We start from the raw sequence: 59,550 nt of genomic DNA, 5'->3' as shown, positions 1-59,550 counted from the left end.
GCGTTTGGCAAACCCTCACCATGATCAACTCCCGCCTGGAAACCTATGTCCCCAGTGCAGAAGGACATACAGTGTACAGATTCAGAATTGGCCTCCACAGTCACTTATGGGCTCACTGTTAAAACTGTGTTTATTGAAGACAACCTTACTTGGCTATGAGTGATCGCCAAAGAAGAAGAAGACTATAAAGACACCAGTCTCCACCGTGCCTCATTTCCAAAGGGAAACAGACACTGTGTAAGCACCTGGAACCCCTGGAATCCCACATCTCTCAGAGACTGGGGTGGCATGCAACTATATTTATCCATCTGCTTAATTCTTCCTATCAGTTACATCACAGCATATGATTTATTGGTAACAATCCTGATCCCACCTTTTGGGAAAAACAATTGTATTGATTGAAATTGTTTTTGCGTGGATTTCATTGGATTTGTAACTGGCTGACTGACCGAACCCAAAGGGTGCTCATCAATGGTTCCTCTTCATCCTGGAGAAGAGTGACTAGTGGGGTGCCACAGGGTTCTGTCTTGGGCCCGGTCTTATTCAACATCTTTATCAACGACTTGGATGATGGACTCAAGGGCATCCTGATCAAATTTGCAGATGTCAGGGGTTCAGGAGCAGAGGCAAGGGCAAGGGAGGAAACAGAGAGCGAGGGGGAGGAGGCAGAAGAAAAGATGAGTGATGACGACGACCCGAGATCTCCGAGTCTTTCCAGTGAATCAGAAGATTCACAGAAAGGAGCACCAGTGGCCAGGGCAAGGGGGGGAGCCTAGGGGGACACCCCAGGAAGATAGAGCCAGAGGGGACTCAGAGGGGAGCAGTTGGAAATCGGGACCAGCGTCACCGCCAGAGAGCAGGGAAGAGGAAGGGCGCCAGGGATCAAGCGCTGGCAGCTCACAACAGGGGGGAGGGCACGAGTCAGGAGTGGCCACACCTCCATCGGGGAGCGAAGAAACGGTCAGACGGAAGGTGGAAGGTTGGGCGCGCGCGCCAAGTTCAAATGCACAGGAAAGTGGCGCAGTAGGCAGCCCGGAAAGGGAGCCAGGTCCTAAAGCCCGCCGAAAGGAGGGAGAAGAGTCAGGGGGGTCAGCGTCAGAGGAATCCCGGAAGGAAGAGACCCCGGGGGGCAGAGGGACCCAGAGAAGAACAGTCAGGCGGAAAAGGTGGAGCAAGGCTAGGATATTAAGTTGGTGTACAAGGGGCGGAGACTCAGATGGAGCTTCGCCGATCTAACCATTAGACGTAGGGTTGCACGCAGCAGCTTGAGAATGGAAACTGTAACTCAATAAAGACTTTTATTTAATGATCGCTGGCTAGCGTGATCCTCTGTGAGCTAGGATCTGGAAGCAACTCTGACAGTAAGCTCCATCTCAGTAAATTGTGGGCATCTACAGCCTCGCGGAGAGGAGAGAAAGCGGGTGCCTACTAGCGAGCTCACGAACGGCAGACAACATGACGGCCGAACAGCAGATAGCGGAACTCAGAGAAGCAGTGTCGCGACTGAATGCCGAGGCTCTTGCATCCAGGAAGAGAGAGGAGGACGCAGCTGCCGCCTACAGGGATCTCCAGGTCAGGTTGGAAGTGCTTACGAAGCAAGGGCAACTGACACCCAAACCGGAGGGGATTGGGTTGGGGAGACGAACAGGCGGTCTGGTCTCTCACTTTGATGGGAATTTGCAACAGTACCCCAACTTTAGAGCAGATGTAATGTGTGCACTGCAACTGCTGAACAAAGACTTTAGAGATGAGCAAGAGAAGGTGGGATTCATCATGTCCCATTTGCATGGAGATGCTAAAGCATGGCTGCGCAATTTGTGGAGAGATAAGGATCCGGCGCTCCAAAATGCGGATGCCTTTATTAAAGCGATGGATGGGTGCTTTTTATCAAGCATTGACGTGGATCTTGCTCGGCAGCAGATACATGGACTGAAGCAAGGGAGGGCCAGCGTAAGGCAGTACCATGCCCGCTTTTTCGCTTTGGTCAGTGCTCTGGAATGGGACAGAGATTCGGCTCCTGTAAGAGACCTGTTTTGGGAGGGATTGCACGGCTCGGTTAAAGATGAAATTGCGAGAGGGGAGAGACCCCGGACCACGCAGGAGATCGTTCAGAGGGCGCTGGCGGTGGGGGTGCGGCTGGAAGAACGTCCGTGGAGCAGTGGCGAAGGGCGTGGAGGGCGCGAACCAGCCAGGGGCTCCTCCTTCCTTCCCAGAGAAGCAGCGCGTGCGCAATCCACGCCTCCGCCAGGAGGAGGAGCGGAACCTATGTAGGTTGGAGGTGCAAGGGCTCAGTCAGCAGCCAGAGCCCTAGCACCGGCAGCAGTGAAAGCGAAGCCTCCTAGAGGGAACAGGAAGTGTTACATCTGCGATGATCCACAGCATATGGCGAAAGAGTGTCCCCAGAGGCTCCACAAGCACACTGCAGCCTCAGCAATGGTAACTGCAGCAACGCAGCAAGGACAACCACAGCAGGGAAACGACGGAGTCTGGTTGGAGGAAGAGGCACTGGGGCCCAGCCAGACGTGTCAGTGAAGCAGTCCCCAGAGATTTTACAGCCCATGGACCCCCTCCCGCCCAAACCGGTAGTGAGGCTCACCGCGTCGCTCCAGCTGCCCAATGGAATCACCATGGACGTGCCAATCACCATTGACTCCGGAAGCAATGCGGACTTTATAGGGCAGGACTTTGTCGACCGGCACGCTATACAGTTGCTGCCTGCCACGCTGCCCCTGCAGGTTGTCACGGTGGATGGCAGGGAGCTGCTAGGGGGGCAAGTGGTGAAGCAGACGCCACCAATGGTGATGCGACTTGGGAATCACAGGGAAATCATCAGCTTCAATGTCACTCAACTATCGGACACGCCCATTGTATTGGGCATGAGTTGGCTGGACAAGCACAGCCCGACGCTGGCTTGGTACCAGAGGCAGCTGACCTTCGGCTCTTCCTTTTGCGCTGAACACTGCATCGTGCCCAGGCAGGAAGGAGGGGAAGAGGAGTCACAGCTGCAGCTAGGCACGCTGCAAGCGGTTCCCCACAAGTACGCGGAATTTTTGGAGGTTTTCTGCGAGAAGGAGGCAGACAGGCTACCCCCCCACAGACCATATGACTGCAAAATTGACCTGCTGCCGGGGGCGGCGCTGCCCAAAGGGAAGCTGTATTCCATGTCTGAGGACGAACTGCAGGAACTCAAAGAGTTCATAGATCATAATTTGGAGCGCGGTTTCATCCGAGAGTCCAAGGCAGCGGGGGGCAGTCCGGTATTCTTTGTTAAGAAGCGGGACACGCCCCAAAAAAGACTTGTAGTGGACTTTCGCATCTTGAACAGTGTGACCAAGCCATCGGACTTCCCCATGCCCCGAATCGACGACCTCCTCGCAAAGGTACGGAAGGGCAGAGTGTTCACCAAGTTGGACCTGCGAGGGGCATACAACCTCATTCGCATGCGGGAAGGAGATGAGTGGAAGACAGCCATGTTCACGCCCCTGGGCACCTACGAATATAGAGTTATGCCTTTTGGATTGCAAAATGGCTCCCACGTTTTTCAAGCTTTCATGCATCACGTGTTGGCGGGGCTCCTCTACAAGACGTGCGTCTGTTTCTTGGATGACATCCTGATCTTTTCGGAATCGCAGCAGGAGCATGACAGACACGTCAAGGAAGTGCTGAGCAGGCTACAGCAACATAGGCTTTACGCCAAGCTGGAGAAGTGCCAATTCGACGTGACGGAGGTGGATTTCCTGGGCTACAAGTTGTCTGATAAAAGGCTCGCCATGGACAGCGCCAAGGTCCGAGCAGTGTTGGATTGGAAAAGCCCACGCAACCGGAAGGAGGTCCAACGGTTTGTCGGCTTCGCGAACTTCTATCGCAAGTTTATCAAAGGCTTTGCGATGCAGACAGCGGCCATCACGGACACGCTCAGCTCCAAGAAAAAGAAGTTCATCTGGACAGAGCAGGCGGAGCAGTCCTTTCAGGCACTCAAGCGTCTCTTCGCGTCGGAAGAGCAGCTGCTTCATGTCAACCCCAGCAGGCCGATGAGGGTGGAGACAGACGCTTCGGACAGAGCCGTGGGAGCAGTCCTGCTGCAGAAAGACCCGCAGGGGGTTTGGAGGCCGGGAGCGTTTTACTCAAGGAAGCTCAGCAAGTCCGAACAGAACTACACCATCTGGGACAGGGAGTTGCTGGCCATTCATGCAGCGTTCAAAGCGTGGAGGCACTTCCTGATCGGCGCCAAGCACACGGTGCAGGTCTGCACGGACCACAAGAATCTAGAGCACTGGCGCACGGCACAGTTCCTGAACCAGAGGCAGATACGTTGGGCTGAGTTCTTTGCGAATTTCGACTTCCGAATAGAGTATGTCCCGGGGGACACCAACATCATGGCGGATGCTCTCTCCCGTAAGCCACAGTATCTGGAGGAGGCAACGCCAGCGGCCGCCATGCACATCTTCGCACCGACAGTGTGGGCGTGCGCGGCGGCGACAGTTGACCTGGATGCGGTGCGACGAGCGTTGCAGGATGACTCCTTCGCGCAAGCAAAGATGGCAGAGGTGCACAGAGGCACGGCAGCGACCGACGAGTTCCAGCTGCGAGATGGTTTGCTCATCCGTAAAGGGGCCATCTACGTGCCGGGAGACGAACTTCGCGCCAAGGTACTGCAGCAGCTGCACGACGCGCCCACTGCCGGGCACTTTGGCAAGGAGAAGACGGTGGAATTAGTAGCCAGAGACTTCTGGTGGCCCGGAATGAGAGGGGAAGTCGCGGACTACGTGGCGAGGTGTGACACCTGCCAGAGGTCCAAACCAGTGCACAGACCGCCGGCCGGACTGCTGGAACCGCTGCAAACTCCGTTCGAGCCATGGGAGAGAGTGGCCCTGGACTTTGTCACGGATCTGCCCAGCTCGAGGGGCAAGACGGCTGTGCTGGTGGTGGTGGATTTGTTCTCCAAGATGGCACATTTCATTCCGTGTGCGAAGGTGGCCACGGCGGAACAAACCGCCAAACTGTTCATAGACCACGTGTTCAAGGTTCACGGTCTGCCGCGGTCTATTCTGTCCGACCGAGGGCGACAGTTCATCTCAAACTTCTGGCAGAGGCTGATGGGCTTCCTGAACGTCAAGATTAACCTGGCGTCGGCTAGACACCCGCAGACCAACGGGCAAGCGGAGCGGGTCAATGCCATCATGCAGCAGTACCTGAGATGTTATGCGAATCAACAGCCTGCGACGTGGGTGGATTACCTGCCTCTCGCCGAGTTCGCCTACAACAACACGAAGCACGTGTCCACGGGGGTCACGCCGTTCTTCGCCAACAACGGGAGGCACCCCAGAACCTTCCCGGGACTGGAAAGAATGGGGGAGGGGGAGCCGCAGACAGCAGATGCATTCGCGTCGGAGTTGCAGGAGGTCCACGATCAGCTGCGGCGGCACCTGGAGCTGGCTAAACACGCATACAAGGTACAAGCGGACAAACACAGAAGGGTTGGCGAAGAGATCCATGTGGGAGACTGGGTCTGGTTAGCAGCCCACGCAGTGCCGGCCAGGTCGTTGGCGAAGAAGAAACTAGGGCATAAACAACTGGGGCCCTACCAAGTCGAAGAACAGGTCAACCTGGTGGCTTTCAGGCTGGCTCTTCCGGAGGGTTCCAGAATGCATCCGGTGTTCCACAGATCGGTGCTCACTCCCTACAAGGCACCTCACAGGTTTCAGGAACCAGGAACGGCACCGGGTCCGCTCCGAGAGAGAACCGGGCAAGGGGGAGTGGCACAGGAGGAGCGCATCAACGAAGTCACGGAGATTTTGGACTCCAGATGGGGGGAAGAGGGGGTAGAATACCTTCTCGCCAAGGAGGGCACCCCGGCCAGTGCCAACAGCTGGGTGCCGGGCTACGCTTTAGACGAACCTCTGCTCAAAGAAGAGTTTCATGCCCTCTTCCCACATAGGCCAATGCCAGCAGACTTTTTCGACGACTGGCTTTTCACGCCCACGCTTTCAGCCAGCACGTTCCGGGGGTTCGACTCGGACGAGGAACCGACACGAGACGCCCGTTCCCCGGAGGGGTCACCCTCGGGATCTGCTTCAGAACCCTCGTATTGGTGGGATGATCGACCAGAGGAGCAGTTCCGCAGAAGGTGGCTGGAGGGTCCAGGACGAGCAACGTCTCCAGAAGGCAACGAGGGAGAGACGGACATGGACGTTTTCGGGGACGACCCGGGTTTCGAGCACGGCGGCACAGAGATGGAAGCGGAGGTGACCGTCGTCAACGAGAGCAGGGAGGAAGAACCGGAAGACTTCGGATGGCGGCCCGCCACGGGAAGCGAACTGTATCCGACATTCGTCCCCCTGACACGGCAGCACCCAGATCCCGCACCGGAAGGAGGGGAGGGGGGAAGAGGGGGCTTCGAGGGGGGGATGGATGTCAGGGGTTCAGGAGCAGAGGCAAGGGCAAGGGAGGAAACAGAGAGCGAGGGGGAGGAGGCAGAAGAAAAGATGAGTGATGACGACGACCCGAGATCTCCGAGTCTTTCCAGTGAATCAGAAGATTCACAGAAAGGAGCACCAGTGGCCAGGGCAAGGGGGGAGCCTAGGGGGACACCCCAGGAAGATAGAGCCAGAGGGGACTCAGAGGGGAGCAGTTGGAAATCGGGACCAGCGTCACCGCCAGAGAGCAGGGAAGAGGAAGGGCGCCAGGGATCAAGCGCTGGCAGCTCACAACAGGGAGGAGGGCACGAGTCAGGAGTGGCCACACCTCCATCGGGGAGCGAAGAAACGGTCAGACGGAAGGTGGAAGGTTGGGCGCGCGCGCCAAGTTCAAATGCACAGGAAAGTGGCGCAGTAGGCAGCCTGGAAAGGGAGCCAGGTCCTAAAGCCCGCCGAAAGGAGGGAGAAGAGTCAGGGGGGTCAGCGTTAGAGGAATCCCGGAAGGAAGAGACCCCGGGGGGCAGAGGGACCCAGAGAAGAACAGTCAGGCGGAAAAGGTGGAGCAAGGCTAGGATATTAAGTTGGTGTACAAGGGGCGGAGACTCAGATGGAGCTTCGCCGATCTAACCATTAGACGTAGGGTTGCACGCAGCAGCTTGAGAATGGAAACTGTAACTCAATAAAGACTTTTATTTAATGATCGCTGGCTAGCGTGATCCTCTGTGAGCTAGGATCTGGAAGCAACTCTGACAGCAGATGACACCTGTCAGAGCTGGCTCCAGGTCCCAGCTCACACAGGACCAACGCTAGCCGGCAGTAATGTACAAAAGTCTTTATTGAAGTACAGTTTCCATTTTCAAGCCGCAGCGCCCCAGCTCTACGTCTAGGGGTTAGATCGGCGAAGCTCCATCTGAGTCTCCGCCCCCTGTACACCAGTTTAAGATTCTAGCCTTACTCCACCTCTTACGTCTCTCCTTTCTCCTCTGGGTCCTGCTACCCCCCGGGGTCCCTTCCTTCCTGGATTCTTCTGACGCTGACGTTGACCCCCCTGACTCCTCCCCCTCTTTTCGGCGGGCTTTGGGACCTGGCTCCCTATCCGGGCTGCCAACTGCGCCGCCCTCCTGTACATTTGAACTTGGCGCGCGCGCCCAGCCTTCAACCTTCCTCTCGACCGTTTCCTCGCTCCCCGATGGAGGCGTGGCCAATCCTGACTCATGTCCTCCCACTGGCAGTGCGCCGCCTGATCCCGATGCCTGGGACTCCTCCCCCCTACTGCACTCTGGTGTGGACGCTGGTCCTGATTTCCAACTGCTGCTCTCTGAGTCCCCTCTGGCCCCTTCTTCCTGGGGTGTCCCCCTCGGCACCCCCCTTGCTCTGACCATGGGAGCCCCTTTCTGTGAATCTTCCGATTCGCTGGAAAGACTCAGAGACCTCGGACCGCTGTCATCGCTAACATTTCCTTCGGACTCCTCCCCCTCGCTCTCTATTTCCTCCCTTTCCTGTGCCTCTGCTCCTGAACCCCTGACATCCATCCCCCCCTCAAAGCCCCCCCTTCCCCCCTCCCCTCCTTCAGGTGTGGGTACTGGGTGCTTCGTCGTTGTGGGGGTGAGTGCCGGATACAGTTCGTCCCCCGTGGCGTGCATCCAGCCGGATAAGTCCGGCTCGTCCTCCGTGCTCTCGCCGACCTCAATTTCCTCTGCTTCCATCTCTTTGCCGCCGTGCTCGAACCCAAGGTCCTCCCCCAACACGTCCATGTCCGTCTCTCCCCCGGTCTCCTCCAGGGACGTTGCCTGCCAAGGACCCCCCAGCCACTTCCTGCGCCACTGCTCCTCTGGTCGATTGTCCCACCAATAGGAACGGTCTGAGGCAGACCCCGAGGGTGATCCCTCCGGGGAACGTGTTTCTAGTGCCGGTTCCTCGTCCGAGGTGAACCCCTGGAATGTGCTAGCTGAAAATGTGGGTGTGAAAAGCCAGTCGTCGAAATACTCGGCTGGCATGGGCCTGTGTGGGAAAAGGGCATGAAACTCGTCCTTGAGAAGAGGTTCGTCCAAGGCATAGTCTGGCACCCAACTGTTGGCGCTGGCCGGGGTACCTTCTCTGGCGAGAAGATATTCTACTCCCTCTTCCCCCCATCTCGAGTCTAAAATCTCTGTGACTTCGTTGACGGGTTCCCGCCTTGGCGACCCCCCCCTTGTGGGCGTTTCCCTGAACGGGTCTGGTGCCGTGCCTGGCTCCTGAAATCTATGAGGTGCTTTGTAGGGCGTGAGCACTGATCTATGGAAAACTGGGTGCATTCTGGATCCCTCCGGCAGTGTCAACCGGAAGGCCACTGGATTGACCTGTGCCTCGACTTGGTAGGGTCCTAGCTGCTTATGCCCTAGCTTCTTCTTCGCTAACGATCTGGCCGGCACTGCCTGGGCTGCTAACCAAACCCAGTCTCCCACCTGTATGTCTTCCCCAACCCTTCTGTGCTTGTCAGCCTGCAGTTTGTATGCGTGCTTTGCTAGTTCTAACTGCCTCCGAAGCTGTTCGTGAACCTCCTGCAACTCTGATGCTAAGGCTTCCGCTGCCTGTGGCTCCCCCTCCCCCACTCTCGCTAATCCCGGGAAGGTTCTGGGATGCCTCCCGTTGTTGGCGAAGAACGGTGTCACCCCCGTGGACACGTGCTTCGTGTTGTTGTAGGCGAACTCAGCGAGCGGCAGGTAGTCCACCCATGTTGCCGGCTGCTGATTTACGTAGCATCGCAGGTACTGCTGCATGATGGCGTTGACTCGCTCCGCTTGTCCGTTCGTCTGCGGGTGTCTCGCCGACGCTAGGTTGATCTTGACGTTCAGGAAACCCATCAGCTTCTGCCAGAAGTTCGAGATGAACTGTCACCCCCGGTCGGACAGGATGGACCGTGGCAGACCGTGAACCCTGAACACGTGGTCTATGAACAGTTTGGCGGTCTGTTCCGCCGTGGCCACCTTCGCGCACGGAATGAAGTGTGCCATTTTGGTGAACATGTCCACCACCACTAGCACTGCCGTCTTGCCCCTCGAGCTGGGTAGATCCGTGACAAAGTCCAGGGCCACCCTCTCCCACGGTTCGAGCGGTGTCTGCAGCGGTTCGAGCAGTCCTGCCGGCGGTTTGTGCACTGACTTGGCCCTTTGGCAGGTGTCGCACCTCGAGACGTAATCCGCGACTTCCCCCCGCATCTTGGGCCACCAAAAATCTCTGGCTACTAATTCTACCGTCTTCTCTTTGCCAAAGTGCCCGGCGGTGGGTGCGTCGTGCAACTGCTGCAGTACTTTCGCGCGGAGGTCGTCTCCCGGTACGTAGAGGGCCCCTCTGCGGATGAGCAATCCGTCGCGTATCTGGAACTCGTCGTCCTCCGCCGTGCCCCTTTGCACCTCCTCCATCTTGGCTTGTGCGAAGGGGTCCTTCTGCAGTGCTCGACGTACAGCATCCAGGTCCACGGTTGCTGAAGCGCACGCCCACGCTTTCGGTGCGAAAATGTGCTTGGCCGCTGCTGGTGCCGCCTCCTCGAGGTATTGCGGCTTTCTGGACAGTGCATCCGCCATGATGTTGTTGTCGCCTGGGATGTACTCTATCCTGAAGTCGAAATCCGCAAAGAACTCCGCCCATCGTATGTGCCTCTGGTTCAGGAACCTTGCCGTGCGCCAGTACTCCAGGTTTTTATGGTCCGTGCGGACCTGCACTGTGTGTTTGGCTCCAATGAGGAAGTGCCGCCACGCCTTGAATGCTGCATGAATGGCCAGCAACTCCCTGTCCCAGATGGTGTAGTTCTGCTCTGACTTGCTGAGCTTCCTGGAGTAGAAGGCACACGGTCTCCAGTCCCCATGCTGGTCTTGCTGCAACAGTACTGCCCCCACGGCTCTGTCTGAGGCGTCCGTTTCAACCCTCATCGGTCTGCTGGGATTCACATGCAGTAGCTGCTCTTCGGACGAGAAGAGACGCTTGAGTTTCTGAAAGGACTGCTCCGCTTGCTCCGTCCAGATGAACTTCTTCTTCTTGGAGCTGAGCGTGTCGGTAATGGCCGCCGTCTGCATCGCGAACCCCTTGATGAACTTGCGGTAAAAGTTGGCGAAACCGACAAACCGCTGGACCTCCTTCCGATTGCGCGGGCTCTTCCAGTCCAACACTGAGCGAACCTTGGCGCTGTCCATGGCGAGCCCCTTGTCCGACAACTTGTAGCCCAGGAAATCTACCTCCTTCATGTCGAACTGGCACTTCTCCAGCTTGGCGTACAGCCTGTGCTCCTGCAGTCTCTGCAGAACTTCCTTGACGTCTCCCTCGTGGGTCTCCTCTGATTCTGAAAATATCAGGATGTTGTCCAGGAAGCAGACGCATTTCTTGTAGAGGAGACCCGCCAATACGTGATGCATGAAGGCTTGAAAACAGTGGGAGCCATTTTGTAATCCAAAGGGCATAACTCTGTATTCATAGGTGCCCAGGGGCGTGAACATGGCAGTCTTCCATTCGTCGCCCTCCCGTATGCGAATCAGGTTGTACGCCCCTCGCAGATCCAACTTTGTGAAAACGCGTCCTTTCCTCACCGTTGCGAGCAGGTCATCTATCTTGGGCATGGGAAAGGCTGTGGGCTTGGTTTTCGAGTTCAAAATTCTATAGTCCACCACAAGCCTTTTTTGGGGCGTGTCCTTCTTCTTCACAAAGAATACAGGACTGCCCCCCACTGCCTTCGACTCCTGGATGAAACCGCGCTTCAAGTTGAGGTCTATGAACTCCCTGAGTTCCTGCAGCTCGTCTTCAGACATGGAATACAGTTTCCCGGTTGGCAGCGTCGCCCCTGGCAGGAGGTCAATCTTGCAGTCATAGGACCTGTGGGGAGGCAGCTTGTCCGCTTCCTTCTCGCAGAAAACCTCCAAAAACGCTGCGTACTTGAGTGGCACTGCTTGCAGCGTGCCTAATTGTAGCTGCGGGTCATCCTCTTCCCCTTCCGGGTTAGGCAGAATGCAATGTTCCGCACAGTATGAGGAGCCGAAGGTCAGCTGTCGCTGGTACCACGCCAATGCTGGGCTGTGCCTGTGCAGCCAACTCATGCCTAATACTATAGGTGTGTCCGACAGTTGGGTGACATTGAAGCTGATGACTTCTCGGTGATTCCCAATTTGCATCACCATCGGAGGCGTTTGCTGCACCACCTGCCCCCCCAGCAATTCCCTGCCATCCACCGTGACAACCTTCAGAGGCAGCGTGGCTGGCAGGAGTGCTATGTTGTGCTCTTGAATGAAATCCAGTCCTATGAAGTCTGCGTTACTACCAGAGTCAATGGTAATCGGCACTTCCATAGTGAGTCCATTGGGTAGTTGGAGCGATGCTGTGAGCTGCACCACTGGTTTGGGCGGGAGGGGGTCTGTGGGCTGCAAAATCTCTGGGGACGGCTTCATTGACTTGTCTGGCTGGGCCCCAGTGCCTCTTCCTCCAACCAGACTCTGTCGTTTCCCTGCTGTGGTTCTCTCTGCTGAGTTGCGTCTGTTACTGTTGCTGAGGCTGCAGTGTGCTTGTGGAGCCTCTGGGGACACTCTTTCGCCATGTGCTGAGCACTGTCGCAGATGTAGCACTTCCTGTTCCCTCTAGGAGGCTTCGCTTTGACTGCTCCCGGTGTTAGGGCTCTGGTTGCTGACTGAGCCCTGGCGCTTCCAATCTCCATCGGTTCCTCTCCCCCTCCCTGCGGAGGTGTGGATTGCGCACGCGCTGCATCCTTGGGAAAGAGGGGAGGTGCTCTCACTGGCGTACGTCCCCAACGTCCTTCTTCTCTGTTCCATGGACGTTCTTCCAGACGCACCCCAATTTGCAGCGCCCGCCGGACAACCTCCTGAGTGCTCTTTGGTCTCTCCCCCCTTGCAATCTCATCTTTCACATTTGCATTCAAGCCTTCCCAAAAAAGGTCTCTGGCTGGGGCAGAATCCTTCTCCCATCCCAGCGCATGGACTAACGCAAAAAAGCGGGAATGGTACTGCCTTACACTGGCTCTGCCTTGTTTGAGCCCATGTATGTCTTTTCTGGCGATATCAATGTCTATATTTGATAAAAAACACGAATCCATCGCTTTAATGAATGCATCCGCATTTTGGAGCGCCGGATCCTTATCTCTCCACAGATTGCGCAGCCACGCTTTAGCTTCCCCATGCAAATGGGACAAGATAAACCCCACCTTCTCTTGCTCATCTCTAAAGTCTTTATCCAGCAGTTCCAGCGCAAACAGCACGTCTGCTCGGAAGTTAGGGTACTGCTGCAAATTCCCATCGAAATGAGATACCAGGCTGCCTCCTCTTTTTCCCAGCCCAATCCCCTCTGATTTGGGTCCCGGTTGCCCCTGCTTAGCAAGCACTTCCAACCTGGCTTGGAGATCCCTGCAGGCGGCAGCCGCTTCCTCTTCCCTTTTCCTGGATGCGAGTACCTCCGCGTTGAGTTGTGTCACTGCATCTTGCAGGGCTGCTAGTTGCTGTTCTGTAGTCATCTTGCCTGACTTTTGTGAGCTCGCGAAGCACCAATCTTCTTCCCTCGCTGCGTCCACTCACGTTACGAGGTTTTTGGTGCAAAACTTTTTGAGATGGAGCTTACTGTCAGAGCTGGCTCCAGGTCCCAGCTCACAGAGGACCAACGCTAGCCGGCAGTAATGTACAAAAGTCTTTATTGAAGTACAGTTTCCATTTTCAAGCCGCAGCGCCCCAGCTCTACGTCTAGGGGTTAGATCGGCGAAGCTCCATCTGAGTCTCTGCCCCCTGTACACCAGTTTAAGATTCTAGCCTTACTCCACCTCTTACGTCTCTCCTTTCTCCTCTGGGTCCTGCTACCCCCCGGGGTCCCTTCCTTCCTGGATTCTTCTGACGCTGACGTTGACCCCCCTGACTCCTCCCCCTCTTTTCGGCGGGCTTTGGGACCTGGCTCCCTATCCGGGCTGCCAACTGCGCCGCCCTCCTGTACATTTGAACTTGGCGCGCGCGCCCAGCCTTCAACCTTCCTCTCGACCGTTTCCTCGCTCCCCGATGGAGGCGTGGCCAATCCTGACTCATGTCCTCCCACTGGCAGTGCGCCGCCTGATCCCGATGCCTGGGACTCCTCCCCCCTACTGCACTCTGGTGTGGACGCTGGTCCTGATTTCCAACTGCTGCTCTCTGAGTCCCCTCTGGCCCCTTCTTCCTGGGGTGTCCCCCTCGGCACCCCCCTTGCTCTGACCATGGGAGCCCCTTTCTGTGAATCTTCCGATTCGCTGGAAAGACTCAGAGACCTCGGACCGCTGTCATCGCTAACATTTCCTTCGGACTCCTCCCCCTCGCTCTCTATTTCCTCCCTTTCCTGTGCCTCTGCTCCTGAACCCCTGACAACACCAAACTGGGAGGGGTGGCTAATACCCCAGAGGACAGGATCACACTTCAAAACGACTTTGACAGATTAGAGAACTGGGCCAAAACAAACAAGATGAAGTCGTCAGCAGGCTCATCTCAGCTATCTGCCAATCTCCCATTCCCACCACCCTTCTGAGTAATACCCCTCCCCACCTTCTCACTATATAGAAGGATCTGGCAACTTCTGTTTCAGTGTATCTGAAGAAGTGTGCTTGCACACGAAAACTCATACCAGGAACTAACTTAGTTGGTCTTAAAGGTGCTACTGGAAGGATTTTTTTTATTTTGACTATGGCAGACCAACATGGCTACCTATCTGTAAGATGAATTTTGACAGGGAGAAATGTAAAGTATTGCACTTGGGCAAAAAAAATGAGAGGCACAAATACAAGATGGGTGACACCTGGCTTGAGAGCAGTACATGTGAAAAGGATCTAGGAGTCTTGGTTGACCACAAACTTGACATGAGCCAACAGTGTGACGCGGCAGCTAAAAAAGCCAATGCAATTCTGGGCTGCATCAATAGGAGTATAGCATCTTGATCAAGGGAAGTAATAGTGCCACTGTATTCTGCTCTGGTGAGACCTCACCTGGAGTACTGTATCCAGTTCTGGGCACCACAGTTCAAGAAGGACACTGACAAACTGGAACGTGTCCAGAGGAGGGCAACCAAAATGGTCAAAGGCCTGGAAACTTGTGGTCTCTTCCAACTCTGTGATTCTATGATTCTATGATTCTCTTCAGAATTAATAAAAAACAGTTTCACCATGTCACTTCCAGAATATTCCCAGTCTAATGGAATTCATGTCATGATAGCAACTCCTTATCAAACCAGAAGAGTCACAATATGATCTTCATTTGGCACTATTAAATTACAGAGTTACACCATTAGAACCTGGGATGGTTCACCGCAGTCTTTGGGAAGAAGGTCACAATTCAAAAATGAAACCAGTTTGGGAGAGAAAATTTATTAGAAATAAGACCCAGAATGGATTACAGCAGAAGGGGCTCTGTGCTGCGACTTCGCACAACCTGCACCTATTTTAACACATGGAGGTGCAGCGTTCAGGCCCTTGTTGCAGCAAGAGGAGCCCTGTGCTGCTGCCCTTTCTGCCCTGACCTCTGGGCATCTGCTATGTGCTGGCACTTCTCTCCGCAGTGGGCAGGGAACTCCAGAGCTTCCAAGCCTTCAGTGCTGGCGCTGACAGACTGGGATGAATGCAGTCCGTGATTGTGATGTCACGTATGACATAAAGTACATTGTGGTGAACTGGAGAACAGAGTTGCCCACAAACGTCTGGAAAATGTCAGCCAAGTTGAGTCAGACAAAATTCACAAAAGAACATGACTCTCTGTGGAAGGTAATTGGTGGACACAAGTTGAGACCTTATCTTAGATGATTGTCAGATCTTTGGCCTTGTGCTTGGCAAGGCGGGGCGAGACTCATGTGTGTGGAGCAGGAGGGAGGCTGGTGCGAAGGGTGGAGGGGGCTCCATTTCCCTGGCTATGCCAAGACAAATGGTTTCAGCTCATTGGAGGCAGCAGATCACCATGTAGGAGCCCCAGACCCAAGGAGCTGCCCGGCTGCACATGCCTTTTGCAGCTGGAAATGTGCAAGCCATCAAATAATGTAGCTCACCTGTCTCTCTGGAGCTGCTGGCTCCCCACTTGGGGAGCCCAGGTGTGGTTTTAACGGGTGCACATTAGCACTGGTGTTTCCGTAATTGAGTCTCCTGACTAAGAAAGCTGGATCTGTCGACTGTTTGCTGTGCAATTGTGAAGGAACAAAGACTCTGGTCAACCTATACAGGCCTGAAGCTCTCTCAGGCAATCCATTGTCACACCAACCAGCAATTCAGCAGGGGGAGGAACTGAACCCAGCCCTTCCTCTTCCTCCTCGCCTTTCTGTGAAGTGGAAAGTTTGCAAGAGTCTAACAGGCTAAAGACAATGCTATCTTCAATCCATAAAATGCAGCAACAGTTCTGTGGTGCCCTAAAAGGGTTGAAGTGAGGATGGGAACAAGACTGTGGAGCAGCTCTGCCTGAGAACTCCTTTCTGCTCCACTTCAGCTGCAATTAAACAACCAAATTCAATATCTCAGAGATAGGGAACCTATGTCGTTCCAGGTGATTCGCAAGGGGATATGAGCAACCACTAATGGAGCATTCACATTTATGTATCTGTTACTTTCTCACATATGCTGTAGATTTTATGTGTGACTTCCTTGAGTAATGTTTTCTTTTGAAATATTTAAGACTTTTTTTGTTAAATTTGTGTTAAATATGTAGTTAATATTTTAGTTTCCTGTTAATTATGTTTCTTTGAATGTATACTTTAGATTTTACTTTCTTCAGTAATCTTTTAATCTGGATTGTTTTATTTGATGTTTTAAAGTGTTGTAAGATGTTTTGAGATTTTTTTTCTTTTCCCCCTCTAAAGTGGTAAAGATACTGTCAGGGGTTCAGGAGCAGAGGCAAGGGCAAGGGAGGAAACAGAGAGCGAGGGGGAGGAGGCAGAAGAAAAGATGAGTGATGACGACGACCCGAGATCTCCGAGTCTTTCCAGTGAATCAGAAGATTCACAGAAAGGAGCACCAGTGGCCAGGGCAAGGGGGGAGCCTAGGGGGACACCCCAGGAAGATAGAGCCAGAGGGGACTCAGAGGGGAGCAGTTGGAAATCGGGACCAGCGTCACCGCCAGAGAGCAGGGAAGAGGAAGGGCGCCAGGGATCAAGCGCTGGCAGCTCACAACAGGGGGGAGGGCACGAGTCAGGAGTAGCCACACCTCCATCGGGGAGCGAAGAAACGGTCAGACGGAAGGTGGAAGGTTGGGCGCGCGCGCCAAGTTCAAATGCACAGGAAAGTGGCGCAGTAGGCAGCCCGGAAAGGGAGCCAGGTCCTAAAGCCCGCCGAAAGGAGGGAGAAGAGTCAGGGGGGTCAGCGTCAGCGTCAGAGGAATCCCGGAAGGAAGAGACCCCGGGGGGCAGAGGGACCCAGAGAAGAACAGTCAGGCGGAAAAGGTGGAGCAAGGCTAGGATATTAAGTTGGTGTACAAGGGGCGGAGACTCAGATGGAGCTTCGCCGATCTAACCATTAGACGTAGGGTTGCACGCAGCAGCTTGAGAATGGAAACTGTAACTCAATAAAGACCTTTATTTAATGATCGCTGGCTAGCGTGATCCTCTGTGAGCTAGGATCTGGAAGCAACTCTGACAGATACGAAGTGAATAAGAATAATAAGAAATAATAATTAGAGAAGCCTTGCTCAAAGCAGCCCATTGCTGCCACTTTACTCCAGTCATGGTAACTTCTGCGCATAACAGCTTCTCCTCTGAGTCTGCGCAGGAGTGTGGAGAAAGAGGGTCCCTGCTGCATCCACAGCAGGATGAGGTGTTTGGTCATATTTCCGGAATAACAAACCAAACTGCCCCCCATGCCCCAATCAGGGACATACCTAGGGATTTATTGAATTATTATTATTTATTTATTTTAAAGTCCAGTGGCACCTTAGAGACCAACTAAGTTTGTTCTTGGTATGAGCTTTCGTGTGCATGCACACTTCTTCAGATACCATGAAACCAACACGGCTTCCTTCCTGAATCTAATACCTAGGGGTTGGTCAAGTTGGGCCCCGCCAAGGATGCAGGCCTGGGTGCATGTGTGCAAAATTGTGCCTCTCCACGCTGGTTCAGAGTGGCTAGCATCCCACCTGGCCACCTGTGCATTCCCCAGACCACTGCTCTGCTGCTTGGGGTGGGGGGCAATACAGCTCCTTACCCAGGGTGCAAGGGACAAGGAGGGTGTCGAGGCAGCTCTTTGCCAAGGGCACTCGGGAGCCTAGGTACACCTCTGGCCCCAATTCACCCTACTTTCCATTAATCTGGGTCCCAAATGGATAAGTAAGGAACTTACAACCATCCTTTGGGTTGCTGCTTGATTAACAATTGATTAACAATTGAGTGGGAAATGTCGACTTTTCTGTTAACTGAAGCTGGCAGATTGCCCTGTGTGAAAAACTCATGGCATCAGGCTCTCCCAGGGGCTCAGTGAACCTGGCTCTCTTGCAGCTCTTTGCTTCTCTTTCTGGACTGATGTCAATGTTTCAGCACAAAATAATAATAATAATAATAATAATAATAATAATAATAATAATTCCAATAGCACCTTAGAGACCAACTAAGCTTGTTAGCCAGTGTGGTGTAGTGGTTAAGAGTGGTAGATTCGTAATCTGGTGGACCGGGTTCGTGTCTCCGCTCCTCCACCTGCAGCTGCTGGGTGACCTTGGGCCAGTCACACTTTTTTGAAGTCTCTCAGCCCCACTCACCTCACAGAGTGTTTGTTGTGGGGGAGGAAGGGAAAGAAGAATGTTAGCCACTTTGAAACTCCTTCGGGAAGTGATAAAGCGGGATATCAAATCCAAACTCTTCTTGTTATTGGTATGAGCTTTCGTGTGCATGCACACTTCTTCAGATACCAATGTTTCAGCAGGTGAGGAAAAGCTGTTCCTTTGATGAGGGGGATTCCCCAAATGTCACTGACTCCCTTATTCTTTTGGCCCTTGTAGGCCTATGTGTGCATGGTGCTATACTTTGGCCTGTACATGTTCTGTTAAAGTTCAGAAAGTTTATGTATTTCACCTTATTCTGTTACACTTCTATTATGGTTTTATTAGATCTTTATAGAACTTCATGCTGGTCAGCTCTGCATTTTTAGCTGTGTGGGCTCTGTAATCACATGGGGAGGACTGAGGAAGCTGTCTTCCTTTGTTATATTCTTTTGGAGAACACACAGTCTCTCATATTAAATATTGGACAATGAGCCCTTTATAAACTGCCATTCAAAAAAAATGGTTCTCTTCTTTGTGCCCTCTGATATTACAAGGTGATGGTGGGTTTAGGAAACATCTAAGTAATCTTTGGGAAAGATATTTCTGCCTGTCTCAGCTCTCAGTTCTGTTCCAGGATCTGCTCCGTTTTCAAGAGAGCAAGTCCACGGAAGAATAGAGTGCGGGCTCATCCAGCGAGAGAAGAGGAGCACAGTCGGAGCAGAGACACAGCGCCTGCTGCTCTTCCCCGGCAAAAGGAGAGGGCAGAGCCACACAAGGAAGAGCTAGACGAGAATGGTGAGCTGTCAGCCTTAGGCAGAAGAAGGGGGTCATGAAATCATTGTCCCAGTGAGGCACCCTTTTTCACAGGGAGAGGCTCAGGTGCTGTGTTTCAGCCCTCACCCCACCCCCTGGAAAAGGCTGCTTCACTTGCTGGCTGCAGAGCTGAACTGCTTCTCTTTTGGTGGCAGCACTACTGCCCACAACCCACACACCCCTTTCATGTATTAGGACAGAACTTGCATAAATGTTTTTTTTAAAATAGCTTTTATTCAAAATTAAAACAAAACATATTATCCAGAAACATATCATCCTTATTTCCCCCCGTTTTTCCTCCCTCCCCCCACAGAACCCACCCACCCCCACCCCCGACTTCCCTCAGTTCCAGTCTTTGATTTCTCTAAAAATGCTGTTTTCTGCATGTTACACAGTTGTATAAAGGAGTCCAGTTCGCTTTGTTGTATCTTCAAATACTTTGTAAAGGGTTCCCATTCATCTTTAAAGTCACAGTTATCCTTGTCCCATAGCTTGTATGTCAGTTTTGCCAGTTCTGCATAGTCCATCAATTTTTCTTGCCATGATTCTTTGGTTGGGGTTTCTTCAGTCTTCCATTCTTGTGCTACCAGAACTCTTGCAGCCGTTGTCGCATACATGAAGATGTTTGTCAGGGGTTCAGGGACAGAGGCACAGGGTAGGGAGGAGATGGAGAGCGATGGGGATGAATCCCAGGACAGCGAGGAAGAGGATGACAATGACTCAAGAGATTCCATGAGTCTTTCCAGCGAATCAGAGGATTCCCAGAAGGGGGCGCCAGTGGTCAAGGCCAGGGGAGCCCCAGGCGGGACGTGTCAGGAACAGGGGGCCAGCGGGGGATCCCAAAGTGGCAGCTGGGCGTCAGGACCAGCCTCCCCGCCAGAGTGCAGCGAAGGGGGTGGAGGTTCCAGTGTATCAGGGGAAGCAGCTCCGGCAGCAGAGAAGGGAGGTCGGTCAAAAGGAAAGTTAGAGGTTGGGCGCGCGCGCCAAGTTCAAATGTAGAGGCGCGCGGAAGTACAGGGAGCCCGGAGGAAGGGCCAGGTCCTAAAGCCCGCAGGAGGGGGGAAGAGCAGTCGGGGGATAGCGCGTCAGGGGAATCCAGGAGGGGCGAAACCCCAGCGGGCAGGAAGACCCTGAGGAAAAGGAAAGAGAGAAAGAGGTGGAGCAGCGCAAGGCTCTTAAACTGGTGCAGGGGAGGGACTGACTCAGAGGGGACTTCAACGGTCTAAGCGTACAGACGTGGGGCTGCGCGCCTCGGATATGAAGCAAACAATGAACTGCAATAAACACTTTTGTATATAAGAAGAGATTGGCGTTGGTCTTTTGTGAGCTGAGACCTGAGGCAGCCTTGACAATGTTTTTTAGCTTTTTTGGCAGATCTTTCCCTACAATCCCTAATAAAAATGCTTCAGGTTTTTTAACAAATGTTGAATGGAACATTTTCTTCAATTCACTGTATATCATTTCCCAATTTTTTTTAATTACCTTACAATCCCACCACATATGATAAAATGTCCCCTCCTTTTCCTTACACTTCCAACATATATTTGAACTAGTTTTGTACATTTTCCCTAACCGCACTGGTGTTGTGTACCATCTGAATATCATCTTCATGTAATTCTCCTTCAATAGGGAACAATCTGTAAATTTTAGGTCAGTTTTCCATAATTTTTCCCAATCTTCCATCATAAGGTTCTGACCTACATCTTGTGCCCATTTAATCATAACTGATTTTACCTCTTCATAGAAATTGCATAAATGTTAATAAAAAATAAATGACCCATTCAGAATGGCCTGGTCAGGGTTCACTCTTTCCTTTTACCAGAATCACAGATCTGCTTCTGCAACCTGAGGAATCTCCGGGAAGGAACTGGTCCCTTCCTGGTGCAGGCCTCCATCGACAACCTGTGTGCCCTGGCAGAGACCAAGCTGGCCGGGGTCCTGCGGGCCATCTGCAAGTATCGCCAGAGCATCCACAAGGTAGGCAGGAAAACTCTGTGACTGTGAGATGCTCCCAAATGCCTCATGGCCGCTCCCAACAGATTCATGCCGATGTTAAATAGCAATGGCAATAAGGCTTAGCTGCAGAAGGGAACTGAGGGTCTCCTGGATCTGGTCTGCTTGTGACCCCCAATGATTACACATCATTTATGGCATAGGGAAACCCAGCCAGATTGGTGAGGAATAAATAATAAACTTATTATTATTATAAAATGTGGTTTCTACATCCTCATAGTCAAAACACCCTTAGGTGAATCATGCTGTGTTCTGCCTCTCAAGATGCTTTTTGAACTTGGAGCCATTATCAGCCATCAGGAAGAGCACCCATCAGAAGGGCTCTTCTGCCGTTGGAACCTTTCTGGATGTTCCTTAGGCACTTCCAAGCAAGCACCACCTGCAAAAGGCACCTACTGACCTTGGGAGCAGCAGGGGGCAGGGGGACCTGCATGCCCCCCAGCTGCAGCTTGGTGTGTCCGTCTGGGCACTTCTGAAGCATTTATGTGAAGCAGAGTGGTGTCTGGGAGAGTCAGACACACAGACTGCGATGGTGTGTGTGGCCAGAAAGGAGAAAGCAGAAAGGGTGGCTCACGGGGGGGACACAAGGAGGACTGCTTCGTCTTGGTGTTGGGGTGTGGTGGTGAGGCAAATTGGTGGGAGGGTGTCAGGAATGTGCCCCCCCCCCAGAGCACAGGGAAAGAGTTAGACTCAGAAATTGAACTAAGTGAACGAGGGAACAATTCTGCAGATGAGAGCTGGCTGACAGAGTCAAGAAAGGGCAGTTCAACCCCCCCCCCCTTTCCTGGGGAAGACTCTGTTATCTCTCAAGGGGAGGAAGAGTTGGAAGGCAGCCAGAGCATAGCAGATAAGCAGAGATCAGTGGGGAGGGGGCAGGCCAGCCTCTCAGTCCCTGTTCTAGGCATCTGGATAAGATCATAAGGGCAAGAGGGGGAAGGCGGGAGTTTAACGTCCTTCCTGCTGTGGGAGATGTGAAGATTCAGACTGACCAACTATTGTAAATGTGAGCAGGCGAGAAGCTGTGCTCTGGATGTGTGGGTTTTTTTGTAAATAAACATACATAAAACTGTCGGAGAATCATTACTTCTTATCAGGGCTTGCTTGCCTGCCAGAGATCATTACAGAGGGCAGCTGACCAGCACTGACCAGAGCAGGCCCCTTTGTGGCACCTGCTTGAATGAAAGCTGGTGCAGCAAAGGACCTTCCTCTGGCGCCAGCCATGTCTGCAAAGGAATCTCTTTTTTCAGCTTGGTCATCAGGTGAGTGACAGGAAAGAGGCCCCAGCCAACTGTTAAAATGGCCCACAAGGCCAGGGGAGTTCAGGATCCACCCCTGTTCTGTGAGAGGAAAGCCTTGTAGTCCTCCAAGTGAGATGTGAGGGGCCTTGTGCTAAGCTTAAATCTGTCTCTCCCTGAAAGCATTTCTGTGGCTTCTCACCAGCATGAATTCTTTGAGGAGTCAGGTGTGGTGGGTTCAGACGGAAGCTTCTTTTCTCTTCTTTTTTCAGGGTGCCTTGAGTGAATCCAGTGCTGGCCTTTGCTGCTTTTTGCATGCATCCACAAACCACCTTTGGCACTTGACATGAGACTTTTGGTTTCCTTTAGCATTTCCTTCTTTTTTGCAGATCTCTCCAAAGCATCGATTGCGTATTAATGAAATCCTGCAGGCTGTGATCAGGTCGGCACATAGCGTAGACTACAAACTGGCTAAAGTCATCATCAAACTAGCTGCTGAAGATATGCTGAGGACCACAGTAAGGAGCGAACTGGTGAAATAGATGCTTCATATATCACTAAGCTGAAGGAGTGAGCGATGCTGGCTCTCTCCTACCACCTTTCAAGCCTTGCAATATTTTATTTATTTTTTCATTAATTTTGTATACCACCCTTCATCTGTAGATCCCAGTGCAGTTCACAACATAAAATTATAATATAAAAAGCACAAAATACATAATAAAAATAAGGATATAAGCAACCCAATAATTTCCAGTACTTGGGCATATTGCAAATACGGGAGAATTTCATTCAATCAGAGCCCTGGTGGAACAACAGGCCATCCCATTAGCCCATCCCCAGTAATAGCAGCTAAGAAAAAGGTGTGGTTGGCATCCCAGTCTATGCTGACCGTAGCTGCTTTTCCCTAGACATCATCTGAGCCTTCAGTGATAGAGATGGGTCTAGGAGCTCCCCAAACAATGCACTTGTTTCTTCAGAGGGAGAATAACTCCATCCACAACTGATGAGCTCCCCAACTCCCAGACCTTGGAGACTCTTTTCACCGAGTCTTCCATCTTACCAAGATTCTTTCTCAGTTTGTTGGCCTCATCCAGCTCACCACTGCACCCAGGCACTGGCTTAAAACAGTCACAGCCTCTTCCAAGTCAGATGCAAGACAGAAACAGAGCTGGGTGTCATCACCATACTGCTGAAACCCTGCCCCAGACCTCCCAGAGACCCTTCTCAATGGCTTCATATAGATGTTAAACAGTGCTGGGGTAAAATGGTGCCCTGCAGACCCCAACAGCACAACTGCCAAGGGGCAGCATAACTCCCCAGTGTTATTCTCTGACTGGACTCATAGGTAGGAGCAGAACTGCTGGACCACAGTGCCACCAGCTCATGGAGAAGGTCCAGAGGAGGCCATGGTCAGTGGTGATGAAAGCCACAGAGAAGCAAGGTCTCCATTCTCATCCCTCTCCTGAAGACAGTTCTCTACCAGGTTGACCAAGGCAGATTCTGCCCCAAAGCAGAGCCTGAAGCCAGGCTGGAAGAGGTCAAGACAACCCATTTCCACCAAGGGTGTCTGCAACTGGACTACCACCACCTTCTCAACCACCTCATACCCAAAGGGGTATTTGTGGCAGGGTGGTAATTGTCAAGCACCTTGGGGTCCAGGGAGGTCCTCTTTAGGAGCAACCAGCCCCACCCCACACAAATGTTGACAGAGGAGTCTAGTGAGGAGTCCTGCACAACCCGCAGGTTCTGTGTGGCCAGGAGGCAGCAGTAGCCAGAAGTGCCTTTGAACACTTTGCTCTTATACACAGACTCAGTTATCAGTTACTCTGGGTCCTGCAGTGGTCCAGATGAGATTTCTGCAATGTGCTCCACATGTGTCTGCCCTTGCAGGTGCTCTGGGAATCTCAGGTACCTTGAAATGCAGCCGCCCATGTTTTCACCACAACCAGTTAGCTGGACCATGTTCCAGGGATCTTCCACAACCCCCCTGCCAACATGTTTCCAGGTTAAACTGAAGGAACTGCTTCTTGTCTTTTAATGGCCTGTGATGATAATTTCTGGAAAACAACCTTTCACCATATTACCCTGACCAACAGCTTTGTCCGCGCCTGTTAGAAATACAGCGGGTGGGGGGTGCCTGAGTGAAAGGTCCCTTCAGCTGCAGTGCCCCCCACTCCCCACAGAGCAGAAATGGGCAAGTGGCCTCAGCTGCCCACCTGACATTTATATCCCCTTTGCTTCTGCAGGATCTTCAGGACCTGTACCAGGATGCAGCCGGTGACATCCTGGTGGCCCTCTGGAACCACTTCCCAGTAGAAGTGCTGAGCAAGCTCCTGGACGGCTTCCAAGGGCGGCTGCTCCCATACCGTAGCATCCTCTGTGTTCTGGGGAAACTGGCAAACAAAGGTACAAAAGCCTCATCCTTCCCAGTACCCCCTTTCCACTCTGCCTCTGTGTCTTCAAAACAGAGCTGGTTCTGATCCAAAGTTCTCTGGTGTGTTTGGGATAGGGGTCACCTTGAGAAAACTAGGCCTGCTCAGCCAAATGAGCCAGAGGCAGCAGCCAGCTTCCATCAGCAGGTCCCTGCACAGGACCAGCATTGCTAGCTGCCCATCACAGAAAACGGCCACCACCCCTTATTATACTGGGGCAGATGGGGGCAAATACCCAGACAGTGTGTTCTAAGAGAGACCCTGCACAGCGGACGCTGCCTGTCTATCCCTCAAGGTCCCTCATTGTTCCCCTTATGCCTCTCCTGCCCCTCCCATGAACAAAAGTTGCCTCACAGATTTGGAGAACTGCTAATGAACTGCCCGTGGCTGCTGCTGAAGCCTGCAAATGAGCTCTGGGGAAATGCCTAGCAAAGCTCTTCTGGACACACACAGTTTGAGTGCTGCTGATAAGCTTGTGTTTATTTTGGTGCACAGTCTAACACTGTCATTACCACCATGTCTCCTCAGAAGTAAGTCCTACTGTATTCAGTGGAGCTTAATCCTAGGAAAGTGGGGTTAGGATTGCAGCCTATAATGGCATCGGCTTCAAATGCAAGGACCTATGATATGCATTTGAAGCCCACACCATCAGATTTAGCATTGCATAGGCCAAAAGGACCAATCCTTGCTTGCTCCACAGACTTAGTGTCTGAAGCGCTTTATGATGCTCATGAAACTCAGTGGCCCTGATCCACTGCCTGCCTTTCCTATGCAGCCTTTACAGAGAGTGACGCTTACAAGACTGATGTGTGGGAGCGAAAGCTGGTGGAGGTAAGGTGAGAGCTCTTCTTCCTCAAGGGCGGGGGGGGGGCATTTATTCAGGTGACCTAAGCAGAGCCAACCAGTCATGAGGCAGGAGGAAACTGGTGCACCTATGTCACAGAGGGGCTGTTCTAACTTGTGGGGTGGGGTGATATTAAAGTACATTAAATTTGCTGGCTAAGTTCAAACAGCCTTTCTCTGCTGCTGGCACCACAGTGGGGACCCTCAGGCACCAGTCAGGTTTTTAAAACAAAATCAAGGGATATATTTGAGCAATCTTGAAGGCCACTCCAAAGCATTTGGCATTGCAGTGGAGGGCCTTGGGAAGAGCCAGCTGTTGCCCTTCAGTCTGTTTCTCCCTTTTGTGTCCTGCAGTTTGTGGAGCGGCTCCTGATTGACGTCACGGACAAGGCCTGCTGTGCAGAGCTCAGCCGTGAGTTGATGAGAATGCAGCAGACCCAGAACGACCAAAGCCCGGAGAAGGTTCGTGGAAGAAGGAAGCCCCATGAACTGCTCTGCTTGTGAGGGGCCTGGGGCTCTGGCCACCCCTGGGGTCAGTGGGGTCCTAGCAATCCGGTCAGCTTTCCAGAAGAAGTTTCTCATGGAGTTTTCATGTGATCCAGTCATGTTTCTTTTCTCCATTCGTTCAGTTCCCTACAGCTGTAAAATGCTGCCCCTGAACCCCTAACCCAACCACAAAGGGAAACCTGCAAGCAAGATTTGAGCACAAGAGCCCTCTCCCCTCCTGCGGTTTCCAGCAGCTGGGATTCAGAAGCATTGCTGCCTCCAACTGTAGAGGCAGAGCAGAGCCATCCTGGCTAGGAGCCACCCAAAGCCATACCCTCCTCCATGAATTTGTCCATTCCTCCTTTAAACTCATCTAGGTTGGTGGCCATCCCTGCCTCCTGTGGGAGGGAGTTCCACAGCTTAACTTTGTACTGCATGAAGAAGGACTTTCTATGTTGCACACCACCCCAGTCTCCAAGCAGTGAGAGATTCCAGAGGTTCCAGGTGTTTTCCCCAGCATTCAGTTCCTGGGAATGAGGGACAGTGGAGAATGTGGTGCCTTTAGGACCTGTGGTTTATTTACACACATATACAACCTCAGCCTACAATGGAGGAGCTCAGAGTACAGCGGTACCTTGGTTCTCAAACACCTTGGTACTCAAACACCTTGGAACCCAAACACTGCAAACCTGGAAGTAAGTGTTCCGGTTTGCAAACTTTTTTTCGGAAGCCAAACATGCTCTATTTTGAGCGTTACACTTCCGATTTGAGTGCCACACTTCCATTTTGAGTGTTACTCTGAGGTCTGTCTGTTTTTGCTATTTATTTTGTTTTTGTAGCTCTTTTTTGTGTGTGTGACTGCAGTACATTTTTTATTGCTTTCGTTTTATGGATCAATGGTCTCGTTAGATAGTAAAATTCATGTTAAATTGCTGTTTTAGGGGTTGTTTTTAAAAGTCTGGAACGGATTATTCCATTTTGCATTACTTTCTATGGGAAAGCACACCTTGCTTTTGGAATGCTTTGGTTTTGGAACAGTCTTCCGGAATGGATTAAGTTTGAAAACCAAGGTACCAATGTATTAACCCCAAAAGGTCTTGCTTCTCCCATAGTCACAGCCTTGGTTTCAAACAGAAATAAAGCATGTCTCTCCCTCTCAGGCTTCTGCCAGCCTCCTGCTTCCAGCCCAGCTCACGCATGTCTCAACTCTGCCTTTTCTCCTTCTAACTACAAGCCAGTTGAGGAAGGGATAGCTACCAGCACAAAGCCACTTCCTTTGTTACCCCAGCTGCACATACTTAGGGGCTATTAATTTACCAAGAAGCTGGCCTGGCTATTCCAACAACTGAATCCTTGCTGGATCCAGGAATTAGAAGGGACTTGGGAATACCACCTATCCCAGCCCACTACCACCAAGGCTCACAACACTATTGTAACATGCTTTGGAAAAGAAATCTCAGTCAACCACACCCACACCCACACCCACCCATACACACACACACTCCAGGTTCTCCCTGTGATCTTGTGGGTGTTTGTTTTCTTCCTCTTCTTCCAACAGGTCTTTCTCTATCAGTATTATGGGGCCATCCTGCGTGTCTCAGATGACTCTCAGTTAGTCCAGGAGCAGCTCAGCCATCTCCTGGCCTTGCACCACAGAGGACCTTGGGAAGCCACGGTGAGGCAAGGCAGCGGATCTCCTCCCAGGAAAGGGGCTCCATCACTGCATTTGTAGACAAGCCCCACATCCTCCTGCTGTCCTTGATGGCCCAGCTTGGACCTTAGGGTGAAGTGTGGGTCAGGAGAAGGAGAGCAGCCTGTGAAGTGTTGCACTTTCTGAGGCAGGGAATAGGGGGCTGGGCTGGCGCGGGAAATGCAGGTGGGGAGGCCCAGAAGAGAAAGAGGAGCACCCATCCTCAGGGCATTTCATTAACCAAGTGAAAGAATTTGAGCTTTGCTTGTCCCGGAGAAAAGTGGCTCTGAGTGTGGGAGGGAAGAAATGCCTCTGAGTTGGCTCTCTTGAGACATCTGTCACCTGATTTCCTGCCCAATCTGACATGATCACAAGGGCCTGGACACATCCCTGGGGGCCCCAAGGCTGATGCTGGGCCATTGGCACAGCTCAGTAATCCAAGAGGTGAGAGGTTTCCAGCCTCCTCCTTGTCCACAGGACCAGCAGAAGGGAGTTCTCTGAAGGGCAAGGCAATGGGAAATGCAGCAGTCAAGCTGGAAAGTAGCTGATGGATCACCAGTTTTCAAAAAGGGGCCCAGAAGAGATCTGGGAAATGACAGGCCAGTTAGATGAATGTCTGCCCTGGGAAAACTGGTGGAAAGCATTATGAAATGTGGAATTATGAAGCAGATAGGACAAGCCTGGTTGAAACAGAACCAGCATGGCTTCTGCAAGGTTAGGTCCTGTCTCATTAACCTTTTAGCATTATTTTATTTGTATATTTCCATCCCACACAATTCTTATACAACTTGATTGTAAGAAAACCTTCAAACAGTTTACAAAACCTTGAGAGTTTTGTAACAAGCATACAGATAGGGGTGATTCAGTTGACATTGTGTAATTGGGCTTTCAAAGAGCTTTTGATAAAATGCCGCATCCCAGAAACCCCTGAGTAAGCTCAATAGTCATGGGATAAAGGTCCCCTTGTGGATCAATAACTGGTTAAGAAACAGGAAGCAGAGGCAGTTCTCCCATTGGAAGGAAGTAGGTGGAGCAAGCTTGTTTTCTCCTGTTCTGGAGGGTAGGGCCTATGCCAATGGACTCAAGTTACAAGAAAGGAGAGACCTCTGCTTTTTAACTTGTTCATGAAAGATCTAGAGTTGGGGATGAGCAGTGAGGTGACCAAATTTGGTGATGAACAATGATACTATGTTATTTAGCGTGATTTTTTTAAAAAAACCACAGGATTGTAAGAAGCTATAGAAAGAGTTTGTGAAATGAGTGAAATGGCAGCAAAACGGCAGGTGCAAGTATCAAGTGATGTATATTGGGGCAAAGAAGTCTAATCATGGAGTCTGAACTGGTGGTGACTGACTAGGAACAAGAGCTGGATTTGTTGGTTTGCTCTGTTGCAACAGTCAAGAATCCTATGACATCTGAAAGGCTAATACTTTATCTTGTGGGCCAGAGTTTCATTGCCAGGTGCACCAAGTGAGCAGTCAGTGAGCAGGTGGAGAGCCACCTGGATAGAGTTCAAACCCTGCAACCTCAGAAGTGGTCTCCTTGCCCGCTTAGGTGGCCGTTCCATGTGTCTGACTAGGTGGCCTCTGATCCATGAATGCTGATATCACAATACATTTTGGGTTAGTCCTTGGAGTGCCATCAGTCTCTTGGTCGCCTTGAGAGACTTGCCTGAGAATTGTATCCTAAAAGGCTAGTGGATTTAGCAGAGATCTTTAGCGTGTTGTTTATGTCGTGTGCAGCCCTTTGCCGTCCAAGGGTGCTGATCTGCTGAAGTGCCTAAAATGTTTGCATTTGTAATCATCTGTTTCTGAAACCTTTCAGAGAATCCCATTGCCTGGCTTCTCTGCCCAGGGAAGAGTTTTGTGTAACTCAGGACAAACATGGTCTGGTCTGGCTCATCTACTTGTGCAGAGATGGGGCCATGTGCGCACACACCCTGCTCCCTCCTCACCCTGTTTCCTTTGGCTGGTTCCTCCTCCTTCAGGGCATTGCTTCTGCAGTTGGCTTGGCTGCGTCTCGCCACCTTGATGAGGTTTTCAAAGCCTTGGAGAACTTCAGCAAGGCTTATTCCACCCATGAAACATCTACAGAAAGCAGCAGCCAGGTATTATTTCAGAAAAGTAATACATTGCCAGGGCAGCGGGGAGGGGAGATGCTCATGGTATTGTATTTTCCTCTCCTTTTTATATTCTTAAACAACAAAATATTTTGTTGAAATTAGACAATTTTTATTCCCAAGTATAAATATGGAAGTTATGAGTTTCTCTTGGACATGGCTATGTTGTACTTCTGCAAAGACTAGCCTACCGGTTACAGTACGAGCCTACTGCTCGTGACACAGCCGAAGTCTGGTGTTCTCACTGGTTCTCAGGGAGGGAGAGGCGACTTCTGCATTGTCTGCAAAAGTGCTTGATTGCCATTGGGTCCTCCTTGCTGCTGGCTGTGGCTTCCCAAACTCCTTGCTCTGCTCCACTCTGTTTGGCAATGTCTCTCTGTGTTGCAATGACTCCAGAACATATGAGACTGCCTTAAGCAAGTGTGGCAAGTCCTGTAATGGAGGCTTTGCGTAGTCCCTCCTGGTGACCTCTGGCTCCTCATGGGCCCAAGGCTGGACAGAAGGCAAGATCCTTGGCCTTTCCCAGAGTGCCTGCAGGATGCATTAGACACGCAAGGCAGCTGCCCTCACCACCCTGAATTCAGCACTGTGCTGATTCATGTCATTCTCCACCCCCACCTCCGCCTGCAGTCAGAGAGGCTGCTGCAGAACTTTCCACAGTCTCACCAGGGAGGCCTCTGACCTCGTTCTCCACTAGGCAGGCACTAAGGAGCCACCTCTGTCTGCAGGGATTCCAGGGATCTTGTCTTCTCAAAAAAGAAAGTCAAACTCTCTGCTGCTTGAGTGAAGGGAAGGACCTTTGGGGGAATGATAGAAGGAGGGTAATCCCATTGACTTTGGCTTCCCTGTAATGCTGGACAGGATCCTGGCAACACTGACTGTCTCCCCCACCCCCAGGACTTCAAGTGGAACACCCTTCTGCTCTGCTATGGGCAGGTGGCCCTGGGGATCAAAGATGAAGTTCTCCCGAGAGTGGACCTGATTCTGTCCAAATTGATTGAGTATTGCACCACCAGCCCAATGGTATTGTGGCCATTTTTGCCTTTACGATAAAGAGAATGGTGTTATGCACTATGTGTATCAACAAATCGCTGTATTTCGTATGTTTTAATTGTTTTCAGGTTATGGTTTTTAATTCTATATCAATGATGTGTTTTGTGACATGGGAAGGGCGGGATTTATTTTATTTCATAACTTTTCTATACCAATTAGAATAATAGAATTGTAGAGTTGGAAGGCATCCTAAGAGTCCCCTAGTCCACCCGCTGCTATGCAGGAATCTCAACGAACGTGTCCCTGAGAGATGACCATCCAACCTCTGCTTAAATGAGATTTATATAGGTATATAAAAAAGAGTGCCTTGGAAGCCAAGATCAAGTTTTGGAGCAAGTACTCTTTGGTGAGAGAAACCCAGCAGAAATTTAAAATCACAACATATGCAAAAAAGTAATGTGTGGAAGTATAGGCTCTTAGACCTTTAAAATACCCTCTTCTATATTGCTCCTCTCTTCCCTTAGCATAGTAAGAGACCACATGTTTAGTAGGTTAAAAGGGATATTTTTACAAACTTTTCAAAGGTCAGGTTCATGTGCTTTTCCACACAGCAGTTAGAAAACACAGGCAGTACAACTTAGGTTCCAGAGTAGTGAATGTTTCTAAATTATTTGTGCAGACACACTAGGGTGACTTGTTTCAACTACATGTTCTGAGCTTGGAGCAACCAGCTCATAACTCCTTACTGGTAAGGTTCATAATATTGATCAGTCTGACTCTGCATATATAAGGCAGCTTTTTAAGTTCCTAAAACCAAAAATCCAGTAAGAGCAAAATCAAACAATAAACAGCTGCACCGAGATATGCAGACTTTAATCTCAACAGCAAGGTCAGGTCTGGGTCTGCTTCCAGAAGGGTGGAAGAGAACCGGGTTCATGGAGATGCCAGAGCTTGGGGAATCTGGCAGCATGGAGGCCAGACTGGAATGCAAACCAGGTGACACTTGTTGCAGGGCCTCCTTAGTGGAGCTTAAATCTCAGGAGAAGGCTGTGGCATGGGGGGAGGAGGCATGGGCAGAAATAAGAGGGTCCCCTGACCTTGAGGGATCTGTGGGTAGAAACCAGCATCTTGAACTGGGTCTGGAAAACAGATCAACCTCCAGGGCAGCTGCCACCAGTTAAATACCTTTGGAGTCAGAACTAGCAGTTGCCATAGCATCAGTGAGAGTGGTCAAGACCCCGTCAGGTCACTAGCAAACTGCAGAGCTGCAGAAGGATCTCTGCCAACAAAATGGCAAAAGCAGGTTCAGTGCAAGGAAGTGTAACATAATGCCCATTGAAGCAAAAAATGTGTTTTTAATGTTGTACATCACCCTGGGACCTTTTGATAAAGGGTGGTATATAAACTGTAGTAGTAGTAGTAGTAGTAGTAGTAGTAGTAGTAATACATCAATAGGGATTGAGCTGACTGCTGGCTAGGGCTCTGGGTGGGTTGAGGGAAAAGCTCAAAGGAAACACTGGCTCCATGCTCAGCAGCTGTGGTGCCAGACATTATTCTGGTGAGACATTGAAGCTGCACCTCATTTCCTCCCCTTTTGTTCATTCACCAGTTCAACCTGGGCACTTTCCCCCAAATTCTGAGCAGCTCCTCATTTGATTTTCACTGCCACAAATAACTGGCTGCATCAGCCACAAACATGGCCTCTACATTACTCGCACTGGATCTTTTCAAATGAAGAACGTATTTTCTTGTTCCCTTTATTTCAACAGGTCTTTTAGGGCTTTCAGACAATAGTTAATTTTATTTGGTTAACTACATGAATTGGAAATCCTGATGCCAGATAGCAATGTGTATGCTACAAAAGGCATCACCTTAAAAGAGACTTTATTCATTTATATCTTGCTCTTCCTTCTCAAGGAGCCTGGCACGGGGCACAACATCCAAAGTACATCCAAAGCCAGCAATTACGCCTCTAAAAATTGCATGAGAAGCAGCATAACAAACCAGCATAACAAGAGAGCAGTTGAATCCCAGAGCCAATTTATGACCCAAACACTTGAGCAGGTTTAAATGTGCTTTCAACTGGTATCCAAATAATAGCAGACATACATGCCAAAGAACCGACAATGAAGGCCTCTCTTGAAATGGTGCTTGCTATTTGCACTTCTTCAAAAGAAGTTGTATTAAATGCTCCGTTAAAATATCTGTTCCCTGGTTAAAAGGGGGGAGAACTTTTTACCTGATCAAAAGTTGTTTAAATAGCTTAATTGGTTGTTTGAACTTTGCAAACTGTGCACTTATTCTATAGAACAGGCACATCCAACAGGTAGATCGTAATCTACTGGTAGATCACTGGCTCTCCCTACAGAAGCTCAACAACTATGAGCTGAACCACCCACCCACCCCCAAAATGGGGGTAGATCACTGCCAGATTTTAATTCAGAAAGTAGATCACAGCCTCTTGGGAGCTGGCCACCCCTGCTAGAGAATATCTTGCCTACAAAAGAGGCTTACATAAGGGTTCAGCATTGTTTGATAATGAGTGTCTGTTTTTTGCTCTGGGTTTGGGTTTAGACCATAAGCCTGAAGAAAACCTTTTTGATTGCGGTGCTGATGTTCCTTGAGGCCGTTTCTGCAACAGGAAAAGCACACAGCCTTCGAGTGTACATGAAATCCCCCCTTGTGGAATGCCTGATAGTAAGTCAGCTGCACACTTCGTATCCAGAAACCTGTAGTAAGTGAACAGACTAATCTGGTTGCTTCTCTAGACTTGCTACACCTATAAGCTGGTGGTCTGAGGAAGCATCCTCCCTGATCATCGCAGTGGTGGGTCCTCACCAAGTCTCTGCCCAGTGCCTGGCCACTGATCCAGAGACAGTTTGGGGTAGGACACAACCCAAACCCATAAAGTTCACTGGGCTGATTTGGGCCAGCTCTGTCCAGCTCACAGGTTGTTTGTTGCAAGTGATCAAGAGAAGTCACAGTGCTACTCTGTTCTGCCATGGTAAGACCCCACCAGGAGTCCCCGGTCCACATCTGGGTGCCACACCTCAGGAAGGATATTGACAAGCTAGAACATATTCAGAGGAGGGTGACCAAGATGATCAAGGGTCAGGAAACCAAACCTTATGAATAACGGTTGAGGGAGTTGGGTGTGTTTAGCCTGGAAAAGAGAAGACAGAAGTGACAAGAGGTGGCAGAGCAGTTCTGGGTCTGCTTGCCAGGGTACCTGCCATGCTCAGTGATGCCACTCACATTGTGTCTGCAATGACTGGCAGGTGCTGATTGAGAGAGAGCCCATCCATGCCCTGACGGACACCGTGCGCCAAGACGCCATGTACATCGTGACACAACTCAGGTAGGGGCAAAACGATGCTGGGGGGGGTAAAATTCAGGGCTGCTCCCCTGACTGAGAGTGGAAGGGGGGATGTGCTGAGTGGGTCCCTCCTCAGAGACCAGTGAACCTGCCTGTGTGACTGGCCCAGACAGTAGCCCAAGCAGCCTCTGCATGGGCTCAGGCAGAGGGGAGGGGCCCCTGGCAACCTCTGAGGGAAGATGCTGGAGATCAAGCCTTCTACATGCCAGGCACGTGCCCTCAGAGCTGAGGGGTTCCCTGCCTTGCTACCATCCTTGACTGCAGCTGCAGGGTGCTTAGGAGCCCCAAGGTGCCTTTGTCGGACTGATGTGGATGTGAATCGAAGGATGTGACTCAATCGACTTGAGCACAACCATCATTTCACCATTTGGTGCCACAGATTAATCTCAGGTGTGTTTCTTTTTCCTCAGCAAACTGAAGCCTCCCCTTGAGGCAGAGAAGAAGACCAGCCTCCTCTGTGCTTCCTTCCAAAGCATGTTTTGCTTGGCCCCCTTGGAGCTCCTGGAAGGGCAAATTGCGGCAGATGAGCAGGCAGCCAGCGTCAAAGTGAGCCCTTCCCTTTGCCATCTCACTTGCATTGCAACATAGTTTCCGGATGAGAACTGCCCTGGAATTTACAATGAGCAGATGAGAGATCTGGCAAATCCCAACCAACTGTGCGTGCAAATTTATGCACGTCTGTTTGCATGCCTCCACTTCCCATTGGCTGCTGCCATTGCATTCCCAGGGCTGAGCATGGTGCTCTTCTGGCAGTCATGCCCCAGGTGCTTATGGGGTGCGCCCCCCAGGCTCTGCCTTGCCTGGCCTCTTTGGCTGGAATTGCAGCTCCTTGAGCTGCCTGGCTTTTCACCCTGGTGGGTTTTGACCTTGTGCTGGCTTGGGGTGGTTTTGTGATGTTTTTGTACTGGTCGGCTTGTTTTCTCTTTGTACCAATTGCTTTTAGCTGCATTTTACTGTTTAAAACTTGTCAGTAGTTGTCTGGCAGTGGCCACCAGCCAAATGGATGAAAGTGCTTGTGCTGAAGGAGCAGATCTCTCCCCACACAGGAAAGGGGCCCTCTGACAGCACCCTCTGGATGCGGCCCTGGAAGCATCTTGGCTGCCATTTTAGAACTTGTCATTTGGATCAATCTTCATTTCAAGGGCTCCTCATGGGCGCAGGACAGGAAACATGGGGAGCTGTGCTGCCCCACTGCATCTCCACCCTCACGCCCACCCATCCGCCACCAACACCAGAGCACACAAAACTGCTCCAGGCTCCATCAGTGAATTGAGAAGCTCCTTCTCTGTGCAGAATGGTCTCGATATGGCTGCTTTGCGGGTGGCATGGAGCTGTAGTTTGCTTATTGGGTGGGGAGAGGCCTGCGCCAGCTCTCGCCCTCCGTAGTCAAAGAGCTGGCAGAAAGGAGCCAACACCCAGACGCCCCTTACCTTTTCCTCTTCTACTCTGGCTAGTCCAGGCAGAGAAATGACTTCTTGGGATAATGACCAGGCCCCAACCCCATGTGGCAAGGGGGGTGGGTGTCAGCCAGGCTGTTTTATCTCTCTGGTGTGAGACTCCAGGGTCCTGAGGCTTATACAAGGCTTGTGTTTCCTTTTGGAAATGAGGCACAGCAAAGTCTATGGAGTCTTTATGATTTGTTGTTGTTGTTGTTGTTGTTGTTGTTGTTGTTGTTTAGTCATTTAGTCGTGTCTGACTCTTTGTGACCCCATGGACCAGAGCACGCCAGGCATTCCTGTCTTCCACTGCTTCCCGCAGTTTGGTCAAACTCATGCTGGTCGCTTCGAGAACACTGTCCAACCATCTCGTCCTCTGTCATCCCCTTCTCCTTGTGCCCCCCCCCCCATCTTTCCCACCATCAGGGTCTTTTTCAGGGAGTCTTATCTTCTCATGAGGTGCCAAAGTATTGGAGCCTCAGCTTCAGGATCTGTCCTTCCAGTGAGCACTCAGGGCTGGTTTCCTTCAGAATGGATTGGTTTGATCTTCTTGCAGTCCATGGGACTCTCAAGAGTCTCCTCCAGCACCATAATACAAAAGTATCAGTTTTTCAGCGATACATACATACATACATACATACATACTGGGACAACCATAGCTTTAACTATACAGACCTTTGTTGGCAAGGTGATGTCTCTGCTTTTTAAGATGCTGTCTAGGTTTATCATTGCTTTTTTCCCAAGAAGCAGGCGTCTTTTAATTTCGTGACTGCTGTCACCATCTGCAGTGATTATGGAACCCAACCAAGAAAGTAAAATCTCTTACTGCCTCCATTTCTTCCCCTTCCATATTTATGATATATGGTTCATTTACCCATGTACACAACCTGAGCTCCAGAGGTCTTGCTTCTCCAATAGGCGCAATAGCTTTGGATCCAAAACAGAAATCAGCCCTGATCTCTGACTCCTTCCTACAGTTGTCACAGGCTTTGTCAGCACATCACAACTCTGGCCTTATGTCCCCTGCTAACTACCTCTCTAGGCTTTGTTTCCTGAATGACCCACACTCAGGAAGTGATGACCAATTTGGCCTGGCTTGTATTGTTAACATAACCACTATATGGCGGGCAGGTTCAGTGCCTGGAACAGTTTAACTCCCCCAAGCCTGATTCATTCTGTTATTGTATCCAGGGATTTAGGATGTCTTGCACCCCACAAACTCTTAGCAAGGGGTAGGTAGGTAGGTAGATCACACACAGAGAGAGACAGCCCCCATGCCTCTTTTCTGTTGGGCTGTGCAAGGTTAATGGCAGCTGCCTCTTTCTGCTCCAGGGGCTCTACTTCCAGACCATCAGCAGCTTTGAAGAGATGTTGCAGGCCCTGCTGCTGGAAAACCGAAGCCCAAGTGAGCTGGAGCACATGATGGAGGTACGACTGAATGCAAAGGAATGCAATGGTGGCGAGGCAAGCAGCATGATCCTTTGCGTGCTCATCAGCATGGGAGCTGGTCCCAGAGCCCCTCACCTGCCCGCCTCCCTGGGCACCAATGCTGGGGGTGTGCAGCTAGAGAGGGGGCAGCGGAAGGAGCTCTGGTGCCTTGGCCAAGTGCTGGCACCTCTCGTAGTTCTCAGGCTCTCTCCTCTTAGGCCACACATCACAGGATGCCAAGCAGATCTCTGAAGGGGGGCAGGGGGTGTTCAGAGACATGTTTAGTGACATAAATCATTTGTTTTCTAAGATGCAGAGGTGACCGCTAATATGCTAACAGGAACAAACACACACCCAATAATTGGTCCTGCTAATTCTGCAAAATCTGACGGAAGAGAAGCGCTGTCTGCAACCCTCAACTTCAGTCCCAGACTTCAGCCAGGACACATTTCCTGAGTTTCCCCTTTGTCTTCCAGCTCATGGAGCCCTGGATGAAGGCAAAAGTCAACCATGTGCGAGAGAATGCTGTGGAGACAGCCATGAAACTCTTGAAATTCGTCGCTACACATTTCCACTCAGACGTGAGTATCAGCAAAGTCTCCTTGGGCCCAGAATAGGCCTCTCTTCCTCACGCGCTCCTGGCCAGAAGCCCAGCAGGGGCAGCCCTGGGGCAGCTGAGCCCCCTCCTCATTGCCCCCTTTGTCCACATATGGCACGGTGCCCCCTGGAGCCCATTGCAGCTCCTGGCAGAGAGGGGCAGAGGAAACCTTGGCTCCCTAGGGAGGAAAACAGGCCCAGGATGGTGCTGGGCTGTTTGCTCCAGCCCCGCGTGGCCTGAGGACTCTTCTGCCCCCCTTCAGTGGGAATTGCAGAAGATGTTTCCACAGCGGTGGCTGCAGCATCGAGACAAACTTCCAACACTTTGGGCGTTCAGGAGAGTTAGCTCTCTTGCACGACCAGGACCGGACTTTTCTGTGGTGGCTCCCCAACTGTGGAATGCTCCCCCCTGAGAGGCTCACCTGCCAACATCATTGGATGTCTTTACATGTCCTCTTTACCCAGGCCTTCACCATTAAGCAATCTATGGCCTGTTACATGTGGGTGGATGCTATTATGAATATTTTATTATCATGCTGTGTTTTATTATGCTGTGTAAATTAAGTTCTTAATATTGTACGCTGCCCTGGGATCTTTGGATAAAGGGTGGTTTATAATTTGAATTAATAATAATAAGATGATGGTGATGGTGAAGATGATGATGATGACTCAGGGCGTTGGTAGAATCCATGAAGGCCTCTTTGGACTCTGCATGGGTTTGTGGAGGGGGGAGGTCAATGCTCCCCTCAAGCAGACACACTCAGACTCCCCTGGCATTTCTCCTGAGCACGCATGGCATTGATCCTGCCCAAGCTGCTTCCAGACATGTGTCCTGTGGCGGTTGGGTCGCCGCAGTGGGCATCCCAGTCCATGCACAACAGCAGGCAGCACCACCTTGAAGCCCGGAGGGTGCCTTGCCAGCAGCTCCTTCCCTTCCCTTCTGTAAATCAGTTCTCAGGGGAATTCTGCAAGTTGGCTCATCTCACAGCTGTCCTGATTACTCTGTGCAATGATCCGGTGCAGCGTATCAGTTCCTTTGCGGTGCAAGGAGTCAGTTGCCTCTATGAGGTCCTGCTGCGTCGGCAAGGTAAGACATGGGGGATCTGCCACCGCCACCACATCTTTTTAGCTGTGCTTCCTGAACTGCAGGGGGCTGGGCTAGATTGCCCTTGGCATTGCTCCCAATGCTACAATTCTGTGGTTCTTTGCTGCTGTGCCCAGATAGTGAGTGAGCCAGAGGCCACAGTTGCCCATCGCACCTGCAGGGGGTGAGGGGGTGTCAGCCGTGTCAGACTGATTTCTTAAAGGCCATCATTTGGGTCCAGTCCACATTTACATTGGTGTTTAGGGCACCAAATGACTCAGGCCCCAAATACCTGGAAGGCTGCCTCCTTCCAAGATGGTGCGTGGAGGGAGCCCTCTTGGTAGTTCCTCCACCTGCAGAAGCTGGAGGTTTGGCCTGGGAGAGGGTGTTCTGTGTGGCGGCCTCTAAATTGTGGAACTCCCTCCCCGCAAGGGTGTGCCTGCCTGGCATCTTCAATATGCAGCTTCTGGCAAATGCTGAAGTCGCTGCTGCCCAGAGTGGTCTCCTCCTTTTCCCTCTGTTCCTTCAACAGCGCTGAAGAAGAGCAAGCAGAAGAGGATGAGGTGGTCAGTGAGGAGGTACTCGAGGTCCCAGGAAGAGGATGGCTTTTCTTTTCTGATTCCAGAGAGCAGCTGGCACATGGCCATGGTATGGTGACAAGTCCCCTGGCGCACAGAGGGACAGACAGCTCAGCCATGGCGGCTGGTTTCAGAATCCAGCTCTGCGTGTCACCCAGACAATTCCCCCAGCCCTAGAAAGTGTGTGTTGGCAGCAACTCTCAGGGGTCTCTGCAAAAGCAGCAGGGGGCCTCTCAGGATGTGTTGCCCCCTGCACAGCAGAGCAGGGACCGGGCACAGACACACAAACCCATGCCACCCCCTGTGGAGCCATGAGAGTGGGTCATGGTGGTGACAGCAGGGGTGCAAAGCCAGCATTAAAGACCACAAAAAATGTTGGACCTGATCTCTGATCTACAGGAGGGAGGAGGGAGGGCCTAACGCCACAAGCCAGGTTCAGGTGGTGCCCTGCAGGTGCCCTGCACCTCACTCTCAGCAGTGGAAATGGCCTCACGAGGTCCCAAGTGCCCCCCACAGGCTCCAGACCCCTGGGCCTCTGTGCATGGGCTCCAACTGAATCCCATGCCAGCCCCACCCCAATGGCATGGATCCCTGGTGGTGATGTGGGGAGAGGGGCCTGGCACTTGCCTGCAGCCAATAAAAAACATTGTTTTGTCCTTGTGAGGGTCAGGGTGGGGGTTCACGTGGAGCAGCTGATGGGCAGCCACCTCCAGATTTTCTGGACTATGATCTCTGATATAATAATACTCCAGCCTGGCCAAAATTTGCCCAGAACAAGAAGGTTCTGCTTGGTCCCTCTGACCATGTGGACAACCACCCAGCATCTCCCACCAGTCATGGACCTGTGTGACACCAAAATTCGGCTCCCCACACCACTTCTTGCCTTTCATTCTCCTGCAGCACCCCAAGGCTCTTCACCCAGCGGCTGTGCTCCCCTAAATCCACCTCTGCTCACACAGCCTCATACCTGCAGAGCAGCCGTACTCCTCTCACTGCCTTCCCAAGGGGATGTAGATCTAGGCTTTTAAGAAGGGAACAATTATGCGTTTTTTATGGGATGTTTAAAATGAGAGCAAAGGGTGGCAAGGAAAAGGCGTCCACCGTGAGCTGTTTGCTCCTGAAAGAAGGCCCCAAAGAGGCTCCCTTTATGCCAGGCTGGGCATTGCGGTCCCTCAGGCTCACTGTGGTCTGTCCTGAGATCTTTCATTTGCTACTCCCTGGTCCTCTCACTGGGGTTGAACCCAGGACGCTTCCAGAGCAGGGAGGGTTCCTGGTGGGTCCAGCCCACCATTTTACCTTTTACTCTCCCCCTGCTCTTTGCAGCACTGTGAGGACCACCTGTTCCCATCTCAGCTGACAAACTTCCTGCTCTCCGTTCTGGATAATCTGAGAGGCTCCAACGCTGAGCTGCTGAAGGCTGCAGAAGAAGTGCTCAATGCCGTTCTGAAGAACCACGCAATGAAGGTGGAAAGGGTGATTATGACTATCATTCTAGATTTCTTTATACCCCACCTTTTCCCCTGATGGGACTCAAGGCAGCTTGCAGATAAAACCAAGAACAGCTAAAAATATAGAAAAATCAGTCATCAGAATGCAGAACACTGATAGAAGTAAAACTCTATGCATATATAAAGTCTTTTAAAACCATGCAAGTAATTACAATAAAAGCAGCATGGCACCAGCCCTTTCATTAAAAGCAGTCAGTCCCCCAAAGCCTGTTGGAACAAGAAGGTCTTCACCTGCTGGCAGAAGCACAACAAGGAGGGAGCCAGTCTGGCTTCTCTGGGGAGGGAGTTCTAAAATTGCCTGGGAGCCGCAACCACCAAGAAGGCCCTGTCCTGCCTCCCCACCAAGCATGCCAGGGAGGGTGGTGGGACCAACAGAAGGACCTCCCCTGGAACCTCAGAGCTCAGGCAGGTTTGCGTGAGGGGATTCCCCTTTTCAGATAGCCTGGAGCTAATGGTCAGAAGAGTCCCTCAGCCTGGGAGCCTCTGCTCCACCCTGCTGGCTCAGTGACTCCAACTGAGGAGCTAGAGCTGCCTTCCCTTTGCAAATGATGAACCCCACTGAGACACAAAAGCCAACAATGGAGTGTGTGTGTTGAGGTCCCACATAAACCAAAGAGCATTTGCACCCAAACATCTCTGGCGCTGGCCAGAACAAGGAGCCTTGGCCTGACTCCTCCCCTGAGAGCCCAAGGGGCACCTGGGTTTGGGCCACACTTCACAGGGCAGAAGCTCTGCTGGGCCGCCTTCAGCGCTTCTCTTCTCCCAGGTGAAAGACATCGTTGGTGCCATCTACCTGTGTCTGCAGCAGCGCCAGCACTCCTGCTGGACCCGGAAGGTGGTGCTGAGGGCCTTGGCCTTCATGGTCCCTTACCACATGGAGGAGGTGATGCGGAGCTGCCTGTCCTTCTCAATACCTGTCAACAGGTAGGCTGCTTGATTCTCTGGGTAACCGTGGCTAGGCTGCCCCCCACAGCCATGCTCTGCTCCCTGCTGCTGCTCCTCCCAGGGGAAGCCGCTGACTGATCCTGCATCCCGCGGGGCTGACTTCACAGGCACGCCAACGAGCTCTGGACAGTGATGGCATCTGGCCCCCAGGTGGCCATCCAAGTCCTGCAGCTCCTGCTGAAGCACCTTCAGGTCAAAGATCCCCTGGAGAGCAACGAAGAAAGTGCCGCCATGTCTCTGGCTGTGAGTAACAGGGCCTGGCCTGGCTGTATCCCACTGACTGGCGGGTGGGAAGTTGGTCTTCTCTAGGCAGAGGGCCCCTCCCTCTCTCTTGGGTGTGAGCACTGGCACTTGGAGACAGGCGACAGTGGCGTGAATGGCCTTGAGGGGACATGGCATGTTCCAGAAGAATAAGCTGCTGGGTGCAGAGGCCCAGTGAGGACAGGTGCCTGGCGTTCCTCTTCTTCAGGCCATGAACGTCATCTACGAGACCTTCCACATCCCAGGATACCGCAAGGCCTTGGCAGAGATGCACCTGCAGTTGTTCATCCCCTTGCTCAAGCAGGTCCTGTATGTGATGCAGCTGGACTTGCCCGACTCTTTGAAAGTCAGGCAGGAAATCCTCCTCAGAGAAAACACCAGCGCCCTCAGCTTCCAGAGGTACCTGACAGGATCCGTAAGGGAAGGTTGGCCAGGCTGGTCCCCAGCAGGAAGCGGTGTGCGTCTGTTGTGGGGGGGGGGCAGGGAGGGTCCTGCCCTGCAGCAGGAAGAACTGGGGGGGATGCAGGCAGGGGGGCCTTCTGCCTGCTCCATGGAGGCCGCCCCCTCCAGCAGGCAGGAAAGAGCTGATGCAACAAGTGGGTTGGGGCTCTTTGTGCGGAAAGCGGGGAAGGAGGGGCCTTGGAGTCCACCTACCTGTTCTCAAGTCGTTGCTAAATGCAGCGTCTCCTAAAAATGGGAAGAAGCCTCTTCCTTTGGACTTGGGAGCCGCAGGCAGGAGTGGCACAGATGGAGTTCACTGGTGCCTGGAGGAGGCTTCTGGCTTTCTCTTCCTGCCACATTCTGCTCAGAAATGGGGCAGCAGAGCTGGCTCTCAAGACGTTTTGCTGCATGAGGTGAAGGGCAAGGTGGTACCTTCCCCCCAGGCACATGCAGATGCCCGTTGGATTGGCAGGCGGATCTCACTCCAGTGCTGGTGAAAGGACAGCATCTCCCACGCACTTGAGGGCTGAAGGCTAGCATGGCGGCTACAGGGCAGGCGATGTGGCCCTCGCAGTCCCCTCCCCTCAGCCCCTGCCGCCTGAGGCGCCTGCCTCTCTGCCTCATCACAGAGCCAGCCCCAAGGCAGTATCTTGCGGGAGGAGAGTTTGGGGGAGTTCTGGGGAGATCTGACTCCTGGTGGTCCCTTGCAGAACTTCGGTAGAGATCATGAAGAACCTCTTCTCTGTGGCTGGAGACTGGGCCGTCTATGCCTGCATCGAGTTCCAGCAGGGATGGATGGTGCTGAGCACCCCGGATCGCTTCTTGCAAGGCACTCGCCTAATGGCCAGGTGAGGGGAAGCCCTTCCCAGGCCTCCTTCCTGGGGGTGCAGGTCCCCCTCGGCTCCGCTGCCTTTGCTCCTCCCCCCCACTTTAGCCCTCCCCAGACATCCTGCCTTCTCCACTTGTCGCCTGAGCAGGGCCATGACCGAGTGCGACAGCCCCCAGATCCCTGGCATCTTTGGGGAAGCGGCGCTCATCCTCAACAGCGAGGAGGACGAGATGAAAAAGATGACTGCGCTGGCTCTCGTTATCGAGGTGAGGCGGTGCCAGGGGGTCAGAGAGGCAGCTGCCAGCTTCCTCCCACCCCTCAGAAGCCCTGAGTGATCAGGGCAAGCGGAGGGCTGGGGAAAGGGGTTTCTCGCAAGGATGGCCCTGGAGCCCAGGGCAAGTCGGGGGGGGGGGGGGGCTTCACTTAGTCGTTTCTCGCCTCCTCTCAGGCTGCCTCTTGGCGTCTCTGTGGGAGGGGGTCCCATCAGGGCTTGGGGGTCCTTCCGCTCAGCCTTCCCTCCCGCCTCTCAGTTCCTCAAAAGCCCATCCGCTGTCAAGATGATGAACCGGTTCAGCCTCCGAGACCACCTGGAGGAAGGATCAGCAGCCGCCAACCCCATCATCAAGGAGCTGTGCCTGAAGGGGCTTGGCAGCTTTGTCTTCCAGCCGGCAAAGGTGAGGGGGGCCCCCAGGAAGCAGCTGGAGCTTGGAGGGCCCCAGGGGCTGAAGAGCGGCCTCATGCTCTGCCCCCCACAACAGGGCTTCCATTTGGACCCCTCGTGCTCAGCTCAGGTGAGGCTCCCTCTGGGACACAGCCTCCGGGAGGGAGGGAGGGAGGGAGGGAGGGGGGAGGTAGCCTCTTCCAAGAGGGGGTGGCCAAGCAGTTCCAGCCCCTTTGCCCCTAACCCCCAGGCCAAAGGGCCGAAGGGAGATCCTGAACAAGCACCAGGGAGAAGGAGCAGCCAGTGTCCTGCCAGCCTCTTGCCAGCGCAGCTGCAGCAGACTCTGGGGGCATGGGGGGGTTTCAGCTTTTAGCCAGGAAAACCCTCTCAGATCAGGAGTCTTTGCTTCCTGCCTCACCCGGCCCCTGGAGGGTGGGGGTCTCCCTGCCTTCGCTCTCTCTCCTCCCTACCCGCATCTTGGTGCTCTGCCAAGGCAATAAATACTTCTGGTCAGGACAAAGCTGGGGTGGGAGAGGAAGCCGTTGGGAGGCTGTCTGAGCAAGGGGGTGCTTGACACCCCTCACAGATGTGGCTGAGCCCCCCCAGCCCCTCCACCCTCTCCCCCCCCCCAGGTCAAGGTTCTCCGTGAGGAGCTGCCCACCCTGATTGGCTCCGTCTTCAGTGGCCACGAACAAGACATCCTGCAGGGTCTGCAGGACATCATGACTGCCATCTACGAGATGGACGGCCAGGGGATCGGGCCCCTCTGCATGGACCTGGCCCTTAACGTGCGCTCCTTTTTCGAAGATGTGAGTGGGGGACGTTTGGGGAAGGAGGATGTTTGCAAAGGCACAAGGCCAGGCAGCCAGCGCCTTGAGGGTCAGCATCAGCCATGAGGGCCCCTGGCCTCCAGGGAGGGGGTGGGCCTGCCTCTTCTCCTCTGGCCACTGGCCTTTGCTGCTGCTTAGACACCCAGGTGAGGGCAGAGAAGGGAGCCTGGAGGCAGAGATGCTTTCCCCTGAGTGCCTGGACAGGTTCAAATCTTTTTGAGAAATGTTGTTTTCACTAATATCTTCATTTTTGTGCACACTTTTGCCCAAAGTATGCATTTTGAAAACATTGGTTGGAGAATTGCATCACATAATTTGAATATATGTGAACTTCAAAGGATGGTTCTGTTCTCACATTGCTTTAGAAAGTGTGGATTTGATTGATTTGGCTTCAGGTGCAAGCCAAAATGCGTTTCTCCTCCACCCCGATCCCAGTGGCCACCGGTTAAACAGCGCTGGAGAAGGCACAGTGCCCCCAAGAGCTGGGGGGCGAGAAGCACCTGTCACCCGGTGCCCCCCCCCCCCACGTACCCACCTTCCTGCATCTCTACCCTGTGTTGCGCAGCTGTCCTGGCCCTGACCTGGGTGCCTCTTGTCCGCCTTGGTGTTCCCCCTCCCAGGAGCGAGGCCCCGTCCGTGCAGCATCCATCTCCCTGTTTGGGCAGCTGGTGATGAAGGCCAAAGAAGCAGACAAGCCTCTCCTGAGGAAGGAAGTCCTCTACAGCCTCCTTTCTCTGCTGCTCCACCTGAAGGACCGAGACGGCACAGTAGCCATGGCAAGTAGCCTCAGTGCCCCCGAGGGAGGGAGCCCAGCCCTTTCCTCAGATCTGCAGGCCCAGCACACTGGCAAGGCCAGCGCTCTGGGGTCATGGACACCTGCTTTACATGCAGAAGATGCTTTGCCTGGCAGCATCTGCAGGGAAGGCTGAGCAAGACCCCTGCCTGGAGCCAGGAGAGCCATTGCTGCCAGTCAGTGTGGGCAGCACTGAACTAGGCAGACTTGATAGTCTGACTCACCGAAAGGCAGCTTTTGAGAAACTGCTCCCCTTACATCATGAGCAGTGGAGGACTGATTGACACTCGTCATTTAATAATGCATTATTAAAATATGACACCAGAGGGCGATGCAGAGCAGCAAGCCTCTGACAATGGGAAACTCCTTTTTTTAAAAAATTATTAACATATAAAACACATACATATACATTTACACAATACACATACACAACACACTACCTTATTTTCATAACATAAAACATACCTACATTACTCTATATACTACCTACCTATACTGTACATATCATCATACCTACACACCTCATGGACACCTACCAAGTGACTTGACTTCCAGCCATTCTTGTTACACTACTTTATTTTTCCATCTAGCTTAAACGCATTTCATTATTTCTTTAATCTCTTCTTCTATCTTGACTTTACTCTCCTTTCACTCTAATCATTTTCTGGATTTACTCAATATCTGTCAGATATTCGTGACAATGGGAAACTCCTATTAAGCTTTATAGAACGTTTTAATTTAAGATGTTTAGAGCATCAATGTAGATCCAGCTGGAATCTCCCTTTGGGTTGAGGGAAATGGGCACCACTCCACAGGGCAGCCCCCACCCAGAGGGTCCCAGACTCAATCCCTGCTGCTTCCCAGCATTTTCTGCTAAGGCCCCTACCTGAAACCTCGGAGAGAGCTGCTGGTCCGTGCGGACGGTCCTGGGCTGGTGACTTGGCCATGGTGAGCTAGCGCTCTTTCTTCCTAGCAGCTCTCCTGACCAAGCAGCCTGAATCTGGGCAGCCAACAGGGAGGGGAGCAGAGAGGGAAGGAGATACCGGCTGCTGGCAAAGTGGGGGGAGCCGTCCTCTGAAGCATCTCTTTGGATCAAGTGCAGCTGCCTCTCCTCCTCCCTGGGTGACCCCCCCGGGTTTTCCCTCTGCTTGCAGAGCTGCAAATTGACCCTCCTGCACTGCGGGGTCTTCCTCGGGTGGGCCCACCTGAAGCTGATGTTCCGGAGCCTGGCCTGGGATGACTCCCGGAACTGCGTGGTGAATGTGTGGAAATACCTGGTCAGTGGGGCACCGAGTCTGAGGTTTGGTTTTTCAGAGATAGATACAAAATTATTGGCATTCATGTGTCTCCATGCCCCCATCTGACCACATTTTTCTCATCCTCCATAATGACCCCCATCATGCTCAGCAGCCCCCTCTCAGCTTCCCAGCCTTTTTTATTTCCTCCCTGTCGATGTCTCTGAAGCTGCCCCCAGTGCGGCCGCATCCTTGAATTGGCCTCCAGAGCCACAGTCTTCTGCTGCTGTGAGCGAAGGAGATGCACAGCTTTGGGGCTGGAGGGCAGCTGCTCTTTTTCTTGCAGAGGACAAACACAGAAGAGAAAAAAGATCCTTCCCTTCCCACAGGTGCTCCCACCAAGAAAACAGGAGGTTTCCAGATTAAGAGCTTGGCAAGCTGTGCTGTTGAGCATAGGAACCAATTCCTAGGGGCTGAGGGGTCTTTGTCCCCCCCCCCCCGAAACTATTTGAGGGGGCTGGGCCTTCCCAAAGTTAATGGGCATTGCCATTCAAATGGTTTGGGTGCACCATGTCATGTGGTTGATTATGCAGGGCTGGATTTTCCTGCCCCCCACCCATATTTTATTGAGGTTGGCACCCCTGCTGTCAGATGTGGCTCTGCCCATCATTTATCTGTTTGATTTCCAAGCTGCCCCTCTTCATTTATGAGAACAGGGCCTTCTCTGCAGTGGCTCCCCGTCTGTGGAATGCTCTCCCCAGGAAAGTTCGCCTGGTGCCTTCATTATACACCTTTAGGCTCCAGGCAAAAGTGTTCCTTTTTAACCAGGCCTTTGGTTGAATTGATTGACATCCTATGCCCTTTTAAAATGTGGTTGTTTTTGGAGGGTTGTTATTGGGTTGTTTTTATTTTAATTATATATATTGTGGTTTTTATGTTGATCTTTTATGTGAACTGCCCTGAGACCTCCGGGTATAGGGTGGTATATAAATTCTCATCATCAACATCCCAGGACACTTGGACCAGGCAGGCAACTGGGAACGGGGAGCCTCTGGCCCCAGCAAGGGGGGGGGGGGGTTGAGTCCAGATTAGGAGGCCAATTCAAGGACACAGCCACACCAGAGCTTCTCTGGCACAGATTTTGGGACTGGTGTGGGGGACCGCTGGCCCTGGAGATCTGCTGAGCTACAATTCCCATCCTCCCTGGTGTTGGCCATGTTTGGTGGGGCTGATGGGAGTTGTAGTTCAGCAACATCTGCGGGGCCAGGGCTTCCCTTGGGTGATGCAGTAGGCCCAGCCCTGCCTCTCACCAGGGAGAGAAAAGAGCTGCTTGCTTGGGAGTCCCTGCAAATGGCCGGCCAGTCTCCCTAAAGGTGCACCTGGCTGCTGGGGCTGCAGCACCAAGGGGCCGCGTCCTGAAAAGGCCCTTCTTGTGTTTCCGCCTTGGTTGCACTGCTTGCTTAAGGAGCAGCAAAGGCTTGTCAATAATCATTCTTTATTAAATGTATATATCCCCCTTTGCCCGCGGATCAGAGGGCAGGTTAACCTGCCTGTAGGAACAGACTCTAAATCGAGGAGGAATCAAAGCAGCCTCTGCAATCCATGCCAGCCTTTTCTGTCTCTGCAGATGAGGAACCACCACGATGACATCCACGTTTTTATATCCCAGGCCTTGGGATACCTCCATCACCCCCAGGTAGAAATAAGTCATGCAGCCGCCCGATTCACAGGTGAGCAGAGAGCAATGCTCCTCTCCCCTACAGGGAAATAGGCCTACTCTGAGTTAGCACTTCTGCCAATGCAGCTGGATGCCCAAGTGCCCCCATAAACCTTCACTATTTGACATTATTTTGTGGCTGAAGAAAGGGAGCACAATGCAGTGTGCTGGACTCCCTGCAGGATGTGTGGTGATGCATCCCTGGGGGTGACAGCCCAGCCAGTAAGAAGGAGCCCAGGAGACAGGCAGTGGGTGGGCTCTTGCCTTCACCCCCACCGGGGGGGGAGAGCAGAATCAGGGCCACCGGGAGCCTCAGGCCTCCTGACATTGCCTCACCTCCACTGACATGGCCTCCCCTCTTTCTGAGACCCCTTTCCCAATGTTTATTGCCTTAATCTGTGAATGAGATGCACAAGGATGAATAAGTCTTTGCATTTGAAATGGTGCCTTCAGACTTGGGTGCGGGTTTGGGCTTGTAGATCTCTCCGCTTGCAAACCAGCAGAGTCTTGAGCAGTCCTTGGGGAAGCACCCCAGACTGCCTCGTGTTCCTCTTTGTGTAGGTCACACTCTCAACTACTACAGCTCTGAGCTTTCAAAAAACCTTGAGCAAGAGGACATTGTCTACCTGAACAAAGGTAAGGGGGGAGGGGTGCCCTTCCGCTTTGCGCACTTTGGGGAGGAAGACCTTCGGGTGCAGGCCCAGAGCTACAGAGGCAATGCCCGCCCCCTCCACCAGGCATGAGGTCTTGCGGAGGCCTCTTTCTTGTGTGTCCCGCCTCTCCCTGACCCGTCAGATTTGACCCTGTTGTTCCTGCAGTCCAGCTTCTCTCTGCTTTTATAGTCATGTTTCACTGGTTGGTATGACGTTGTGTTTCTGCTTTATTATCTTTATCTTTATCTTTTATTTTTTCATGTGATTGAGGGACTTTTAAAAGTCAAACGACTTAGAAATGCCTTAGACGTTGTTGGGCTCACAGCTCCCATCCTCTGGGCCAGAGGATGGTGGGGCTGCAGGGCAGCAGCATCTGATGCCCCCCACCCCGTCTCCATCTCCGGGGGAAGGAAAGCCCCTGTAGCTGGTTTGGGGTTAGACGGCCAGGACTCTGCCTCCTGCCCAAAGAGCCAGACGGGGCAACCACAGAACCCGAGTCCCTCTGGCCACCTCAGTAGCAGCTGAGAGTCAGGATGGGCCCCCTCAATGCCTAGCCCCATGGATCCGCTGTGAAAGCTCCACTGGAGGGAGGCAGTGGAGGATCAAGCAGCCTCTGCCTCCCTGTGCAACCCAGAGGCCACCGTGAGGGTTGTGGAAGGAGTTCTCCGGTGGCTGGTGCTGCTCCTGCTCCCAGGACTGTGTCCAGAGCGAGGGCTTTGTGAGGCTGACCTTCTCCATGGGTTTCTATAGGACTGCAATCCTAGCCAGGGTGAGCAACATCACCGTGATTGGTGGCAGCCAGGCCTTGTTGGAACCGCCTTGTGACCAGCACACCTGCTTTGCTCTAGTTTTCCAGGAGTTTGAGTCCAGCCCAGATCCCATCATGGTGCACTTTGCAAAAACGTACCGGGTGGTTTTGCAGAAGCTGTCAGTGAAGCGGAGGTGAGCTGTGAGGCAGGCGGGTGGGTGGGTGCCCTCAAAGACACCTTGGCCAACAGAATGGGGAGTGTTCGGGGGAAAGTGGAGACGTTAGTGGTGCCAAGGGATGAGCAGGATGTGTAGTGGGGGTGCCTGTGCAAGGGAGCAAGGGGGGCAGATGAATGGGTGCAAGGCCAGGGACACAAGGCCAGTGGAGGGAGGAGAGGGGCAGGGAGGAGCGAGGCTGACCAGGGCCACAGGACCAGCCGTCCGCAAGAAGCCAGAGGATGGGAAAGGTGCCTGGAGAAGCAAAGACTGAAGTGCCATCTACCCTTCCTCCCCTCCAGGCTGTCAGGTGCTGGAGAGAAGAGCACTCCAGAGACCAAGGGCAGCTCTGCAGGTGAGACACAGCCAGCTCAGGTTCAGCAGCCTCTTCTGCGGGATTCCATCCCTCCTTGGCACAGTCACAGGCCTAGAAAGAACCCAGACTCACCCCTCCTCCCTTTGTAACAGCCCTGGTTGCTTCTTCGCAGGATAGTGACCACCAGGTTTTCAAGAGGGCAAGAGGCTTCTGCGGAGTAGGTGGATTGGGCCCAGACCCAAGTCCTGCTCTGCTCACCATCACCTTGGGGGGGGGGGGTGTCTCCCTAATGAGGCAATGTGGGAGTGGCTGCCTGGCTGGGGGAAAGCTGAGCTGCTGTGTGGCTAGAAGTGGGCAGGCTGAGGTTAACCCCTTGGGTCTCTCTCACTCTCACACGCCAAAGGGAAACTGCTCAGCGAGTGTGACAGCAGAGCGCCCAGCCCAATGTTGCTGCCACCAGAATCGCCAACGCCACGCCCCCCACTGCTGGAAGGGACTGCATTTCTGGGCTTGGAAAGTCCCAGGAGAGCCAAGCGCAGCATCACCCAGCGAGGTATTGCTGGCGGGGAGGGGGGGTTGGGGGCTGGCTCAGCCATGCCTCAGCCTCCAGGGCTGGGAGGGCCAGAGGACAGTGTTCATGTGGCCCTTGCTTGCTTTGGGTTCCAGTCTTCCTTACTCCTTCTCCCAGAACACAGGCTGGTCAAGGGGGCTCTTCATGCCAATGCTGCCCACTTTGCCCCATTACAGGGAAGCAGCCCACCGAGTCCAGCCGAGGAGACCGAAGGCATTCAGCTGAAGCCCCGGCTGGGATCTCCACTCCTTCCAGAAGGACCACCAGTGGTGGGAGGAAGCAGAGCCCTCAGCATGCAGGTGCCCACCTGAGCCAGGTGGACGGTCGACCATAAAGGTATCGCTTTAGGACAGTCTCTAGGCCAAGTGTGCTGGGCCTTCCCTGTACTGATGACACTGGCGCACCTGTGGGCAAAGAGCACCCAAAGGAGCCATGCCACGTCATAGCAGAATAATAATAATAATAATAATAATAATAATAATAATAATAATAATTTATTTATATCCCACCCTCCCCAGCCGAAGCCGGGCTCAGAGCGGCTAACAACAGTAAAAATGATACAACATTCTAAAATCATTTCATTATAAAATCAATTCAAATCAGATTAATGGCAACCATTGGGCTAGAGTTCTGTGAGGATTGCCAAAGGCCTGGTGGAACAGCTCTGTCTTGCAAGCCCTACGAAAAGATGTCAAGTCCTGCAGGGCCCTAGTCTCTTGTGACAGAGCGTTCCACCAGATTGGGGCCACGGCCGAAAAGGCCCTGTCTCTGGTTGAGGCCAGCCTAACCTCCCTGTGGCCCGGGACCTCCAAGATGGTTTGTTTGAAGACCGTAAGGTCCTCCATGGGACATACCAGGAGAGGCGGTCCCATAGGTACGCGGGTCCTAGGCCGTATAGGGCTTTAAAGGTTAAAACCAGCATCTGAGCAGAGCCAGCCCACCTTCTCTCCTTCTGCCAAGGAGTCTAGCCAAAGAAATTAGAAGGCTCTTCTATTTAGAAATGGGGAATGCAGAATATTTCCAGTTGCAGCAGCTGACTGAAACAAAAATGACTGATATTTTAAGCAGCTCCTGATATTCATTGCCCACCTGCTTCCCCCTTCAGCCTCAGCCCCTCTGAACAGACTGGAGCCCATGTTTAACCTTTAGGTTTGCAACTGATGGAGGGTGTCCAGCCAGTGCATGACTGTCAAGGGCCTCAGGCAGGAGAAAAAGGCACAAGCTTTTCCCAGCGTCCCAAGACGGGGTGTCGACCATATGGCCAAAGCACTTGGTCCGAAACTCCCATCCCTTGATGCAGCCCCAGTGCATGCACACACGAGCCCTCTTTCAGCACCATGGGGGCTGGGGGAGTGGCAGGGTAAAAATAATAAAGTTGTTGTAGTAGTACGCAGCCCAGGTCCTGACATCTCTCTGCCTTTTTCAGGCTGCTTGCAAATGCTGTGCTTGGAGGCACCTGCTGCAGAGGGGGGCCCCCCACCTTGTGCTCCAAGGACCCCCCCAAGGGCCCTGGCTGCTGCCGTCCGCAGGTGACAGCAGGGCTGCTCCATGATGCGCCGGAGTCAAGGCCAGGCTCCTGCCACTGCCCTTGGTCTATTGTGACTTCATGGACCCTCTTGGACTGTAGGCGCCCACCCAGCACCCTCACGTACCAGCTGGGTGACCGGCCGGGCCAGGCTCTGAAAGGAGCCCCTTCCCTTACGCCAGTCAGAGAAGGCTCAAAGGGCACAGAAGTGGGACTTCTTACCATGGACCTACATCTTCCATGCTTGGGAAAGGGCTTTGCCAGTTCTGCACTGAGCCCTCATGGATCAAGCTGCTGGGGCAGAGCTGCCTCCTACTCCTCTGGAACGCAGGTCTCCTTCCCAGTGGCACCAGCAACCTCCCGCACGAAAGCACCACCACAGAGGGCTGCTGCATTCACAGCTTGGGGGGGGGAGCCTCCTGGGTGCAGTGGGCAGGATGCGGGCATCCCTCTCCCTGCACTGCTTCCCAGAGACCCTCCCCGAATCGCAAAAGGAACGAGCCTCTGAAAACAAATCTGGCAGGGAATTCTTAAGAGACGACTCCACATGGACATTGCAGGCGTGAAGGATTGTGGGCAAGGACTGAGGAGGGCAGGCCCAGCCAAAGCACTGGCCTAGACTTCAGCAGTAGTCCAGAAGTGGGCAGCCTTTGGCACCTGAAGGCTGCCAGGCCCAGCTGCAGCGCCGGATCTAAGAGCAGTAGGAGAGGGAAGAGGCTTTGGGGGACCCAGCTGCTGTGTAGAACTCACAGTGCCAATGCCAGCCCCCACCCACAAGAGTGGCCTGCCCTGAAGCCCCCCCCCCCATACTGGACGGCGTCTGACTGGCACACAGGGCAAGGAACAGTTTGGTGGCCTGGCAGGACCCGAGTTTGAAGTTGCTCTGTGAGTTGCGTTGAGGGTTCCCTGGGACTGTGAGGCAAGATCTAAATGTTAAAAATAAATCAATATGCACGAATCTGGCTGGGCAGCGGCCATTCTCCACCACAGGGCAGGTGAGCCTGGCCAGGACTGCTTCCCCAGAACCATTTGCGGGAGACCCTGCCTGAGGGGCACCCGGAAAGCCTGGCCACAGCAGCGCCAAGGGACCCCCTCCTCAGCCCCCCTCCTTCCTAGCTGGAACTCAAAGACCCTCCCCAGCAGCTCACCTCCTGCCTTGGAGTCCCAGACCCTGCTCCTGACAGCAGAGCCACCACCCCATAATGTTTCAATGGCTCCAACAACGGGGAAGCGTCCAAACCAGCTGGGCTAGGGGAGCTGCCACTGCCTCCCCCTTTTGGAAGCAGGAAAAGGTGCATTCCCTCTTTGCTGGAATGCCCAACTGGGGACACCCCCCCCCCCAAAAAAAGCCCAGGAAATGAACACCCATCCAAATCCCTTTGCATAGGTGTTTGCCTTCTGGGTTGGGGGGGGCACCGCCCAAAAGGTGGTGCCAGGAGGACATATCCAGGGAGCTTTGTGGTTGGTGGGAGAGGGACCCATGCCCCCCCCGACTCCAAAGAGACTTAGCAAGCAGAAAGGCAGTTTTGCCACTAACTAGATGCCGGCAGGCGCTTTTCGCCCATCACCCCACTGCCTGATGGAGCCGCCCCTGCCTGCACAGGCCCCCCAGATGCCTCTGACCTGAGAGGCAGCACCATGTGGCTGTCTTCCCTGGGCTAGGGGGGCTCACGGAGCCCCGTCAGAAGGGCTGCTGGGCCACTGCAGAGCCAGGGACAGAAAGATGGCAGACTCAGGAGTTTTTTCATCCGCCACAAAACAAGGCCTTGTGAAGTCAGAAGTGCAGAGGCAGTAGCCGCTTCCAGGCGCTGGTCAAAGCAGCTGGCTCTACGAGAAATGAACTGGTGGTGGTTTGAGCAGGGGGGTTTCAAGTCTTGCCAGGATTCTGCCGTACATACTTCCCCACGTGCGCTTCAGGGTCCTCAAAAAGCTGAGCCAACCTGCAGCTAGCCAACCCCTCCCTGCTGGCTGAGGCAAGTGTCCCACCCACTTGACCCACCCATGAAACAAATCCTGCCAGCCGCTTCTCCAGATGCAAGAAGCTTTTATTGCACAGATCCGAAGGAGGGAAGAGCCTCTGCTCCAGGCATCCCCTGGTCCAGGCGGAGCCCCCTCCTCAGGCAGAACAAACAAGGGAAACTGAGGTAGGGAGGGCAGGGGGCCTGGCAGGGCAAGGAGGGGAAAGGGGGTGGCACCCACCCACATTACCCCTGTGGCAAGAGGCAGCAGCTTGGCTCTGCCACCCTGGCCGTGGCAGCATGGGACTGACGGCTTCCCTGCCCCTGAACTCCAGGGCTGGGCATCTGCAGGATGCTCTGCCTCCTCCTTCCAGGGCTCAGTGCAGCTCTGCCAAGTGAAGGTTGCCCCCTGCCCCAGCCACAGCCACAGCCTGGCTTCCGGGGGCAGAGGCCACCACATGGACGGGCTTGTTGGGCAGCAGAATCTCCCCGACCACCTGCCAGGAAGAGGGAGAGAAGAAGAGGGGGGTCAGCAAGGAGCCTGGCAGGAGGGAGGCAGGCAGCCCCCTCCAACAGGGGGCGCTCCAGCAGGGGCAGAAGCAGCCCAGGAGAGAAACGACGGTTCAGGGCATGTGCCTTGTGTGGGGAAGGATGCAGGTGGACCCCACCCCTCACCCCCCATCTCCATTTTCAGCCCTGGGAGTGGGGCTGCCAGCAGAGGAGGCAACGTGACTCAGCAGGCGCAGGATCCTGAGCTGCTGGTCCTCTTACCTGGCCAGTGCCCGTGTGGATGGCGCTTGCCCCACTGGTCCCGCTGCCGCCAGCCAGCACCACGCCCCCCATGCAAAACTGGGCCGAGTAGAGGAACTCGCCCTGCGTGGGGCTGCAGGGGAAGGGCAGGGTTTGCCACAGGCGAGACAGGCGCAGGTCCCAGAGCTGGAGGGCATTGCGGGGTACCCATGAGCCAGTCAGGACCTGGTCTCCCTACGTGAGGAAGAGAGAAGGGCACAAGTCAACTCCGCTGAGTCTCCCTCCCGGGCTTCCTGGCTCAAAAGCATGTGCAGGCACACCCCCAAGGCATTAGCCCAAGGCATTAGCCTTGTCGGATCAGGCCAAAAGGGGCCCAGCAAGCCCAGCACCCCTTTCTCACAGTGGCCAACGGCACAGGCTGCCCCCTCCCCCGTCCCTGCCATTCCTCCTCCCTCTCGGTGGGACTAAGAGCAGAAGCAGAGCATGGTCCGTCAGGCCAGTGAGCCCGCTAGTTCCTCTTCTGGCAGCGGCCAGCCAAATGCCCCACAGGGAAACCCAGAAGCAGGAAACCCTCCTCCGCCAGAGATAGCAACATGAGGAGATCAGTCGCTGAGCAGCCCTTCTCGCAATTCTTAGACTGCAGTTCTTAGATTGCACTCGGGAGGGTTCAATTTCTTGTTTTAAATGTGCAAAGCCATGTGCATTGATGGTGCTATATAAATACATGTTAATAAAGTTAATCATGGGAGTGCTTGCACCTGGCTAAGACTCCGCCAGCCACAGCTTTTCCTCAACTGCAATAGTTGCAGGGAACTCCCGCTTGGACTACTGCAATATGCTCCATGTGGGGCCACCCTTGAAGGTGTGTGGAAGCTGCACGGAGTGCAGAAGGGGGCCACCAGCTCAACGAATGGAGCCCTTGGTCACCAATCCTAAAAGCACCAAGAACTACCATGCAAAAACCTAAGTGGCTTGGGGTCGAAGGACCTCAGGGATGCCCCCTTCCAAGAGGGACCACCTCAGACCTTGCACTTGGCAGGAGGAGGTCCTGATGGTGGGACTGCAGGCGGGGGGCGGGGGGGGTACCCGACTGGTGCCGACCCTCCATACGTCCATCTCCAGAGCGGCTTCCTGCTTGTGAAATGCCCCCATCCTTGGGGAGGTGCACCTGTTTTCCTCCTTATGGACATTTAGGCAGGATGTTAAAGCATCTCAGTTCACCCAGACGCTTGATGCCTGAATTCCATCATTTCTGGCAACCTTGATATTATTTAGCAGTGAAAGTGTGTGATTGTTTAAATATATTTTAAAGTTTTTCTGTTGTAGTTTTTCTGTTCTGCCACCCGGGGCTTTTTTGAGAGAGAAACCTGGACAAAAAGTCCAATAAATAAATAAATAAAAATCTAGACCATAAGAACCCCACTAGATAAAAGTGATGAGCCAGTGAGGCTCTTCTGAACCGCTGTGCCGCAGAGGGGGAAACCCAGCTCCCCTCCTTCCAGCTCCTCACCTTCACATCAATCCCGGGGCCACAGATGTGAGGCCCGTTGATCACACTCCTTGCACCTTTGGACACCCGCTTGTCCCACACCTGGCACAGGGAAGAGCAAAAGGGTGAACTGTGTATCCCCCTGTATGCAGGAGGCAGAGGCTGGTCCCCACTGCCCCCCACAGGTGCAGAAAAGCAGCAAGAGAAGGTCAGGAAGTGCCCATGCACACAGATTGCCTTCCCGAGGACTGACCTTGACAGAATTATCCCAGCCACCCGTCAGAAAGAGATGCAGCTCTGTGGGGTGGAAGCGCAAGGCAAAGATCCGCCGCGAGTGTCCGCTGAGGGGTGTGAACTCATCCCCGGCCATGAAATCTGGGGCATGCATAATGTGAAAGAGCTGCAGAGTGGGAGAGAAGCGTTAGAGGCAGGCGGACGAAGAGCATCCCACGGACCCAGAGGGTGCAGATCTCCAGATCTCAGCCCACCAGCACTGCAGGCTCACCTGGTTGGTGTGGCTGTCATAGAGTCGGATATGGCGATCTTTGCCTGCTGTGGCAAAGGAGCTTCCGTCCCGGCAGAAGTCCATGGCGTTGATCTCGTTCTCCGTCTCTGGGGAGCAGAAGGAGAGGGGAGGTCCAGGGCAGCAGCAGGGGTCCCCCAGCCTAGGCCCAGTGCCTGAGGGCTGGACTCCCTCCCCACCCCACCCCACCATACCTGTCCAGGAAGCCAGAGGGTAGTGTGAGAGCAGGTCGTAGATGGAGATGGTGCCATCCGCCCCGGCAGCCAGCAACAGGCCTGGCTTTGCCCGGTGGAACTTCAGAGCAGTGACCGCTTGCCGTGTGCGGTGCCCCGGGAACAAGGAGGGGCCGGGCATGCCCCTGGAGGCATCCACCAGCTGGGGGAAGGAGAGGAGGGCAGGATAGATGGGGCCCCATGCAGAGAGGGGGGCAGGAGTTTCGGCTGTCTCTCCACCCACTGGGCTAAGGCGGGGAGCCCAGGGCGGCTCAATTGCCCCCTTGGGGCACCCAGAGGTCCCCTCACCCTCAATCCGCCAGCAAGGGCCCCTCAGTCCAACCCCTTCCGCATCTTCCACCCTGCAAGCCCTTTGGCCAAGGTCTGCAGGACCCACTTGGGAGCTGCCCCCTGTCCCCGCTCACCTGCACAGAGCCGTTGCCAAAGCCGGCTGCCAGCTGCCCCCCACCCGGGGCAAAGCAGAGGCTGTAGATTCCATGTGCATCCTTGCCAAGGGGCACTTGCCGCAGGCAGGCCAGGCTGCTGGGGCAGCAGGAGTCCCCTTCGGCCGGCCACACCCCGTCCTTGCCGCACCCGCTCACCACCAAGTCCCGCGAGACCCGCAGCGCCTCCGCCAGGCGCCGGTGGGCCATGAGCCCCGGGAGATCCCTGGGGGGAGAGGGAGCGGAAGAGGGCGCTCGAGGTCAGAGGCAGGGGGCAGCGGGAAACACCCCCTACCCCACGGCCGCAGGGGCCAAGGGGCCTGGCGGGGGGAGCCATGGGGGGTCACGCGCTCCCCCAGCCCCTTCCAAGGGGTCCGGTCCGCTCCCCAGCCAGGCTCTCGCAGGATCAGACGGGACGGAGAGCCGAGTCCCGCCTGCTGCGCTTCACTCCCCCTTCCGCGCAGACAGGCTGCCGCTGGGCGTGGAGGCTCCCTCTGCGGCTTGGCCCGCCTTCGGCGCCGCGTCCCGAGGCCGCGAGTTCCGCAGGCGAGCCGCTCGCTTGGGGAGGGGGAGAGCGAGGGAGGATGACGTCACGGGACCATCACCGCCTTTCGGCTCACCTGCCCGCCTCGAGCGCCTCCTTCAAGCGGTCGCCTTGGCAACGGACGCGCCCCCGCCCACCGCCACGCCCCCAGGAGGCGTTCCATTTCCTCTCATTGGCTGGTGGCGAGGAAAGCGCCGCAGCCGCTGATTCGACCTTGCGGAGCAGCGCCGCCTCTTCGAAAGGCGATTGGCTGGGAGTTTCTCGTCAAGAGAGAAGGCGCCTTGCCCCCGGGACGCCGTCGCTCTTCGTTATTCGCGCCGGGCGCCTCCCGGGCCTCCTTCCTGCCACAGAGAGGAGGAGGGAACGCACCGCCGCGGCGCTCCCGCCTCAGCATCCGGATCCCGAGACACGCCCCGGAAAAAGAAGCGGACGCGCCGTGGCCCACAGAGATAGAAACCGGAAGAGGAGACGCCTCCGTCTGACTTCCGGGTTAAACTGCCTTGTTGTTTTCCTCGCTCCCAGAGAAAGGGAGGTCGAGGGGCGGGAGGCGAGTCCCGGCTGCACCAGCAGGAAGAGAAGCGGGACCGCGGCAAAAAGGCCGCGAAGGGCGAAGATTCGGAAGCAAAGGCGGCGCCGCAGTCGTGGCGGAGCCGGAAGTGGCTGTCACGTGACGCGAGCATGAGGGGGCGGTGCTTAGGCTGGTCCCTCCGCCCCACAGCGGCGCCTCCTTCTGGCCGGGAGGTGGAGCTGGGGCGGCGAGGGGGCGCTGCGGGAGCCGGGCCGCATCAGCGAAGTACAAGGCTGGAAGGGGCCCGGAGGGCATGTGGCCCAACCCCGCGGAAGCCTCAGTGGGTCGAGCCTCGTGGAAACAGCCGAGGCAGCGAGCAGAGCTCAGCGCCTCCCGCGTGACTGGGGAGAAAAGTCCCCCCACTGTTCCGGGAGGGAGGATGCAAGCCCAGCTGGGAGGGGCAGGTCTTTGGGGCAAAGGGCTGCAGTCTTTCCCCTAACGACAACCAGGCCGGAGTCGCACCCTTGGTACACAAAAGACACAATTCCACTTCGAAGCCGGAAGCTGGCTTGATTGTGTAACAGGCGGGGCCAGGAGAATCATCGCTGCATAAAAATTCAGGCACCTTCTGCAGAGG

The 59,550-nt window shown here is 53.6% G+C and overlaps 2 protein-coding genes across 10 annotated transcripts; one reads left to right on the top strand and one right to left on the bottom strand.

Moving 5' to 3' along the window:
* Positions 1–14,555: 14,555 nt before the first annotated feature.
* LOC308485196 (maestro heat-like repeat family member 5) lies at positions 14,556–53,444 on the top strand. 3 transcript variants are annotated; one of them, XM_081020657.1, is made up of 34 exons: positions 14,556–15,150; positions 18,750–18,910; positions 20,751–20,905; positions 22,566–22,694; positions 24,423–24,582; positions 25,384–25,439; positions 25,806–25,913; positions 27,496–27,612; positions 29,615–29,734; positions 30,644–30,769; positions 33,314–33,436; positions 34,018–34,097; positions 34,526–34,661; positions 36,884–36,979; positions 37,456–37,560; positions 38,528–38,663; positions 39,193–39,308; positions 40,562–40,702; positions 41,513–41,670; positions 41,799–41,934; positions 42,161–42,351; positions 43,104–43,241; positions 43,371–43,488; positions 43,753–43,896; positions 44,516–44,692; positions 45,334–45,489; positions 46,661–46,783; positions 48,369–48,471; positions 49,020–49,094; positions 49,960–50,053; positions 50,377–50,429; positions 50,794–50,943; positions 51,138–51,297; positions 52,388–53,444. In XM_081020657.1, the coding sequence occupies exons 1-33, from the start codon at positions 15,134–15,136 to the stop codon at positions 51,293–51,295; spliced, it is 4,056 nt and encodes a 1,351-aa protein (XP_080876783.1). In that variant the 5' UTR covers positions 14,556–15,133; the 3' UTR covers positions 51,296–51,297; positions 52,388–53,444. The 3 variants fall into 3 exon arrangements, with proteins under 3 accessions (XP_080876783.1, XP_080876784.1, XP_080876782.1); XM_081020656.1 differs by having other exon boundaries at positions 14,557–15,150; positions 40,562–40,711; XM_081020658.1 differs by lacking the exon at positions 49,020–49,094 and having other exon boundaries at positions 40,562–40,711.
* A 1,066-nt stretch (positions 53,445–54,510) lies between these two features.
* Positions 54,511–59,050, bottom strand: LOC308485315 (ribosome biogenesis protein WDR12 homolog). 7 transcript variants are annotated; one of them, XR_013990472.1, is made up of 9 exons: positions 58,482–59,040; positions 57,844–58,087; positions 57,401–57,581; positions 57,189–57,295; positions 56,937–57,083; positions 56,705–56,785; positions 55,216–55,428; positions 54,752–54,941; positions 54,511–54,720 (listed from the first exon to the last, which is right to left on the bottom strand). XR_013990472.1 is itself a non-coding variant. In XM_081021030.1 (9 exons), exons 2-9 carry the CDS (start codon positions 58,069–58,071, stop codon positions 54,603–54,605), a joined length of 1,164 nt encoding a protein of 387 aa, XP_080877156.1. In that variant the 5' UTR covers positions 58,072–58,087; positions 58,482–59,044; the 3' UTR covers positions 54,511–54,602. The 7 variants fall into 7 exon arrangements, 5 of the variants coding, with proteins under 5 accessions (XP_080877156.1, XP_080877160.1, XP_080877159.1 ...); XM_081021030.1 differs by having other exon boundaries at positions 55,317–55,428; positions 58,482–59,044; XR_013990471.1 differs by lacking the exon at positions 55,216–55,428 and having other exon boundaries at positions 58,482–59,042.
* Positions 59,051–59,550: the final 500 nt, after the last annotated feature.

Source organism: Podarcis pityusensis (genome assembly GCF_964106645.2).
Source record: "Podarcis pityusensis genome assembly, chromosome: 9".
Taxonomy (NCBI): domain Eukaryota; kingdom Metazoa; phylum Chordata; class Lepidosauria; order Squamata; family Lacertidae; genus Podarcis; species Podarcis pityusensis.
This window is presented reverse-complemented; position numbering and strand designations above follow the sequence as displayed.

What these genes read in the sequence shown, in the direction of transcription:
- LOC308485196 (XM_081020656.1), top strand. An exon ending in GGTCCTGCTGCGTCGGCAAG is followed by an intron (nt 38,664 to 39,192) that starts GTAAGACATGGG and finishes TTCCTTCAACAG; the next exon opens with CGCTGAAGAAGAGCAAGCAG. An exon ending in TGAATGTGTGGAAATACCTG is followed by an intron (nt 46,784 to 48,368) that starts GTCAGTGGGGCA and finishes CTGTCTCTGCAG; the next exon opens with ATGAGGAACCACCACGATGA.
- LOC308485315 (XM_081021030.1), bottom strand. Translation starts at nt 58,071, where the DNA reads ATGGCCCACCGGCGCCTGGCGGAGGCGCTGCGGGTCTCGCGGGACTTG. An exon ending in ATGACAGCCACACCAACCAG is followed by an intron (nt 57,084 to 57,188) that starts GTGAGCCTGCAG and finishes CCCACTCTGCAG; the next exon opens with CTCTTTCACATTATGCATGC. An exon ending in CCCCTGCAGCCCCACGCAGG is followed by an intron (nt 54,942 to 55,316) that starts GCGAGTTCCTCT and finishes TCTTCCTGGCAG; the next exon opens with GTGGTCGGGGAGATTCTGCT.